Source organism: Castor canadensis, chromosome 2 (assembly GCF_047511655.1).
Source record: "Castor canadensis chromosome 2, mCasCan1.hap1v2, whole genome shotgun sequence".
Lineage (NCBI taxonomy): Eukaryota > Metazoa > Chordata > Mammalia > Rodentia > Castoridae > Castor > Castor canadensis.
In genome coordinates, this window is record NC_133387.1 from 88,784,867 (window position 1) to 88,856,955 (window position 72,089).

At 43.1% G+C, this 72,089-nt stretch overlaps 1 protein-coding gene across 1 annotated transcript; it reads left to right on the plus strand.

Annotated features, from left to right (window-relative positions):
* The first annotated feature begins 2,368 nt into the window (after positions 1-2,368).
* On the plus strand, positions 2,369-25,472 carry Mturn (maturin, neural progenitor differentiation regulator homolog). The gene is made up of 3 exons (XM_020157042.2): positions 2,369-2,589; positions 9,501-9,623; positions 20,509-25,472. The coding sequence occupies exons 1-3, from the start codon at positions 2,428-2,430 to the stop codon at positions 20,617-20,619; spliced, it is 396 nt and encodes a 131-aa protein (XP_020012631.1). The 5' UTR covers positions 2,369-2,427; the 3' UTR covers positions 20,620-25,472.
* The last annotated feature ends 46,617 nt before the right edge of the window (positions 25,473-72,089 follow it).

Consider the following 72,089-nt stretch of genomic DNA (forward strand, 5'->3'; position numbering starts at 1 on the left):
CTAGAGGGAACTCACATAGTATGGTCGTAATAAGCTTCAGCAGACATATATAAAACACAGGCAGAACTATGATTACAGTTGGAAGATAGAGAAGAATGTTTAAAGCACAGTTTTGCCACCTTCAAGTGTGTTAGTCTCTTAGTGCTGAAAAGGAAGTTGCTGTGTTATACTTCAATGAAGGAAGATAATCAAAGGTGTAAAATGGAGGAATGATAAACTATTGTAATTGAAAATAAGGTCAAGGGAAGGAATGATGGAACAATATAGAATATTGTAGTGTGTGAGTGAATTTTGAAGAAATAAGCCATAAATGAGTATTTCTGTTTCTTTGACGTATATAAAAGGAAAGTCTTTACCAGGTGGATTTGATTGGTCAAATTGGTCTCTTTTAAGGGCTTACCTCATTAGGCCAGGTCCACCAAGGGTAATCTTCCTATTTTAAGGTTAATTGATTTGGGACCTTAATTACATCTGCAAAATCACTCAAGCAGCTTGATTGAATGATTGGGTGGACATGTGTGTATACCAGAGGGAAAAAGGATCCTGCCTGATTTAGTCCATAAGCTCCTTGATGACAAAACTGGACCTTGTGTATCTTTGGTGCCCAACAGAGGTTCCATACATGTTCAGTGAACTAAATTGTTTTAAACAAAGACAGGTGAGGTCAGGAAATTGTTCCACAGGTGTGAATTTCTATGTAAGGACAGCTCCCAAAGGAAAAATTTCAGAAAAGATGGAGCTGGAGGTGTGGCTCAAGTGGTAGAACACCTGTCTAGCAAGTATGAAGCCCTGAATTCAAACCCCAGTAACCACCAAAAAGGAAAAACAAACAAGATCAGAAAAGGTGCATTGTGGTGGTGGCCTTTGGGCTGATCACTGTTCTTCTGTCTTAATCTAAAGAAAAGTGGAGTCTCCACTTTCAGCTGGGAATACAATTACTAAGAAGGAGCCTTAAGGGAAAGAGAATTCTTACCCCAGGGATGTGCAAAGCAGACAACTATCCAGAATTACATTTATTTCTCTGTTCATGGTGCTCATGAGCATCCCTGTGCCAATTTCTCAGCTCATCCAGGGTGGAGGCCCATACTACTGATATTTATAGCTCCAGACCATGGTCCCTGGTCCAGAAGACACGCTTTAAAGATAAACGCTGATTGCATGTTTATAGAATGATTGTTATTTAATGTGTCTCTGCTTGTAGTCATTCAAGTCTTGGGGACAAAGTCTCTGTTTAATGCATTGTCTGCAATGCAATATTGCCTGTCCAGGACCGGCAGCCAGCGAGCCTTCATCAGGTGTAATCGTTGGTCCGTGTACACTTGTTTTAAAATGTACTTTCTCAGGGGCCTGGGGTTATGGCTAAGTGGTAGAGCGCCTGCAAGGCCCTGAGTTCAGTCTCCCACCACCGCAAAAAAAAAAAAAAGTACTTTCTTTCATACCAGCTGTTGGACATTTTAGGTCATACAATTCGAATTCAAGCTGAATAATATTAAAGCTAGTCTTATCAGGCTTATTTCTAAGACACACTCAGCTTTACCTAATCCTTTTTAATAGCACATTCATACATATCAGTGTCTGGTAAACCCACTAACGGGAGACATTTCTTCACATTAATCCGAAGGCATTATTTTGGTTTCTGCCACTAAAAACCAAAAGCTCCGTTTCCCTTAGATTTTCTCAGCTGCTCCTCTACTAGCCTCACACACGGTCCAAGTTCTCTGCAGATCTTGGGGATAAGGCTTCCCAGGTTCTTGAACTCCGCACAAATGCTACTGGGTGCTAGTGCAGACCCGGCTTTCCCTTAACCTGCCCAGCCGCGAATGCCGGGCCCGCGCTGTGACGTCACCGGACTCGCGGGCCGCCGCGCGGTCCCAGGCGCACGGGATTGGCTGGGAGCCATGACGTCACGGGCCGGGGCGGCCCTGGGCTGGCGGGGGCCCTGGGATGCTCCCGGTGCGTTTCAAAATAAAGGGGTGGGGTTGGAGGGGAGGGGGAGACGAAGGAGAAGATCCAGAGCCTGCGGAGCCGCTGCCGGGGGCTCCCGCGCACCACCCCGCGACCCGGCCGGCCGCGCCGTCCTTGCGGGCGGCCCCAGAGGGGCGGGGGGAGGCGGGGCAGAGGAGGAGCCGCGGGCGCGGCGCCGCGCCGTCCCCGGCCGCCGCCCGCCCCCGTTAGACCCCGCATGTAAACAGTCCCCGCCGGCGCGAGCCAGGGACCCGGAGGGTGCCCGACTGTCCGGCCCGCCGCCACCGCCACCGCCGCCGCCGCCGCCCGGGAGCCGCGCCGCGCTGCGCCGCCCGCCTAGCCCGGGAGGAGGCTGCGGAGGAGCGAGGAGGGCGCGGCGGCGGGAGGCGGGGGAGCGGCGCGGGCGGCGCGCGGCGAGCGCCGAGGCGGAGGGAGCGGCGACGGCGGGCGCGGTGCGCCACGATGGATTTCCAGCAGCTGGCCGACGTTGCGGAGAAATGGTGCTCCAACACGCCTTTCGAGCTCATCGCCACCGAGGAGACCGAGCGCAGGATGGATTTCTACGCCGACCCCGGCGTCTCCTTCTACGTGCTGTGTCCGGACAACGGCTGCGGGGACAATTTTGTGAGTGCATCGGGGAAGGACTGTCGGAGCGGGCGGGAGTGTGGCACAGCGGCCGCGATCCAGCGCCCCAGCTCCCGCGCGGTGGGGAGGCGGTGGGCGCCAGGTGGAGGGGCGTAACCCGCAGCCGTCGCGCACCCCGCTGCTCTCGCTCCGTCTGCCAGGCCCCCGGCCGGGCTCCGCGGTGCCAGCACCCGTGGTAGGGCTGGGTGGGCAGCGGGCAGGGCGCCCTTAGATCCAGGGAGCAGGGCTGGGGCGGGAGGTGTGGCGTCCTTCGGAGTCCACCCTTTTCCCCACCGCCGCCGCAGTTTTAAGGACGCTAACCGGCCAGCCAAGTCCGGAGCTTCCCACACCCGGGCGTCCCGTCTGGGGAGGAATCCCGTTCCCCTGCTGTGCGCAGACACAACTCCTCGAATTGCCCCGCCCGGGAGAGCTCCCACTCCTCTCGATGTTGTTCCCTGCGCTGCCTGTTTGGACACAAAGCCTCTGTCCACACTAGCGATGCCCGATCTCCTGGACCTTCCTTGCGGAATTACACCCTTGATCTTAAAAACGCACGCGCGCGTGCGCACACATCCCAGCACACACACACACACACACACACACACACACACACACAGAGAGAGAGAGAGAGAGAGAGAGAGAGAGAGAGAGAGAGAGAGAGAGAGAGAGGAGAGGGGCACGCCTATCCTCCTTTTCCCCGTGCTTCCATTGCCCCTCTTTGAGCTTCCAGCGAGCTGCGTGTGGCCCAGAAGGGTTCGGTCGGTCCGGCCAGGAGGCGGCTGTGCCTCTGCTGAAGCCCTTTGGCTCTTACAGAATAGGGGGAACCCCCCCCCCAGCCCTGGCTCAAAGGGACCGAGACCCGGAGCTGCGGTGTCCAAACCTTCCGCTTTGCATCCCGCGCCCGCTTGGGATCTCGGCGCGCACAATTTAGGAAGGGGATGCAGAGGGCAGGGGAGTTACGGTGGAAGGTGCGGAGAGCGCTCCATGAAGTGTTCGTAATCACAGGGAATAAATAAATAATGGTCCCCAAATGTAAGATGGAGGCGGCTGTGGACGTGGGTTACCGTGTGATCGCTGGCCAGAGTGGAGCTGGCGCTGCTGTGGCCCCTGCGGATGGAGGTGGCGGGGCGCGGCCTGGCGCAGGCTCCTCAGGTGGAAATGAGGCAAAGCTGGGCCTCACGCCCCAGCCACCCCTGGGAAGTTCGCGGAGGAGTTAGAGGTACAACCAGGAGAGGTGAAGGTTTTTAATGACCGATAAAGCATACCCCTTCCACTCCTCCATCCCCTCTTCCCACCCCGCTGAGGGGAAACCACCTTGGCCTGACCATGCCACACTCCAGAAGAGGGATGGCTTTGGGTGACAGCCAGATTTGAGTTCTGGCCGTTTGTGGTCAAATGCCTTCCCCTGAGTAGCCACAAAATGAGTTGAATGCAAGCGTCCTGGTCATCCTGTAGATACAACACTGTCTCTGATGATAGCAAGGGACCAACAGATTTGGGATTCAGAGACCTGGTGTGTTCCCCAGACTTTAGAGCCTCCGTTTTCTCACCTGTAAAATGGGGTTTTCATGGGGTACTTGTGACTAGCAGCTAAGCTATTAATACATGTAAGTAAAGGTTAACTGTAATTAAAATCAGTAAAGTAGTGTTATTGGGAGGAGCAGGGGCCTGGGAGAGGTCTTCCTGGCCTCAGCTTTTCTCATCCTTTCATTATAGCACTTGTTAGGATATTCTCTTTAATTTCCTGCCTTGTCCACTAAACTATAAGCTCCATGGGAGCAGACATCATGTCTGTCTTCTTCATCACTGTGTCCCAGTACCTCAGAACAGTGTCAGATAAGTGATAGGTTGCTCAATGCCTGTTTGTAAGAATGAATGAATGATAGTCTAGTGTGGAAGACAGGTGCTAAATTTCAAAGCAGCTTTGAGGAACTACCACTTATGCCCAGTTCACTATGTAGCAGACAAGGCACCTCGCATTCATGAACTCACTGAGGCTTAGTAATTGCACGAGGTATTCTCTGTAATGATTCCTACTTTACAGATGAGGAGACTGAGGTGCAGCAAGATATACTGTTTTTCCCACAGTTAATAAGTAAAGCAACTTGAACCTAGCCCCATATTGAGCACAAAGCATCGTATGAATGACAACAGGGCACCCAATCCAGACAAGGTTTAAGGGTGACTTCTTGTTGGGCCTCAAGAAAATTCTGAGTAGGCATTATTATCTCTATCTTTCTATCAATGTGTGTGTGTTGAAGCAAGGTCTCACTGTGTAGCCCAGGCTGTCATCAAACTCCCCATCCTCCTGAGTGCTGGGATTACAAGTATTACAATGCCCAGATTGTCCCATTCTGTAGGTGACGAAACTGAGGTTTATGAGCGTAAGGGACTCATCCAGGACTCAGTCCCAAGCCCAGAGGCCTGTGCCCTCACCATGCATTGTGGACCACAAGTAGAATCGGGCCAGTAGCTCGACAGGCCCAGGAAAAGGACTTCTTTTGATTGTCTTCTTTACTTGGCAGCTCCTGGATCTCTTGCACACCCTCCTCTTCTCACTTCTCAGGCCATCTCTTCTATACCATCCCTTGTATAGTTTAATTCTTTCTTAAAACAAAGATAAAATTGTCATTTTTTACGAAAAAGACTATGGAGAGACTATATGATTTGATTTTATACGTGTGGGTTTGTATGTGTATATACGTATATTTTCCTCATTTGTGGCCTAATCATTGTTTTTATTCATAACTAGCTCATCAAATAACCTTTTCATTTTGGAGAAAGAAAATACAACTTATGTAAGTGAGAAATCACTTTCATTTAAAGTCTGCCCCCTCAGTTTCCTTATTTTTCAAATGGGGCTAATCATACCCCTGTTACATTTTTATCATGAGGATGTGTGAGGAGTGGTGTATGTGAATGTGCTTGGTAGACTGAGGCACTCCACAGTGACTGGGCAGCATCTATGTAGAGAGGTTATTTCAGGGAAGAAGAAATGCCCTTAAGGATGTTCAAGTCCCTTACAGAAAATGGCATATTTGCATATAACCTGTGCATGCCCTCCTAGATACTTTAAATGTTATGTAGGTAGGTGTTATGCTACATTGTTTAAGGAATAATGATAAAAAGAAAGTTTGTATATGTTCAGTACAGATGCATTTTCCCCCAAAATCTCAGGGAGATTGAATCCATAGATTTCAGGGAGGTTGAATCCAGAGATGAAGAGCCTGTGAATACAGAATGCTGAGTTTACCTCAGTGACAGAGAGGTCTGTAGCAAGGGCTCTGAGTCAGATAAGTGTGTCCAGAGAGAAGAGACAAGGCTGTGTTCTTAATACCCACCAGTTCCACCAGCATAACACAGGAAGTCCAGAGGGATGCCCACAGGGACTTGAACAGTAGGAACATACAGCTTGTGCCCCAAAAGATTTTTGTGGGATTGGCTTACCATAATGATCTAGTACTGTGCCTTGATGAACGAGATGCTCTCGTCCACACTAAGAAAGCAGAAAGATACTCACTTCCTCTTATAGGTGGCATGGTTATGTTGGTGAGCAGGTTGAGCTTTTATAATAAACTCTAGCCCAACTGAACAGAGAGACGGGCCACAGATTGCCTGCACTCAGATAATAGGCATTTCCTGTAGGAAAGAGCAGGCCACTTCACTGCACTCCCCACCCATGAGAGAATTGGAGTTCGTCGTAGTTAGTAATGGTGTTGCTTGAGTTCTTCCAGAAAGGTTTTTTAATGCAATGCCATCCCCTAATATGGAGTTAGCCAAAGTGCTGTTCAACTTGTGGTTCTCAAAGTGTGTCCCCATCACTCACAGGGTGAGCACCACTTAAGAATCTGTTGGAAATCAAATTCTCAACACACACACACCCCAAATCAGAAGGCCTGGGGATTGGCCTGGTAATCTGTGTTGTAATAAGCCTCTGGTGATTCCTGCACAGCTAAAACTGGAGAACTGGGCTCTCCTCCACTTCCCAAATCCTCTCCTGCGTCTCCTGCCATCACCACCCTATCAGAAGGTCAATACATGCTGTACCTAGAGTCACGTTGGTCATGACATGGCATTGTACGAGGCCACATGTTCTCTGATTCCTGCTGCAGTTTTTTCCTTGCCAAAGTGGGTGTATGGTTATACATGCTTGGAATATTTTCCCAGTTGAAGTTACTGTGAGCCACTCCTTGAGGCCCAGAACTCTGGAGTTTCAATCACTCATTTGTCTTTGTAGGGGATTAGACCCTAAATCTCGTTTTCAAGAGCATTAACCGTACCCCAGACATTCTCTCTGCTGCCCTTGGCTTTAGAAAGGGCCCCTCTATTTCCTAGCCATTCTGCCCTCAGCCCCTTGCCTGTTGGTGTTCCCCAAGAGCCAGTGTGTTTTACAGAGACACGGCCACAATGCAGTGCTTCTTTGTTTGCATGGGCTGCTGAGAAGACTTTTGCTCCAATCAGTGTCCCATCTGTAGCAAGTGGCCAGGCTTTTATACCTTGTTCTGTTTATGTTCTTCTCACTCTTGCTTTTATCTCTTTTCCTTCCATTATTTTCTCTTTGTCCTCCTCTCCCCATCCCCAGATACAGACTTATTTTTCAGGTTCTCTTGTTTTATATTCTGACTCTGTCAGCTGTCTTGATTAATTTTGGAAAGGAGCAGTTTAAATGAAATGAAATACTTTTTGTTTTGATATACAATGAATATAAAAGAGTAGTAGCCATGTCCACCTGGGTCTGTCTGACCCCAGGCCCCAGGTCTCTCACTTTATCTTGTGGATAGACAGTCAGCTAAAATGTTTTTTTTTAAACTAAAAACCCAATAAAATTGGGAACCCAGGTGGAGGTAGACAGACAAATGAAGGGAGTTTAGGCCGCAGGCTCTTTTGTGGGGTTGAAGTCTTCTCCAATACACATTTATAAATGAACAGCTCTGAAAGTGGAGTCATGGAAATTGAGGCCTGAACAATCTCTTCATTAGGTCAGAGAGGCCTAGAAACATCTAACTAATGACCCATCTAACCACCAGGAGGTGGTGGATACGCTGTGATTCTGTTATGGTTTAAATGATACACTTCTGTTTACTTTGTAATTTAAAGCCCAAATGCACTTAAAAAAAAAAGGAAGCATACAAGTTTTTCATAGATCCACCTGCTTCTGAATTAACTTCCGCCCAGGTTGTCTCGGAGAGCATTCTCAATGAAGTCACCATAGCCCGTGGCAGGTAGAAAGCCCAATTTGCTACCCCCCACCCATCCTGCAGACAAAAAAGGGGTAAGAAGGGGCCTGTGTCCACCACTTACTGGATATAGTGCCACCCTGTCACACTGCCAAGCAGTTAGTAAGCCTTAAAATCCCACTGCCTCTCATCTTCACGCTAGGTCTAGGACTGCAGGCTTCAAATTGTGTGGTGCTAGATGTTAATCCACCTTTAACTTAGATAACCATTTGAAATAAGCCACAGCTTTACAAATGTGTGTGTGGAAATAAACCCTGAGCAGAATTTATCGAAGTAGGACTTTGTTGTTCTTGCCGAATCTCCTTTGATTAGAATCAAAAGAAAGAGTAGTGCACTATTCTTTGCACTATTAGACTTTTGTACGATGTAAGAGACTATTACACAAATGACATTTCAATGGCTCCACAGTTTTAAGAGTCTCTAATTAAGAGCGAACAGTGTTCGAGCTGTTCTCTAAAGCTGGAGAACCGAGCCGTCGGGTTTATGAGGTCAAGGAGGAAGCTCTGGACAAGTCTGCTGGACTTAGAGAAGCGGGGTTGGAAATGGACTTTCCAACTATGAAGCACAGATAATTGCAGTGTGAAGATGGCACATTAGCACCTAGTTACCCTCATTTGGATGCGTGCCATATTTTGAGTCTGTAGACCTAGTTCTTGGACATCCTGCATTGAGAAGGAAGGTGAAGAAATGTGTTCATTGAGTGGCAGGCATAGAACTTCCTAGGGTGATGCCTTAATGGTATATGGCTAGAAGAGGGCAAGTGTGCACTTGACATGGACTAATTCTCCAAATAGATCTTGTCTTTCATTGCCTAGTCCCTGCCCAACACCTTCCCCTTTCCCAGGCCCCAACACCATGATTGCACTGTCTTCAGAGACTTTTTGAGTTGCGGTGCTCTCAAAAAAGATCCTTGGGACTTGATATATATCCTGCTACCCTGGGAGCCCATGTCCCTGCCTGGTCAGATATACAGAGCTGAGTTTTCTCCATCCAGACTTCTCAAAGCCTGTTTCTTGGGCTTGTTTTAGAACCTTGAACATTATGGAATGGCTCACCCAGCCTAAAAAATGTGCTAAAACATATATCCTCACATAGAGAAAACCTTACCCAGCCTTAGGAACAAAATAAAACCTAAAGTTAATCTCCACATTTTCACATTGCTTAGAAATCTTGGGTGGGATGCCCTTTAAAGCAAGGTACAGGAAAGCTTTTAGCAAGCCCTGTTCGACTTTGTATGTTCTCCTCAGTTCACTTCATTTCTAAGTAAGTTCACAGCCACCCCCACGTCACAGGCTGGTCCACATCAAGAACATTTTGTTCCAAATTCATGGTTATAAACTCTGTTTAATTAATCCTTCAGCCATTGCTGAAGGCAAAATTAAGGAGGTTGAAGGCAAAGGCTCTGATTTCTCCTCCCTCTTATTTTAAAACCACTGTTAGCCAGCTCACCCCACTGCCCTCACAGGTAGTGAACCTAGGAGCAGATGGTGAATAAACAGAACAGGTGAGACCAGGAACTAAAAGCTAGGGGGTTTGGTGGATTTGACATTTTCTGATCCCCCTCTCTTGTCTTCAAATTAACTTTTTTTAAAAGTCTGCATGGTTTCTTTGTCCACACCAAGGGTAATGACTTGTGTGTCTTTGTTTTCTCCTTGCCCTGGTATGGGCACACAGCACGTGTGGAGCGAGAGTGAGGACTGCCTGCCTTTCTTGCAGCTAGCACAGGATTACATCTCTTCCTGCGGCAAGAAGACGCTCCATGAGGTCTTGGAAAAAGTCTTCAAGTCCTTCAGACCTGTAGGTGCCCGCTTATCTTCTGCCATGTTTGGCTTTTGAATAGCATGACTGGTGGGGAAAGTGGTCAAACCCTGGGATGACTAATTGTTTTTCTCTTGTGTGCTCTGTGGTGTAAAGATAGCAGCCAGAGCTGGGAGGCTGAAGGCGGGGAGAAGGGGAGGGGATGGGATGTGACACAGCTGTTTGGTGCAGGGATGATGGTTATTTCTAGCATCACTTGAGTTGAAAATCCTTGATAGGATAGGAAGCAAACAGAACCTTTAAGAGATAATGGAGTTTTCCTGTTCTCACCAATAGATTTAAAACCCAGACTCCTGGAAGCAGTGTGGTGGTTCTTTTATCAGAGTTGGGCCTGAATTGGGGGCTTTGTCAGAAACCTATATAAAGATTATATCTCCATGTTTGTGCGTATGGAGAGGATGAAACTGGATGTTGGTTCTATTCTTTTCTCATTTTACAAAGTCTCTTATACAGACTTGCTTTTTACCCTGCTTCTCTTGGGACTTAGGAATCTATATTTCTGTGGCAAGCTGCTTTCATGCTAGTTAATAAACATGTAAAGTAAATAGTCAAACCATTTTGAAGGTTTCCTAGTTCCCTATATCTTCATTGGAAGATGAAAGAGTCACAGTGTTCCCCCAAGTTCAATTCCCTGCCCACCATAAATATTCCACATGTTCAATAGCATTTGATTTACAATTTGTTTATTTCTTCTTCTTCTTTTTCTTTTTTTTTTTTTTTTTGGAGATACTGGGGTTTGAACTTAGGGCCTCACACTTGCTAGGCAGATACTCTACCACCCGAGCCGTTCCACCAGCCCTTTATAATTTGTCTATCTATGAAATCATTCTGAATGCTATCTGCTTCTCCACTGAAAGGTTCAAGCTTGTCTTTTAGTTCTTTGAGTGCAGTAAGCTTGGTTGCATAATAGTCTGTGCCTGACATTCCAGTGTCTCAAGGTTTGGAAGTCTGTTTGGTATCTTTTGTTTCTGCTGGTTCTCACCCCTCACATCTTGTTTCCCTGTGTGTTGCATTATCTCTGTGTGGGTCAGTGCCTTTGAGTCAGTTGCAGTCCAGGATGACAGTATCTTTCTCCAGAGAGGACTGTTAGATCCTGTCAGGACTTGGGGGCCCTATTAGCCTGAGAACACTTTTAACAGTTGGAGACTTGTGGCTCTCCAAAATCCCCAGGAGATGAGAAGCCAGGTCTGGTCTCTTCTAGATCATCCTTATCCTCAGATGGTAGGCCTTTGGCAGGGTGGGGGGTCGGGGAGGTGGTCCCAGCTTAAAGTGGATATAGTGCATCATAGTCTGCTTCTTTGGAAGACCCTTGGCTTTGATTTTGGTCCCCCAAGCTCTTAGAGTAGCCTGAAAATGCAATAAAGTTTCTAGCTATTTCTTTAGGTCAGCGAATGCCCTCAGGACAAAAGCAGCTTTTTGTGTTGAGCTTACCTCATATTGAAGTTCTAATTCTTCAATATGCTTAATAATGTATTTCTCATATTTAACGTAACATGAATTTTTTTTCATATTTTAGTTCTCAATGGAAGATTTGGCCATTATAAAAAATGGAATTTCAGTGGCTTTTGTCATAGTCTCTGATTTGTATCAGTCATCCATCCAAATCATTTTTTGTTTGTTAATTTTTCTGTGCTAGTTGGATTCATCCAAAATAGATGTGTGACTTAAAAGCACTAATCTGCCCCACTTTCATTATTCAGTACTGAGCTCCCACTGTGTCCTTGGCACCATTTCCTGCCTTGGCCCTAGCATCAAACAGGTGAACCTCTGAGGCTCCAGAGAGCTTATGTTCTCGTCAGGGGAGACAAGATAAACAAGTACAACATAAAATGTGTTAGTGATGAGTACCAAGAAGGAAAGAAAGAAATCACAGACATGGTGTAGTATTGGAGGTCCAAGAAGTCTTTTCGATTAAGGGACCAGGAAAGGTGTCATTGAGAAGGTAGCATTTGAGTAAAAACTGGAAGTCAGAAGTGAGCCATGAGAAAATCTAGGGGGAGAGCCATGTAGGTAGAACAGCAGGCCTGAAGGCCTTGGGGTAGGAGAATGCCTGCGTTCCTGGGACAGAGGCAGGTGTTGCTGAAAGGGAGGGAACAGGGGTTCCTGAGAAAGGAATCCAGGGAATATAGGGCTTTGCAGTTTTGGGAGGACTTGACTTTGACTGGGGAGCCACAGGAGTCACTGAAGAGATTAGAGTAGGAGGGGGTGTGTGATCTGACTTCGCATTTTGAAAGGCTCCCTCTGTGGATTTTGTTGAGATGAGAGTGGCAGCAGGGAAGAGTGTGGCCCTCACAGAGGCCAGCACTGTCTTCCAGGTGGTTGTGAAGAGGCTAGGATGCAGCAGAGGTACAGTAGAGGTCTCAGATTCTGGAGATGCTCTGAGAGTAGACCCATCTAGACTATGGTAGATTGAAAGTGGGATGTGAGAAGACAAGGATGATGCTTGACTTTGTTGCCTAAACAATGAGGGAATTTCACAATCACTGATAGACAGGGAAGACTGCAAGAGGAAGAGCTTGGGTACGATATTGTCAAAGCCCAGATGTGGACATGTCAGTATTTGAAATGCCAATTAGACATGCAAGGAGAGATAGCAGAAGAAGCAAAAGTTTTAAAATCTGCTTCCTCCAAATCTTAACTGATAAAAAACACCTGTCAGCAAACAGCATTCCCTTGCAGCTAGTTTATTCCCAGGCATGCGTTCCTTAGCTTGCACCCAGTTGTCTGTATGTCTTTATGCTGGCAAACAAACCATGTGTAGAATTGGCTTACTTGGAGAAGGTAAGCTCCAGCCAGAACCCTCTTTGCTGTTTTTCTTTATCAAATCTGGTTATATTTTAGCAATCAGGCAGCCATATATAAATGGAGACCAAAAAATGCAGTTCAGAAAAATCCATATGCATAACTCAAAGCAATTGGATTGGTTGAATATTTTCTTTTCCTTTTTTGGTGGTACTGGGAATTTACTCAGGGCCTCATACTTGCTAGGCAGGCCCTCTACTGCTTGAGCAATGCCTCCAGCCCTTTTTGCTCTGGTTATTTTGGAGATAGGGTCACTTTTTGCCCAGGTCAGCCTGGACTGTGATCTTCGTACTTTATACTTCCATTGTAGCTGGGGTGACAGGTGTATATTATACCATGCCCGGCTATTGGTTGAGATGGGTGGGGGGGGGGGTCTCATGAACTATTTGCCCAGCCTGGCCTCTAAACCATAATCCTCACAATCTCAGTTTCCCAAATAGCTAGGATTACAGATAGCTGAATACTTTCTTTTTTAGATCAAGCTGTTTGTGTCATGGAGACAGATTTAATACCATGGCACTTGCCTCATTAACAAAATGGAGCTGCCTTAAGTTGTGGGCAGGGCTACTGTTCCTGAGGTGCTGAGGCACAGTGCCCCCTCTGGTGAGAGGTGCTATGTGCTGGATGCCCTCTGCTGGGCCTCACCCCCTCCTGGAGAGGCAGGCAGGAGGCCTCTCCTCAGGATTAGCAAAGGGCAAGTGCATGGGAGCTGTGGCTTCTCCTGGCAGGATGTGCCAGATGGAGCGAGGAGACTTGTCCCCACTCCATCTCTGCTGCACAGTGCGCATCTTCTCAGTGGTGCTGTTTGTGTTTGTTTCACAGATGGGAGCTTTGGATGTAGAAATAAAACACAGGAAGGACTTGGCTGCTGTTTTGGCGGTTGAGCGTACTTGCCGGGGAGTCACTTACCCCAGTGCTGTAGGGTTATGGGGTGGGTAAGACCAGTGCCATGCTTCCTGGAACTTGGTAGTTATCACATCAGTGTATGCAGCCACTGGAATGTGTTTGCCTGTGACATAGGACAGCTGCATCCTGAACTTGGGATCCCTGTTTTCCAGGATCAGTCCATCACAGCCCCTGCCTTCAGCAGTCTCTCCAGAGAGATAAAGACCTTCTGCTGCCCACTGGGACCTCAGGTTGCACAGGCAGCAAGTGGCAGAACTGGGGTTTAAATGGGCTTCAGTCGGGCCCATTCGGTTGGCCTTCCTGATGCTGGACACCCCATGGCCACAGCCAGAAGAGTGGTCACTTTCTGACTTTCCTCAGTGATATATCCCCAAGACTAAGGCCACACCACCTACTGACATGCACAGCTCTTGGACTGTGCACTTGCACCCCTTCTCTGCCTTGTCCTTCCCCCAGAAAATCCATTGTTGGATTTTAAAAGAAAAAAAATACAACTTTTTAAATATTTTTTTCTTTTTTACCATCTTCTCTTATTTTTCTTCTACTTGACGTTTCCAATAAAACATGTCAATCCTGTATTGAGAGCTATGCTTTGGAGGTTGAAGGGCAGAACACAACATGCCCAGTTCTTGTCCTGGGGGAGGTGATTGGTAGAAGAGACAGCCATGTAACAAAGGGAAGCCCCAGGGTAGGAGACAGACAGGCATTTTGGCACTGGCATCCTGCTTCTCAGGAGAAACAAAGGCACCCCATTCCCTGCTCAACTTATTCCACTGTGCTGATTCCTTGGAGAGAGATTTCTGAGAGGGTGTTTGTGAGTATAAACTATATAAGGTGTTTCTAGTGGTCTCTTAAAGCAATGATGTGGAATCAGGATGCTACCACGATGAAGAAGCCAGGCTCTGTGGGCAGGCTGCTTGGGTTCACATCCCAGTTCTGCCATTTGCTGGCTGTATGTCCTTAGACAAGTTGCTTGTCTGTTTCTGACCTCTCTGTTTCTCAGCTTCTTCATTTGTAGACTTAGGAAACTAATGCTGATAGTTACACAAGGGTTGATGTGAAGATTAAACAGCCCAGTTTTGGTTGAGGACTCAGTATGGTAAGCACTAAATAAATGTTACTACTGATGGAGACAGGGTGAAGACACTAGGAAGAATACTTTTGAAAAGTGAGCAGAACTTAGTGAGACCTTTTGTGGAAACCTTAGATTTTTGGTGGAGAAAGAAAACAATTTGCTGAGTGATTTCAGCACATGCTTAAATAGAAACATCTAGCTAGGATAAGAGATTTTAAAAAGTCATTGGAAGGTAAAACAACACTGACTTTGGCAATATAATAAGCACTTACTGGGGATCTAATCCATACAGCTCACTGTGCTCGGTGTGAGGGTTGTGAAGATAAATGACGCCCGTGCTCCTCCAGAAGACTTGATGGAAGAGCTTTCGTTTTCTTCTCCACATTTTCTAAGTTTTCAATGATGGAATCATAATCAGAACATACTTTATGGCTTTAAGCTGTTTTGTTTACAATGTATCAGAAGTGCTAAGAGTATGAGAGCAAAGCAGTGTGCTCATTGTGAATCAAAATGCAAGGCAAGGGCATCCCAGTTTCCATGTAGACAGCTCTGAGCAGGAGGTGGGCTAGCAGGCCAGGAGGAAGGTCCTGGAAGGGCCTGTTTTGGCTGCCTCAGCTCAGAGTCCTTAGACATGACAACGGAGGGAAGGCAGAGATTGGCTGTCCTGTCTGCTCCTATGCTGTGTGGCATCTTGCATGTTGCTCAGCCTCAGTGTTCCCGACTTTAAAACAGGAGCAGTGCAAGTTTCACTGCCCTGTAGATTCGTGGGGAGCTTCTAAGTCAGACTGCCAACACAGAGGACTGTCTGCATCCAGCCACCCTTTTTGAGGGTGGTCTCAGTTTCTGGCTGGTGGCTGGTGTCAGGACACGGTCATTAGATGCAGCTGACCATCTTCCTCCCTAGCAGGGCCTCTGTCTCACCAATGAGGATAGCTCATGGAGGTCTTATTCTTATTTTCTCATACTTATTTTCTCTTGCCACTCCACATCATATCCCAGTGGGACCTGGATGCAAATGACAGTGCCACATAGGCTATTGTTGCCATCCACAAGCAGGCACTGCTCCCAGTAATGGCTTCAGAGATCCCATCAGTAACTCTGGTAAATGTGAATTGGATAATCACTGGAACCCTACATTTTCCTCACTTAAGTGGCCCTCAGTTGACAGTTGCTGGCTGTCACATGATTGAGCTAGATAATTAAACAGTGGTGAGGGTCACAATGGTGGTCATGTCATTTATTTTTTTTCTCATTGTTTTCATATTTTCTATTTAGTGATGACTGACAAACTGACTCCTGGTGAATCAACAGTTCACAAGAGAAGAGCTAGCCTACTATTTCTAACTTTGCTGTAACACTCAGCCTTATAGTTTGCCCTTTCGAATTCTCCTCACATTGTGTGAGCATGGTCAGAGACTCTGCTGTCCTGGAGTATTGTTACTCCGTCTCCCTTTCTGCACTGTGAGCATCAGGTTGCTGTTAGAATACTGCGTGCTGCTTCCGCTGATGTTGCTGTGAGGCCCAGCCTGGCAGTAGGTCTTGTGAGTCCCAGGGCTTCTCCCCATGAACAACCCAGGTCCTCTCAACCTGAGGTTGCTCTGTGACTATGCCTTGCTTTTATTGAGAAGCACAGATACTCCTGCCAGAAAAATCCCCCTGGTATTGGCTCACTGTGTTTATTGTTTGGGGATTACCACCAGTGGCTGGATAAATTCCCACAGGAAATCCTTTGTGACCCAGAATAGTACGATTCTTGCTTCTACTGTTGTTGTCTGGTCTTGAGCCTAGAAGAAGAGAAAGGATCCACCTGTGCAAAGCTGTCCCACTGGGTCAGAAAGTCTGAGAAAAAAATGACTCACTCATGTGAGTCTGACTCTTGGGCTCACAGTACCCCATCACTTCGGAGGTGGTTGGAAATGCAAAAGCAGGTCCCACCCGAGATGCACTCAGTTGGGATCTATATTCTGGGTGAATGACATACAGAGTAAAGAGTGAGAAATGCTCCTTCACAGAAGCCTCTCCAAGGAGCAGACAGGGATCTTTGAAGCCCCAGCATGCCTGCTGTATACACCAGCGCCCTGTCTGGTTAAAGATGCTCTCCAGGCCACACATAACCCCCTCTACTTGTACAGAGTTGCCAGTCCACTGTACTGAGTGCACGCCCCCTTCAGAGTGCCAGATGTGAGTAGCTAATGCCATTGCCCAAAGGACCTGGAGTTAGTTCCACGGCACCGTAACTGGTACTGTCTGGATCTGAAGAACTTTAATTCTCAAGCTTTTCCAGCTCTCCCTTCTAGTACAGTCCTGCATGGTGGGTGGACCCCACATTTCTTACTGTGATGTAGATTATTCTCAAGAAAGCTTTGTAGGCAACAAGGCCCTGGAAATGCCAAGACTTGTTCACAGTCAGCAGAAGCTTGTCTTCTTCCTAGTCAACTGAATAAAAAAAATCACTGAAATAGGAATAAATGACTGTCAAGAATCATTTAAATATACCAGGCACCTCATCTTTTTTTGGCCCATATATATCCTTTTCCTGATAAGAAAGTATGGGCACCATCAAAGCAAGGACTCCAGCATCCTTACCACTCTTTTTGTCCTCCTGTCTGATGTAGTTTCTTGACTGGAAGATTTGGATCCAGAAGTTAAATTTAGATTTCCCGCCATAGATGGTAGTGAGGTGTAGTGGGAATGCTAGATTATTATATATCTGTATGATACCCTTAGAATTCCAGGCAGTCTCATTGTGGTATTGTTCTATTCTGTATGTGATTCCAGATTATAATAGCTGCTCAGACATGTAGACATTAGCATTGCACATTTTAAAGGCAGGCATTCTGCAGTCAAAAGCCCTGGAACCTTCAGCAGATCAGCATAACACTGACAGGCAAGCAAGTCCAGGGTAGCCTGATAGTTAGGAATGGATGTCTGCAGTCAGATCACTGGGGTTTGGCTCTGCCACTTCCTGGGTGACTTTGGGCAAGTCATTACTTCTCAAGGTCTGCTCTGTAAAGGGACAGTAATAATAGCTCTGACTTCAAAGAGGTATTATGAGAATGAAAGGAATCAACATATGTAAAGTAGCTTAAGACAGTGCCTGACAGATAGTAAGTTGGTAATATTAACCACTGTTGTTAAATCTGAAGTATGATGAATTGTTTGGTTCAGTGAGATCCTGAACATAAGCTAGTGGCCAAATGAAGAGGCTGGCAGATGGAGGTTCACATCTTCCTGCTTCCTAGAGTGCTAACTCACAGTAAGGGAGCCCAGAAGCCATGCAGCAGAAGGGAGGCACAGGGGCAGCTGTAGGCAGGCTGAGGTGGCAGGACTTCCCAAATGATTGAACTGACTGTGCTTTCATTACAGGAAGCAAGATAGTCTAATGAGCTGCATTTCCTAAGGCTGGACATTTGGCCGGCCATGGCACCTTTGCTTTTTCCTCTGAGCTCCAGAGTCACCCTGAGAAGTAGAGCAGTGCTGTACTTCCTAGATTTACAGAGAAGGAGACAGAAGTTCAGCTAAGGTAGTAGCTTGGCAGAAGTAAGCCTCACTAACTAGAGCCTGGTACCCAGACTCCAGCTCCAGTGTCTTTTCTGTCCATCCTCTCAGTACATTAGCAGACCCTGCAATAAGGTGCCTGAGGAACCCAGAAAGCCATTGAGAAGATCCATTTCACTTTTCCCCTCATTGGAAGTGCAAAGGGCGAGCAGCTCTGGAAAGAGTAGTCAGAATACTTCCTGCCCAAGGGAAAGACCTGCCTTGTGGCTGGTGCACTCAGACCTACATCTGTGTGCTTTGAAGTCACCTGTAAGGTGAAGGGAGGGATCTAGAAAGAGGAGGTGGCAGTGGTTTTGTGCTTGGTGTGCTTGGCACCTTCTACAAGCCATGCTAAGCTAATGAGAAAGAGGGCGTGGAGTGCTCCCTGTGCCTTGGTCAGGGTGAATCACCTAAGCATACTGTGTGGAAGTGTCACTGATGGACTATCTGATCAGGACAAGGAAGACAACTGTAGATGGATGCCTCAGCTGTGCCTTCCTTATTCATAACAGTCCTTGCTAACTGACCTTGATGTTTCCCACTGAGGCTCGTCATCCTCCTGAACCCAGGACTCCAAGCAGCCACCACCCTTCAGGTCCATTAAGTTACAGGGAACCCATTGCCTATTTCTCATTTAATGGCATGTTTTTTTGTTATTTAGATGATTCTGGAGTTCCTGGTGGTGGCAGCTGTTTCTAATGTTACCACTTCTTTGACACTTCTACTTTTTGCTGTGTCATCAAGCAGCTCTTCAAATAAAAACTGACCACGGAAATCCTCATCGTCTGTGTTCATTGTGACTAGCCACCTCTTCTGTATTTAGGGGCAAACTTTGTCTTTTATTCCATCCACTAGAATCTGGAAGGGAGATAGTGATTTAAAAAAAGAAAAAGGGACTTCTCTTTCTTCCAAGTGCACACAAGATTGGTACTCCCTATCCACACAAGCCGAGATGTGCTCTCCCTGCCCTGCCCTTGGGAGCAGGTTCTCTGAGGCTGCAGTTGGCTATGTCTGCCTTGGCAGGCCACATAGATAATAAGCAATCATGTCTCACAGATGGTTTTGTTCTGAATGTTTGCAGGGCTCTATGAGACCTTGAGCACTGCACTTCTAAGAACTTAGAGGGCAGGCATTGTTCTGATTGGGTCACAGCTCATTTGTTCTTTGGTTTAGTTAACTAGAACCAGGGTCTTGCTATGTAGCCCAGGCTGGCCTCAAACTTGAGATCCTCTTGCCTCTCAGCCTCTGGAATTACAGGCCAGTATTTGAGCATTGGGAGATGGGAGTAGGAGAGGGGTGGCAGGACAGTGGAGGCAATGCAAAAGGAACAGAATCCCAGGCCTACTTTCATTATCTTAATGCAGTTGGTATCTGCATCATTAGAGTCATTCCATGAAGTGATCTGAAAGTGACCAATACTGGGCCCCTATGTAAAAAAGTCCTTTGGCCACTGGAGCTCTCTCAGGATTATCATGGAGCCCACAGACTGCAGCTTCCTATCAGCACAAGAGCTTTGGGTTCACATTGATCAGGCCTGGCCAGTGACACTCAGTTTCTACACAAAGACCACTCAGTGCCTTTAAAGATGTTTATTGTAAATTTACTGTGACTTTCCCTGGTCATAATTATACAGCATTTGGAAACTAGAAAAAGATAAAAGAAAAAAAATCCATTATTCTACAATCTTTAAAAACTCTTAACATTTAGAAATATTTCACTGAAGTTTCTTTGTTTCTGTTCATCTGTATAAGTTTTAAGAAAATCTGTATCATAATGAAAGTACAGTTTTACCACGCTCTTTTTACACTTATGTATTTATTTTTTATACTATTAAATAAACCTTTGTTCCTTCCTATTATTGCTTATACTCTCTCTACAACAAAATTAGAAATAAGGGCAAAATAGTTTCTGCTGAGTATTGAGGGGGGGGAGGGGGAGGGGGCAGTGGGGAGAAATGAACCAATCCTTGTATGCACATATGAATAATAAAAGAAAAATGAAAAAAAAAAGAAAATTGAAAAAAAAAAAACAAAATGTTATTTTATGTGGATATGTAAGATTCCATCTTACTGATGCACCATAATTAACCATTGTGCTATTGAACATTTTAGTTGTCACAACATTTTTTATCCATGATAGCATTTGTTTTTAGGGGAGAAAATAGAGTAGGGGGTTGATTTTTGACATCTCGATGGGATATCAGCACTCCTCATTGTACACTACCTCTGACATCCCAGATGTGCATATGTATGCATAGATCTTAAGCACTGAGCAGATGTGGTATTGGTGCTGTGCTTTAGTACTTACAAATAGAGATTCTCTGGGTTTAACAATAAAACTGGGCTCTTTGGGGTGCTCATCCATGAAAGATTGACTTTTTTTTCTATTAAGTTTATTAAAACAATGGTAGGAGTAATCGAGCCTCTTGGGAAATCAAAGCTGTGTGTTCTGTGCTATTGAGTCTGGATGTGATGCCTTTGATTGTCTCTTGCCTGTGGTCCAGCTGGTGCTCACAGCTGCCTCTCTCTCGATCTCTCCTTGCAGTTGCTGGGACTTCCGGATGCAGACGATGATGCATTTGAAGAGTACAGTGCAGATGTGGAGGAGGAGGAGCCAGAGGCAGACCACCCCCAAATGGGGGTCAGTCAGCAGTAAACCCCCAAGGGCACCTTCTGGAGAAGGAGAGTGAGCCCTGTGATACCCTGGGTGGGGTCGTGTGCTCCTGGGGTAGCACTTTGCATTAGTACTTTGAAACAGGACATTTGGCTCCCGGCATCCAAATTAAAATGAAATACCTTTTTAATGACCACACGATATCTGAATTTTGGTCCTGCTTTAGCGGGGTTGTCTTGGTAGCCTTTGCCACTTTGAATCTAGAGTCCATTTCGTGGCTGCCTGTTCTCTCTTGAGTTTATGTTGGAGAATTAGCATTTGCTGACTGGAATGCAGAGAACTCTGGATGTATTAAGAGTATGTTTTGAGTCCTCACAGGTGACCTCACTGAGGAAAAGCATGGCAGAGAAGATACATAGTCTGCACTTTTTATGTACCTTTTAAGTGTCCATAAGTGAAAGGTTTTTGCTTATAAAGCATGAGTTTTAATATCTAGTCATTAAGCAGCATAAGTGCAAATACAAGGGCAGAAGAGGATAATCACTTAGCTTTGGATAAGAGGGAAAGAGGCCGAGAAGCCTTAAGGAGATTGACCATTCCCGAGTTAGTTACCTGGGTATTCAGCAGCTGGTTCCTGGTTATATATAAATGTTACTTGAGTGCTCAGTTGTTTCAAAACAATGCTAATTCCAAAGCCACTTTTAAGGTCTAATAGTGGAAACTATAAATGGGATGGAAGATATAAATTATTGACTTCTTTAAGCTGTTTATAAAATTATCCCACATGTGAAATGAAACCTTTACCTTCTCTCTTTATAACGAGATGGCTACTTGTAAAATCATGAAAACACCCAGAATCCAAGTAAGTGCCACTTAAACTTTGAAGCCATAGATAAATTTAATAGGAAATAAACCAGGATAAGAAAAAACTTTAAAAATATAATGGAATAATTTACTTTCTTAATCATTTATTCTTTAAAAAAAATCAAAAAAAGGCTCCCTTGTGTAATTTATTTAAAATTGTAATCAAATACATTAAGGGACCTAATGACAGTGAGTGAAAGTAGGAATCTTAGTCATGGGTAGCTTGGTTAAAAGGGGGCATTTTAATGATCAAGATACTCGCACAACTTAATTGCTGTCATCACTCAGCCAAAAATGCTAACCGGGTGATTTGGAGCACTCGTTTTCTTGGACCCTTCTGCATCTCTGGTTCTAGTGACTGGGGTGGGGAACACCACCTTTGCAGCATTTGATTCCTCTGAGAATCTGGGTTAGGAAGGTTTAAAACATGCATACCCATGTTCAGTCATCAGAGTTTCCAATTAAAAACAAAATAAAAGTGAAACAACAGTAACAGAGGCCACATAACTCATGGGAGGCTTGTATATCTTCTAGGCATGTCAGGGAAATCTGATTGTCTTAGCAATTTCTTTTAAATCCAGCGGTGCTATGAAGAGTCCTGCTGCTTGTGGACAAATAGCGTACTGTAGTTTTAAATCACAGGGTAGAAGAACAGAGTGGTTTCTGTCTGTGCTTCAACTACCCATGGTTTTCCTTTCTTTTCTTGGGAAAACATATTAAACATCAGTTTCAAGTCAAATGAATTTCCTTCAATTAGCACATTAGCAAAACCGGACTTAGCGTTTCATCCACTGGCACGAGCAGGTTCAGGTCCCGCTCTTTGTGGCCCTGCCACTGTTCCCACTGGTTCAGCTCAGGAACAGAGGAGACTGAGCTCTGTGTTCTGTAGCCACCTACTGCCCAAACTTGGTGACCTCCATTTAACACAGTAGGCTACAGAACGACCTCTACAACCTTAATGAAGCCTGACGAGCTTCCTCTATTCTAAGGTAAACTGGAATTTTATACATAGAGGCTTCAGATCTAAATTTACATGTTTGGGAGTAGAATGGACATTAAAATGTATTTTATCAAAAAAGCATTTAGACTTTGACCAAGTACACATCAGTATTATCATGTTAATACTCTGTAAAAATTGAGCTGAAACAGACTCAGGCATTCAGTGGGCTGACAAGAAGTCTGGTCTTTGTGCTGCCCCAGCGGTAGGGGAGAGAAAACACAATTTTCTAGGTCAGTTCCCCAAAGGCATTAGCAAATCTGATTGCTTTCTCTCAAACTTTCTTTTCTCTGATGGTTGCACATCCCTCCCAGTGCTCTCACACATACATGCACACACTCCTACCCACACTGTGGACATTCTTCTGGGGCCGTGTGACCACACAGTTTTGACAGCCTGTGGTTTGTTATGGAAATGATTCCATAGTGAGACCAAATACGTGACTTTCCCTAGACCTTCATATGCCCTTGCCAGGAAGCAGCAATGGTGTGGGAGGAGCATCACCTGCAGTTTGGAGAGACACTGAGGTACTAGTCTTGACCCTGGCATTGAGTGCATGACTTTGGTGAATCCTTAGCTAGCCTCTGAAACAGGGACATTGCACTCTCAGCTTTAAACACCTGCCTCACAAAATATGTGGACATAGGAGCAACATCAAGGCTACTTAGAGACTCAAGAAGAAAATGCATTTGGAATCTTGCCAAAGATGCTGCCCTTAGGATGCCAGACATGGGGCTGCCTTAGAACATGTTGGCCAGGACGGGTTCCTGCAAGTCGAGGGTAAAGCGCAGACATGCTTGTCTCAGTTGTATGTGCTCTGCCTTGGAGCTAGAGCTTCTTTTTGTGCCCTGACATTGGAGGGTTGGCAGGTAGTATAGTGTTAACTGAGGGGAGTTTTGCATGAAGAGTAGCTGGAGGAGAGTGAAAGAATGAGTACTTTTGACTTTCTTGCTGTATCATTCAGGAGAGAGAAAGTGACAGTGAAAGTACTGTAAGCAAGTGAATGAGTGTGTGGGGAAAGAGAGAATGAGAAAATGAGAATGTGGGGGAATGATTGATGGCAAGCTGTGAAAGACAGAATCATGCCTGTGCTAACATTATAAAACCTTGATCCTTAGTTTGAGTGAATCATGGGGACGTTTTTCTCATGGCTGCCTGGTTATTTTCCCCTGCCTGATGATCACATCAAGCAGGCTTCATGAGTGAATCATGGAACCAGGGAGGGGAATGAAGCCCTACACAGTGCCTGGCACCACCAGGCATTCGGTTACACTGAGGTGCCTACTTGTGTCTCCCAGGCCTACAAGCAGCACGTGGTACATTTTGTTTTTCCACAACCAGAGCACAAAAAGTCTGCTATGTAGGAAGCTTCTCCTTGTGTCTTGGTGCCAGAATTGGGTTTCCAGTATATTGAAATGAGAACGTCTGTCCACTGGTAGTGAACGCCATTGTTCATGTACAGACAGAAACTGTTCTCTAGCACAATGCACATCCGTGAATATTGTTTCAGTGTCAGAAGAGCACAAAGTGTGGTCCAGGGAAGCAGAGATCCCAGAGCGTCATTGCAGCTTAGGTTTTAGGAGCCAGCTTTGCATATTAAATTCATGACTTGGGAAACTGGCATGAACAAACCTGGTTTCCCTCAGTGAGAAGCATGTAGGAACAGACAGGACTTAATGTGGGCTGGGAGGAGCTGAATAGAGACAGTGGTGGGAGAGTTAGGTCTTAAAGTCAGGTTTGAGTTGTTTAAAAAAAAAAAAATGAGATGGTCTGTGGAGACTGACAGTTAAGTATGGCACAGGAAGACGTACCCTGACTGTCTCCAGGTGTCTGCTTTCCAAGAGACTGTGTGTGAGAATCCTCTCTGGTGATGGCTTTGTGACTTTAAAAACGCCCCCAAGCCAAGGACACAACAGATGTCCTACATATTTGGTGGAATCCCTGGCTGCCAGCCACAGAAGCCTGTCTTTCAAGAATGCTGACAGACCCAAGAGGAGCTGCAATCACAGACAGGTAGAAAATGATCCAAACTTGGGTCTTGCCAAGGCTGCAAGAGGTCATAGTCAGGAGCAGGCCCACCTGTCCATGCACTCCACGGTGTTTCCAGCTTGCAGGAAGAGCACACTGCAAACTCAAGTGAAGGCAGATGTTTTCTTCCCTAGAGTAAGCGTTGACTCTAAAGAGATACCATTGCCAGAAAAACCTAAAATGCATTTGCATTAAAGAAAAGTTTTCTTTCATAAACGCCAGGTTATCTTGATTTAATGATATCAGGTATATCATGAGAAGCTGAGATCTTTTAGGTTTTATACAGAGTAATTCTGTGGACTCTTTGGCAATATGCTATGAGCATTTCAGATTAGAAACCCCATTTATAGCACCATACAGTTGAAAAATCGTCAGCAGTTAAACCTGTGTACCAGGTCACATAAAAATTAACATTCAATTTGCTTAGAGCTCTGTTCAGATTGTTCAGCACCAGAGAGAAAGCTGACAGTCTATTCTTCCTAAATTGCTATTCCCTGGTTTTTTTCTTTTGTTTTTCTTTCTCAGATTCACTTTTTACCACACTTTCTGGAATGGCATAAAAAGGTGGAACAGTGCTCGGTACAAATGTCACCTTCTTAGAGGAGGAAATAACTCTTCAGTGCTGGACAAGTTTGAAACACTCTGCAATCCAGTCCTAATTTGTGTATGAGAGCAAATTTAGCCACCTGCAGTGAGAAGCAAAGCAAGGAAAAATCAAAAGCAATGGGTTTTTTTGTTGTTGTTTTCGGGTTTTTTTTAGGCAAGAAGTGTTTTCCTGTAGGTACGCGTGTTTTCTTCGCCTCATACTTCCTTTCAAAGAAATCTTGTGTAAATTACAAAACTGTGAACTGGGTTGCCAAAAATTGTTGCCCTTTGTTAGATGCCTCGATGGTGTAAATTCTCTCTTGCACCCTGTCCCCATCTGTGCCCTCCTCCCCCCCAGCCAGGATCTCATCCAACGATGTAAATTACCATAAGCTTGCATTAAAGAGCCTTCTAAACCCTGGTGCTGACTGCCTCTTTTTTACTCTCTCCACAAATTATGTTACTATAGGACACCTCACGTGATAAATGAGAACTCAGGACCATCCATGGGCAGAGGTAGTGTGGGGAGGAAGCTGGGCAAAGTGGTGGGGGGAGACAGGAAGCAGTTACATCAAACACTGACATAGCCTCAAAGGTTAATCGTTTATGTGTTTGGGGACATACAGCTACTCTAATCCTATAGCCAGTGTTTAGCAGTTTTCCTTTGAACTGGTACTTTAGTTTTATATTGTTAGGACCCGGAATCCTATTCCCCCGAGAGACAGAGAGCCAGGCGTGAATGCAATCAACAAAGCAGAGTTTATTGGGCTGGCTAGCCAGGGTCGAGCTCCCACACGGACACGCAGGACCGGTTAGGAAAACACGACCCTGAGCCTCTTTAGGGGAAATCTTATATAGACCGCGGTGGCATGCATATTTTCGTTATCAACATTGGGCAAGCAGGCAGAGCACATCTTGCGCGTACCTCACATCTTGCACGTACTTCACATCTTGCATGTACCCCCCGCTCACATTCCCCACATTCTATATGCCCTAACTGAGCCCTGCCGCATTGCTTATCTTATCTACATGGGATGTTTGGTACTGGTTTCTCCAACAAGGGGGTTGGGGCCCGCTGAGACCTCCTATTCCTTTCATTCCCCCCTTTTCTTACGGCCTAAATTGAGGAATCATTCTCAAGGGGATGAAGAGCCTGATATTGTTGGCGGAGGACCAGAAGTTGGATAGTATTAATTCGACTTTTGACAAAAGTCATAAGTCGGTTTAGAATCCAGGGTCCTATGGTAACGAGTAATAGGATGATTATTATTGGCCCTGCCAATGCAGATAAAAGGGTAGCCAACCATGGGAACTGGTTAAACCAAGACTCGAACCAGCTTTCCCCGGCCTCTCTTTCTCGTTTTCTTTGTTCCAGGCTCTTTCGAAGTTTAGACATGGAGTCACGAACAACTCCGGTATGGTCAGCGTAAAAACAACATTCTTCCCCTAGAGCAACACATAGTCCCCCCTTTTGGAGGAACAACAAGTCCAGACCTCGTCGGTTTTGAAGTACTACCTCAGACAGGGAAGTGAGGGATTTTTCTAGGTGGCTAATGGAGGTTTCTATTCTCTCTATATCTTCGTCTATGGCTGCACGCAGCGAAGACATCCCTTTATGCTGGGTGGCCAAAGAAGCTATGCCGGTTCCTGCTCCCGCTAACCCTAGGCTGAGTAGGGTAGCAATAGTTACTGTGGAAATAGGTTCTCTCTTTTTCCTTTTTTTCAACCATTTTTGTATTCCAGTATGAATATAGACTCTCTTCCGAATGATAGAGGATGCGGGGCAGCACAGTCACTATAACACAGAATTCTTTAGAGCTGTTAAACACCTTAGTTGATAGGCACGGGGTGAGTCCAGACCGCGAGCATAGCCACCACCCATTGTCCTTTGGAATTACCCATTTAATAGCATTTTCCCAGGTAGAACTGGCGTTAATAACAGTACATAAGTCCCGTCTGTTCTTTGGCACTTTTCCTAAGCAGGTTCCTTGGCCGCTTACCTGCTGTATGGTCAGACCTCTCTTACGGTCTCCCCAGGAACATTGAGTAGGGTTTTCCTCAGATGAGGTATCGTGAGTGGTGTTTAGCCCTATTGCCTCATAGAATGGGGGCCTCACATCATAACATAACCAACAGGAGTTAGTCATGTTAGGGTTGGTGTGGTTTAACGTCAGGAAGGCAGCACCCACTAGCTCCCAGAGGGGGTCTTTAGATGCGGTCATGAGACTGGGCCTCACCAGGGGAGGGCTGGTTTCTGATGGTCTTGGAGTTGTAACATTAGCCCGGGCTATGGTTGAGGGAAGGTGATGAGCTGTGGGAGGTCGGGGAGGTGGCTTTACATAGGGTGGCCTAAGTACCTTATTAGGGCCTATTGTTAGAGTAGAGACTGGTTGTTGCACACGCCGCAAAGTAAAAAGGGCTCCTGGATGATTTGTTTTGTAGAGTCTGACTCCCCAGGATTTACCCAATTCCCAATTCGTTGCCTTTTTTCCTAAATCAGTGAAATTTATCATAATGGGATTACAATTGGGGGGAGTTGGGCATCCCTTATTTATAGGTCTAGGTTGGTGGTATGTAATGCCAGATTGAGAGACTCTACTTAATTGAATAAGGTCCCCCTGTTTGGGGGGTGGCCACCATATATCCCCTGAGCTCTCACAACCCCATGACTTACAATAATAGTCTGCGATTCCTCCACATTTTTTTCTGTGGTTGGGTTGGGGAGCGGGGCAGACATAGAAGTAACTTTGGCGCAAATCCCATTGTCCCCTGCCAGTGAATAAGGCCCTTAAGTCAAAGTATAATTCTGGGAACCAGGTGCTGGGAGGGGTCACCTTGGAGGTCTGGTTAAGAATGTCTCCTGTGGACACATCTACAATCATCCAGGTCAGGTTAAAAGGTTGATGTGGATTTGTATGCCCCCAGCAAGTGGTGGACAGGGTTAGAAAAAGGAATAAAGTTACCGAGGTCCAGTATGAAGTTTGAGTTTGAAAAAATTTTCCTTGTGGTGGGACACCCTTCTTGTTGGCAGGAAGCCTTTCTTCATAGCTACCGGATCTGCCGGTCTGATGTGGGTGTAGTGGACCCAGGTGATAATCCCATTCTAGGAGGGCTGCGGAGCATCTGGAGTGTTCTCGTTTTTCGGAGCATCCCGTATCAGCCGGAGCTTGAGTGGGTTTGTTGGATGCTTCCGTGCGGACCAATTTTCCTGTTTTTTCTCCGGAGGGTGAGCCCGTCTTACATGGGAATGGTGTACCCATGCTGCAATCCCGTCGACCTTGAGGGCGGTAGGGGTAGTAAACAGTACAACATAAGGTCCTTTCCATCTAGGCTCTAGGGTTTTGGACTGATGCCTTTTAACCCATACCATGTCACCCGGGACTATGCCATGTTCCGGAGCCGGGTCCCTCTTAACAGCGTGGTATGCTTGAATTAAGGGCCAAATCCGTTGTTGCACTTTAGCTAAAGCCTGCAACATGGTCAGGTAATTTGGGGCCAGATCACCTAGTTCTGGGCTTAAGGTCCTCTGAATGATGGGGGGTGGAGCCCCATACAGGATCTCAAAGGGAGTTAGCCCATGGACATAGGGGGAGTTCCGGACTCGGAAGATGGCCAAGGGAAGGAGCGTCACCCAATCACCGCCAGTCTCCAGGGCCAATTTGGCTAAAGTCTCCTTTAGTGTCCTATTCATCCTTTCTACTTGCCCTGAGCTCTGGGGGTTATATTCACAATGTAGCTTCCAATTGGCCCCCATAGTCTGGGCTAGTCCCTGCAGGACTTTACTAACAAAAGCCGGACCGTTATCTGACCCAATTGCCTCGGGCACCCCATATCTGGGTATGATTTCCTCTAGCAAAGCCTTTGCCACTACCTGACTCGTCTCCTTCTTTGTAGGAAAAGCCTCCACCCAGCCTGAAAAGGTATCTATGAATACCAGCAAATATTTGTACCCAAACTTTCCCGGTTTTACCTCAGTAAAATCCACTTCCCAACTTCTTCCCGGAGCCCTCCCCCGTTCCCGAGTACCTGTATGGTGCCCCTCCCTTCGTCCTGGTTTCATGATTGTGCAGCTGGCACAATCTTCCACAATTTGGCGGACTGCTATGGTCTGGTTCGGAAATCGGAGCTGCGCAGATGTCAACAAGTCTAGTAATTTTCTCCGCCCCAAATGGGTGGACTTATGTAAGTTAGCCAACAGGAATCGTCCGAGTTTTTCAGGCAGAATTAACTTGCCTTCCAAGTCGCTTTTCCATCCGTCTTCCCCTTCTCTAAAGGGGGAGTGGGCTCTCATCCAAGTGAAATCCTCTGTGGAGTATTCTGGTGGGGGGGGGTAGCGGAGGGAGCTTTGGGACCGGCACGTCTATCGCCGCAACCGTGGAAGGTTGCCCTGTCTCCATGGGAGGACTCACCATTGCTACTCTCTTTGCTTCTTGATCTGCTCTGTTGTTACCAACAGCTTCCGGCGTCTTGGCAGACTGGTGGCCTGGGACATACATCACTGCCACTGCCTTCGGTTTTTCCACTGCCATTAATAGACGCTGGACTTCGGCTAGGTTCTTTAGATGTTTTCCTTCTGCTGTGCGGAATCCTCTTTCGCGATAGATGGCCCCGTGGACATGGATGGTACCGAAAGCATAGCGGCTATCGGTGTAGATATTGACTCGCTTTCCTTTTGCCCTCTCCAGGGCCTCTGCCAAGGCAATTAATTCCGCTTTTTGGGCTGATGTTCCGGGTGGGAGGGCGCTGCTCCATACCGTATTTCCTTCTTGGTCGACTACAGCTGCCCCTGCCCTTCGGGCTCCATCTTGGAAAAAACTGCTTCCATCCGTGTACCAGTTTAATTTGCAGCCGGACAGGGGGGTATCCTTTAGGTCAGCCCGTACCTGTGTAACTTCGGAGAGGAATTCTTTGCAGTCATGGACAGGTGTCTGCAGTTCCGGGTTAGGCAACAAGGTGGCAGGGTTCAGGATTACGGGATCTGTGAATGTGATCCGAGGGGAATCCAACAAGAGCCCCTGGTAGTGGGTGAGCCTGGCATTCGTCATCCATTTCCCAGGGGGTTGTTTAAGGATTCCCTCCACCGGGTGAGGGGCCGTTACCCAGAGGGCCTGTCCAAAGGTTAGTTTATCGGCTTCTCTCACCAGCACGGCAATGGCCGCTATGATGCGGAGGCAGGGGGGCCATCCTGCCGCTACTGCGTCTAATTTCTTGGAAAAGTATGCCACTGGTCTCTTCCAGGGACCTAGCTGTTGGGTCAAGACTCCTTTGGCTACCCCCTTTTTCTCATCTACAAACAGAGTGAATGGTCTTGTAGGATCTGGCAAGGCTAAGGCAGGGGCCTGCAAAAGAGCGTCTTTTAGCTGATCAAAGGCCTGTTGTTCTCTCTCTCCCCAACTCCAATCTGGAGCTTCTTTGGTGGCCTCATATAGGGGTCTGGCTATTTCCGCAAATCCTGGAATCCAGAGTCTACAGAACCCCGCGGAGCCCAGGAATTCTCTCACCCCCCTAGTGGATGTCAGGGATGGGATAGCCAGAATAGTCTGTTTCATGGCATCAGTCAGCCATCTTGCCCCATCTGCAATCCGATAACCCAAATATGTCACTGACCTTTTACAGATGTGAGTTTTCTTGGCACTTGCCCGATACCCCAGCTCACCTAATTCCGTTAGCAGGTGTTCAGTAGCCTTGATGCACTCCTCTCGGGTTTCTGCCGCTAACAGTAAGTCATCAACATACTGTAATAGAGTGACTCGTGGGTGGCTCCGACGAAAAGGTTCCAGGTCCTGGCTCAGGGCCTCATTAAACAGGGTGGGAGAGTTTTTAAATCCTTGCGGCAGTCTGGTCCAAGTGAGCTGTCCGGATTGGCCCCCATCTTCTTGCCATTCGAAAGCAAATAGCGGCTGACTAATTTCTGACAATGGAATGCTGAAGAAAGCATCTTTCAAATCAAGGGTTGTATACCATACTTGCGAGGGGGGTAGGTGGCTGAGCAAGGTATAGGGATTCGGAACGGTGGGATGAATGTCCTCCGTCCGCTCGTTTACCTTTCGTAGGTCTTGCACAGGCCTATAGTCCCCGCTTCCCGGCTTTCGGACGGGGAGCAGAGGAGTATTCCAGGCAGACTGACAAGGTCGCAGTACTCCTTCCTTTATTAGCCTGTGGATATGAGGGGCTATGCCTCTTCGGGCCTCCTCAGGCATAGGATACTGTTTCACCCGAATGGGGAGAGCAGAAGCCTTCAATTGTATAACTACGGGCGGGAGGTGTTTGGCGAGGCCGGTTCCCGCAGTCTCCGCCCAGGCCGTGGGAAATCTTTTTACCCAATGAGTCATGTCCCCTCCTGGTTCCTGTTGACTCTCAAACAGACGATGCTCGTCAGCCAATGATAGGGACAAGACATGAATCGGGCTCCCTTCTCGATCAGTCACAATTATTCCATCTGGTTCAAAATGGATATGGGCCCCTATTTTGGTGAGTAGGTCCCGTCCGAGCAGGGGAGCGGGGCTCTCAGGGACGACCAAGAAGGAGTGTGTGACCTGGTGTTTTCCTAAGTTCACCTTTCTTTTGGTAGTCCATGTACATAACTGCGTACCGGTGGCCCCCTGAACAACACTTGTTCGTGCCTTGTTCAAAGGTCCATGTGCCTTGTTTAAAACCGAATATTGGGCGCCGGTATCCACCATGAACCCCATCGGCTTCCCCTCCACATGCATTGTTACCCAGGACTCGGGGAGGGGGTCTGAGCCCCGTCTCCTTCAGTCCTCTTCTCCGGCTAGGAGGACTCTGGCCTGCTCTACTGCTCGTTCCCTTTCCCTGTTTTCCCCCGGTCTCCTTCCAAACCCTCTTCTTCCCTTTAACTTAGGACATTCTCTCTTCCAATGCCCCGTTTCCTTACAGTAAAAACAGTGTTCCTTATCCGGGGTCCTGGCGTGGCCCCCTCCCCTGGGTTGGTCCCGGACACCCGCTAGGAAAATACGAGCCATTTCTCTCTGTTGCTTTCGGTTTTCCTTAGCCTGGAACTCCCGGTCCTCCTTTCTCAATTTCTCCTGGGCCTCCCTGTCTTCCTTTCTCTGTCTTTCCTCCCTTTCTTCTGGAGTTTCCCTAGCGGTAAAGACCTTTTCCGCTACCTGCAGCATTTCCCTTATAGTCATCTCCCCTAAGTTTTCCTGTTTACTGAGTTTTCTCCTAATGTCTGGAGCTGCCTGATTAATGAATGAGAGTACCACAGCAGACCGGTGGAGGTCCGCCTCAGGGTCAATAGGGGTGTACTGACGGTATGCCTCATAGAGGCGCTCTAAGAAACCGGCTGGGCTTTCGTTTTCCCTTTGAACGACTGCTTTCACTTTTGCAAAATTGGTGGGCCTTCTGGTGGCCGCTCGGAGACCGGCCATAAGAGTCTGGCGGTAGATCCGAAGACGCTCCCTACCTTCTGCGGTCCCGAAATCCCAATTAGGGCGGCGTAGGGGAAAAGCCTCGTCTATGGCCGGTTGGAGAGTTGTGGGTCTCCCATTATCCCCCAAGACGTTCTTCCTCGCTTCGTTGAGGATGCGCTCTCGTTCCTCCGTCGTAAAAAGAGTATTGAGCAGCTGATGACAGTCATCCCAAGTGGGACGGTGTGTATGCATGATGGACTCCAGGAGATCTATGAGACACTTGGGGTCTTCAGAAAAGGGCGGGTTCTGCGTCCTCCAGTTATATAGATCACTGGAGGAGAAGGGCCAGTACTGAAACTGTTGCCCTCCTCCCGGTCCCCCTTGGCCCACCATCCGGACTGGAAGTGTAGGGACAGTTTCCTCCCCCTGTGTTGATGAGGGGGGCCCGTCTTCCCCCTCCCTTTCCCGGATCCCTCGGGGGCGAAGTCTTCGACCCATTCCTCCTCCTGCTGCCAGTCCTGTTGAGGAGGATGAGGAAATTTCCTCCTCCGGGGCACTGGCTTGGCCAGGGGGAGTCACGTATGGAGGCGGCCGATCTTCCTCTGCCCCTGCGAGGGATGGGTAAAGGGGGGAACTCTCTGGTAAGACCGGAGATGGTGAAGGAGATGCCCTAATTTGAGGACCGGTCAAGGTGGGAAGAGGAAGTTTTTCCCCCTCCTTTATGACCAAGGCGGGCGTGACTGGGGTTTTAGCCCCGGGGGCCGAACTGGAGGGGTGGGTCAGAAAAACTGTTAACCAAGGGGGAGGGTTCCTCACCAGATCCTCCCAAACCAAAATGTAAGGAACTTGGTCTGGATGGCCTCGATTGTCTGGCTGAAAAATGACTGCTTTAACCTTAGTGATCAGGTCTAGGGAGAGGGAACCTTGAATGGGCCACCCGACTCCAAAGGTGGGCCACTCTGCAGAACAAAAGGTGTCGAACTTACCTTTCTTGATGACCAGACCTGCATTTAAGGCCCTTTCTTTAACTTCTGGAAAGTGAGAAAGGATCAGAGACTTTGGGGTTGTTTGTCCCTGTCCCATTGTGGAAGGAGACTCAAACACCAAGAGAGATAGAACAAAAAGGGTAAAGGCAACAATAATTCCACACACACACAACACTCTCCAGCACTCGCTCGGACCGGTCCTTCTCTCACACTGGTGTGCACCCCATTCAACCTCCTCACCGTCCAACTGGGATATCAGGCCGAAAGGCCTCCACTTGACGGGTGGTCGGTCGACTAGCTCAATTAGTTCTTCACCTGGCGCCAGGGTTCCTAAAATGCTCGAGCCCAAATGAGAGGAAAGCCTCTCCCAATAGGACCCTGTGGTCCTCCTTGCGAGATTCCCAGAATGAATCTCCCTGGGGATTGGCCGAATCCCCGCCGCGGCCCAAATGGAACACTCAAGTTCCTCCAAATGAGGGTCTGGGATCCCCTCCCAACGCCTAGGACTTGGGATCGCCCCTGCTTTCTCGCAGGCAGGTTCTGTCTCTCGAGAAAATGAAATCTCGCTGGGGCCTCCAAATGTTAGGACCCGGAATCCTATTCCCCCAAGAGACAGAGAGCCAGGCGTGAATGCAATCAACAAAGCAGAGTTTATTGGGCTGGCTAGCCAGGGTCGAGCTCCCACACGGACACGCAGGACCGGTTAGGAAAACACGACCCTGAGCCTCTTTAGGGGAAATCTTATATAGACCGCGGTGGCATGCATATTTTCGTTATCAACATTGGGCAAGCAGGCAGAGCACATCTTGCGCGTACCTCACATCTTGCACGTACTTCACATCTTGCATGTACCCCCCGCTCACATTCCCCACATTCTATATGCCCTAACTGAGCCCTGCCGCATTGCTTATCTTATCTACATGGGATGTTTGGTACTGGTTTCTCCAACAAGGGGGTTGGGGCCCGCTGAGACCTCCTATTCCTTTCATTATGTCAGGATTTGTTTTTCTGACCTGGTTAGGAATCCTTTGTGGCACAATTAGACATCTGTATCCTGTGGCTGTTCTGTGGTGACACAGCATCATTTCCCCACAGCTTCCCTCCCAGTTGTTACTCACTCAGCAGTGGCATTTAAATAATAAATTGAAGATGGTGGTAAGTTTCATTATTTGATTAGGGGCACGTTTCTTTCTCCAAATGAATGGAATAGTGAAAATAGATTTGAGAGTGGGTTCACAGGCCTAGTATAGAGACTTGTGGGAATCTTTTAAAGACTTCACTTGGGGTGGTTTTGTCACATTTTAACAAAAAATGGTTAAAATTGTAGCCAAAGTTGTGGGCTGAGAGTGAGCATTCCAACCTCACTGATTCTCCAGCAGGGTGATATAGAAAGAGCCTGTCTTGTGGGAGATTTGTCTGTTCCTGTAATTTGATCACTCTCCCACATGCATTTTATAAAATACAAGTCGACCTCTTTAAGTGCAGAGACTGGCATTAGAAATACATCTCTCCTTTGCAATTAAGTCTTCTGAAGTCAGCAGAGGAAAAGGTTCTGGCCCAGACTGGTCCCTGATGGACTGTTTGGCCCTGGGTATGTCCCCCTGCCCCCACCCCAACCTTTGTTTCCTCCTATGTAAACAAAAGCATGGGGCCTCCTTTGTGAGTTCCAGTCAGGTACAGGCACTGGTGGTGCACTTTGCCCTGCTGTAGAGCCAGTGGGGGTGGGGGTGAGCAGCAAAGTCACAAGAGGACACTGTCTCACAAAGCCATGATTGTTGACAAGCATTAAGGAGATGTCCTTCAATTTGAACCCAGTTTCTATAGGATCCCTTTTAGAAATGAGGACCTCAGCTGATAAGGAAAGTGTGTATTAGCCAGTGTCCTTGAATATCTCCTCTAGCTTCCTACATGTCCCTTTTTTTCATGATCATTAATAAGGAATCAGAAGCTACCACAAACCAGGAAGAATAAGGTGTCTTGCTTAAATGTGACAAACAGTCTCATTTCCATAGTAAAGTCGGTGGCAGGCAAGGGGAGGGGGCACACCACGTTGTCACTAGTGCAGCTGTAGGTGGAGGTACAACACAAGAAAAACCCAACTTCCAGCGCCTGGACCAGCCCCAGAGCTGGGCCTCACGGACTTGTTAGGGGTATGTGGCACATAGTCTTGCATGGTGCCCTCTGAATTGAGTGGTGAAATAGTCCTCACTCGGTTGGCAGGCTTGGCCATCTGGTAGTTTGGAAATTGGAGTAATGCATCCAAAATAGCTGCACTGCACTTTCCCTTTTAGTGCAGTAGTAGGCAAAAAAGCTGAGCCACTGTCCCTGTCTCCCACCCACCTTTTTCCCCTTTTTGCAGTAGAAAATGATGTTTATAAAACCCGGGAAAGCTACAACTAGGCAGCCAAAGAACGAAGTAGGTATTTCATTTTAGAGAGCACTGAAAGTAGCTAGGATATTTTCTCCTGCTTATTTTCTAAGGAAATGCTGCAGCAAACATGGGATATAAACACCACCAGTGAGTGACATGATGCTAGTCATTTGGGATGCTTGATAATTGGAGGCCTCTAGAGGTCAGCACCACATAAAGAATGGGCCTCCTCGTGCTGGAGCCTCACACACACTTCCCTTTGGAGCCTTTGGAGAAGAGGGCCAGCAGGTGTCCAGGGTGGAACAGAGAAGGAGCTAGCTGAGCTAGCACAGGAGAGGAAAATGTACTTTTCTTTACACATCAATCCCTGGCATTTTGACTTGTGTTGTTTTTTGCTTCTTCTTACCTATTTTTCTCTGCAGCTCCCACACTGTGTATCATGTCAGCTGATTGACCCATCAATGAAATGTAGTATTTAGCTGACTCTCAGAGGGGCTGGGGAACTGCCAAAGATAAGAGAGAGGTACACTGCCTTTGCATTGGGCAGGTGCATGTTAGCCCGCATGCTTTGCTAAACCCGACTTCCAAAGGGAGGGTGACCAAGGCAAAACCGGGACCATGGGTCTCTACTCAGAACCAAAATCTGGGTTGAGGGGGATGGGGAAGGATTTGAGCATCTTTAAGAGAACCTGGTTAGAATTGAGATAATGGGGAGTCCCTAAAAACTGACAGACTCTTATGGGGGCGGGCTCCCAAGCACCAGATGTAAGAGTACTATGCAGGGGTGGCCACAGGCTTCATGGGCCACCTGAGTCCAAATCCCAAATTAGAGGCGGCCATGGGCAACCCTAGAGGCTCCCAGAGTGGCTCAGGGTTTCCTTTCAACCCAACAAGGAACAGGGAGGGAAAAACAACAAAAAGACTTTTCCTCCCTCTTATCATTGCCCTTCTCTTAAGAGTTTTTATGTCTCCTGAGGAGGCTTAACCCACAAAACAGTAATGGCAATGAAGATCGCCCTTTGCTGGGGGACTGGATTGATTGAGCCTGGGATCCACACACTTAGAAGGGACATTGGTAGAAAGGACAGAAAATGTCACATGCACAAAGGAGGCCCAGGCTCCCTAGAAAAACATCTTAACACTTTGTGGCTTAAAAGCAGTTTCACTAATACCATTAAATTTCAGAATGATGTACTATGCACTATGTATTCTTTACAAGTATTGAACAGCCTGATGACGTCTCGATCACTGTCATAAAGCCAACAGTACTGAATGAACATACAAAACTTATTTTAAAAAACAATCATATAGCCCTTCTGAGTATAAGACACATACTAAGCTCCTTCAAACTCCTTTAATTCTCTCACTAGTCTTATAAGGTAAATATGATTAATATCTTCATTTTACAGATGAGTAAAATGAGGCACAGAGAAGCTGTGTAAGATCCCACAGCTAATAAGGTCAAGGAAACAACTCATTTGCCTTCCTTTCAAGCTCCTTCCTTCTAGGTCTTGTCCTCTGCACAACCCTTTACAAGGGCATCACAGGTGTGATGCCTCTGAGTGCCTGTCTTCTCATGATGAATGCCTTCTACCCAAACTTCCCTGAGACAACAAACAGGAGAAATTCACCCTCTCATCAAGACAAAGTCCAAGAGCAAAAAGAAAGCTCTCCTGGACCATTGCTCCATGGTCAAGTGCAACTGAGTTGCAACACACACTGAGGACTTCAGTCTCAATGCACCCTATCCCTTCCCCCATCCAAACATGGTTCTAGCGCTCCCAATGCACCCCGTCCCTTCCCTCATCCAAACATGATTCTAGCGCTCCTTCCAGCCTCCTGCTTCCCCCTCTCCGCAGTGCAGCAGGAGCAGACAGCCTGTCAGTCCCTGCCCCTGCTGTGGAGTTGCCATGCTGGCCTTTCCAGGCATTGTGCAGGGAAGTGCATGACAGTGACGGGTGGACATTCAATTCACTTTTGAGCTTGTCGGCTTGTGCGGCTCATCACCATTGTTACTTTCATTAACCCATATGGGGAAAGAAAAGCTGGCTGGATCACTATCCCATAAGAAATGCCCCTAACTAGATCTGCGATTCTTGTTGCTAGGATTCTGAGTGTCCTCACAAAGATCCCTAATGACCGGGACTCTCTGAGCCCTGCCATTCCAGCATGGGCTGTCTGGGGAGTGGTTGTGGATACATGGTGCTAAACCTATAAGCAGTGCTTTTTTGTTTTTCAAACAATGCAGGATGAAGGATGAGAGGAGGGAACACAGGAAAGGTGAGTCTATAACAAATCTGTGGAAATAGAAATACTCCAAGAAATGCCTGGGTTTGCAAAGAGGACAGAGCGAGTTCTACATGGTAAAAAAGAAAGGTTGGTTTTCTGAGTTTGATTCTTGCTTTCCACATGAGTTTGAGTTTTTAGATCTTTAGTTTCTTCTACTCAGAAATATTAAGGGACCCTTTGAGCCTGGGTCTATCAGGGGCCATAAAAATACAAACTTATGGAGGACCATCTTTAGAGGGGATAGGGGAAATCAGAATTTTAAAATGTCTGACTTTTAGCATTCTCTTTGTCAGCAGTGGAAGTTAGCTAGTGGAAAAGACATGAAATTTACAGTGCACTCTCAAGTCTTCATCTGCAGCAGGATTTCAGATTGGGTGCATCACTTCATCAGATGCATCCTTGGGGAGCTGTCCTTGGGTCTGCATTTCCCACCAGGCCCTCCATTTGCTCCTCACCCATGGTGCCTGTTATGGAGCACTTCAGACAGTGAGCCCCCATATCTGTGGGGTCTGCATCTGTGAATTCAACTAAATATTCAGGGGAAAAATGTTATCTCTCCTGAATATGTACAGATGTTTTCTTGTCATTATTCCCTAAAGGATGCAGTATATCAACTGTTTACAGGGCACTTACATGGGATGAGGTATTATTATAAGTGATTTAGAGATGATTTAAAATATCTGGGTGGATGTACATAGGTTGTATAGTATTTTATATAAGGGATCTGAGGACTTTGATATCTATCTGTGTTTGAGGGGGGAGCAGTGTCTTAGAACCAGCCCTCATGAATACCAAGGAATAACTGTAATTTAAAGTTCATCACCTGAATTTAGTGTGGGTATTACTGAACCCTTTTCTAGACAGTGCTACTACTCAAAAGCATATCTTTCCAGATGGCTTGAGTTTTCAAACTGTACTCAGACAAAATGGAAAATGACTCTTAACCCATGCCATTGGCTGACTGTCTTGTATAAGACAGCCCCGGGCAGTTGTTAGAGAGAACCATGGACACCCATGCTAGCCTTTCCTTTCCTCCCTGGTAAGAATGCAAGAGAAGAGAACGTTGGAAAGGTGAAGAAAGGGATGAATGAAGTCATCTATCAACTCACACTGGATTTTTTGTTGTTCTATGGTGATTTCATTGCTGGGGGCTTGGCCAGTCTAATTGGGCAGGAGCATACACTCACCTGGCTAAGTATTCTGGGTGGGAGCAGAAAAGGACTTTGGCTATTCTTTGGAGCTCTTACTTATGACCAAGTATAAGAAGAGTTTTCCAAAACCCACCTGAAGGCTGTCATCAGGTCTGTTTCCTTTCTCCCAAGCTGCATCTTCCCTCTGTCTTCTCCTGCCTTTCTGCCTGTTCCTCTTCCCCAGGTTAAAACTGGCACTTGGGATGAGAGTGGATTGTGTTTGGTAGCAGCACTAAACCATCCTTATTGCTTTAAATTTCCCCTTCCTTCAGAGACTCCATTGCTGACCTGATCAACTCCTCAGTAGCTCCTGTACTCGGTTACAAGAAAAGCTAAAAGAGATAATGAGTGATTTGATTGTGCAGACACAAACCAATGGCCTTCATATGGTGGGTGGGAAGCCTTTCTACACACATCTCCCTAGCTTTTGAAAACAATTTGTTATCCAGAAACAAGCCAGAACTACCACCCAACTCATTGCCAACAAACTTATCCAACCCAGCTCCAAAGTCAGTCCTCAAAACTCTGGCCAACTCTTTGCATGAAAGAATATTCCCTGGAGTACATTTCAAACCTTGCTCTAACACCATGCTCTTAAATTTCTGGAAGAGCAAAACAAAACTGTCCATATGCTCTTGAAAAAAATGCCATTTAGAAACTGGTGTTGGCAACTACAGATAGAATTTTGACAAAAGAAAACAGAAGCTCAGTTGGATATGCTGCTTGTTTCCCCAGAGGACAGTCCTGCTTCTGCAGAAGAGCCTGACCTATGAGTGGTTACTGGGAAATGATACCATGACCTTGGTTTGAGATTCCATGGTCAAAATGAAAGCACTCTGCGAATTCTCTAGAAATAGAACTTTTCATTTGGCACACGGTGGGGTTAGACTTTAGAGCAGTGATGTCACCAAGGAGGCAGAAACCAGGGAATTCATCCTCTGGACTAGACCAATGCCTTCTGTTTCCTGGACTCTGAACAGTGACTGACATCATCCATCTTCAACCCACACCAGCATGGGGAAGAAGACAGCAATATGTACCTTAACAAAATCACATTTTTCTGACACTATTGCTTATTTGGGGGACTTCTGGCTCTTGAATTCCTCCCTAAAACTCAGGTGCATGGTCCCAGAGGCGGATTCATATGCATTTTATAAGCTCACACTCTGGTGCAGCAGGTACTGCCTTCTTTTTATTTTCCTTGCAGTCCTGGGGATTAAACCCAGGACCATGCTAGGTGAACATGGTACCACTGAGCTACATCCCCAGCTCCTCTGGTATTTTCCTTTTTGAGCTTTAACACACAGTCATTTCTGCTGTGGTTCAGGATGCTCTTGCCAGTGGCAAACTAATAAAGGTGACACCATAGTGACAGTTCTTTTTATTTTTATTCATCTTTTATTCCACCCACTCATCAAAGGGGCAGGAGGGAAAGCAGAAGGACATTGTCCTGAGTGACAGATTCAAAATTACCCTTTCCTCTAGCCATGTCCTTCTGACCCTAACCACATGTTGGGAGCCTGACTTATTCCCCTCAGGATGACTTTTGCCCACAGAACCTATTAGCCCCTTCTGCAAACAGGCTCCTGGAAGGTCTACTTCTTGTTCTATCACCATGTCCAAAAATGGCATAAATAGGTCTTAACATTCTCTTGGAATAGGGTGGGTAATGACTTTGGGTGATACCAAGTTGATTAGTTTGGATGGTTTAGCTAGGGCAGGGAAGGCTAAGATCCCATATGTGCTTACAAAACAGAGTGTTCATGGTAGGTGAAAGAAGCATCAGTCACAGAGTGCTGCTGGAGGTTGGAATGTTGTGATGTATTCTCAGTCTTGTAACTAAGCTGCTCTTAGAGCTGCAGTTACGTAGCTCTTTGAATTATAGCATATACGCACATGAGAGATAAGGAATAGGTGCTTCTAAAACGTAGAGTCTATAGTAGGTCAAAAGTGAACCTGTCACAGAGTTCCTCCTTAGAATGGAACATTGTGCCACGTTCTCAGTCTTGTAACTAAGCTGCTTTTAGAACAGCCATTACATCCATTTTTAATTACACCGCAAAATTCCATAGTGAGAAACAAGGAACAAGAGCTATCTGAAAATGTTCATTGAACAGTGAAGATGCATCAGGCAGACTTATTTCTTACAATGAAACATTGGGCCACATTTTTAGTCTTGTTAGAAAGCTCCTTTAGAGCCACAGTTCATGCTGGTTTGAATTACAGGCCCACAATGAACAATTGGGAATAAGAGTTTGTAAAACTGAGTCTTCATATTAGAGTTAAGATGCATCAGTCACAGAGTTCTTCCTCAGAAAGTAGCATTGTGACACATTTGCATTCTTGTGACCATATTGCTTTAGGAAAAGCAGTGATATGTTTGTTTGAATTATACCCTATTGGCACAAAATGAGAAATATGGAATATGTGCTTATAAAACCTAAACTCTTCATAGCATGTTGAAAATGCATCAGTCACAGGGTTCTTTCTTACAGTAACATCGTTCCACATTCTCAGTCCTGTAATTAAGCTTCTCTCAGAATAGTATTTACATTCTTTTCTGGAAAACATTAGATGAGCACAGAATGAGCAACATGGAATCTGTGTTTATAAAACCTAAACCCTTCATAGCACGTTGAAGATGCGTCAGTCACAGAGTTCTTTCTTATAATAGAACATCATTCCACATTCTCAGCCTTGTAACCAAGCTGCTTTTAGAAAACTGGATATATACTTCTTTGAATTACAGCATATAGAAATCCAGAGATAACACAGAATAAGTGTTTCTAAAATGGAAACTCTTCATACTAGGTTGAATATTCATCAGTCACAGATTTCTTTCACAGTGGAACATTTTACCATATTCTCAGCCTTGTAACTATGTGGTTTTAGAACAGCAGTTACATACTTCTTTGAACTATACATGTAGGACCATAATGAGCAATAAGGAGTAAGTGCTTTTAAAATCAGAACTGTTTATGGTAGAGTAAATATGCATCGGTTAGGGATTTCTTTCTTAGAATGGAACATTTTGCCCCATTTCCAGCCAGGAACTGCATACTTCTTTGAATTACACCACGTAAGCCTATGAGGTGCCATAAGGAATTAAGTGCTTCTAATCAAAACCCTTCATAGTAGGTAGCTCCTAAAACTGAAAGTGCTCATAGCACTTGAAGATACATCAGTCAGAGAATTCCTTCTTAGAATGGAACATTGTGTCACATTCTCAGCCTGTGGTTAAGCTGTTTATAGAACACCAGTTACATAATCCTTGGAGTTACAGCACACAGTGCACAATGAACACAACCAGAACGTGGTACCATATTCCACTCTAAGAAAGTACACTATGACTGAAGCTTCTTTTACTCGAGTGTGAATAGTTTTGATTTTTAGAAGCGCTTATTCCCATACTGCTCATTTTGGACCTCTATGCTGTAACTCAGAGTATATAACTGTTGTTCTAAAAGCAGCTTAGTTGAAATGAAGAGTCCTGCAACATTGCTCCATTCTCAGAGAGCACTTTTACTCTTCTGTGAACAGTTTTAGAAGCATTTATTCTATATTGCTTATTATGTGCCTCCATGCGTTAAGTCAAAATTACGTGACTCCTGTTCTATAGGAAATTTGGTACCAGCTGTGTAATGTGCCACAACACTCCATTCTAGGAATGGCACTTGGTGACTGAGCTGCTTTACTATAATGTGAAAAGTTTGGATTAGAACTGTTTGGATTTGGATTTAGATTTGTTTGGATTTAGAAATACATATTCCATATTGCTTATTATGGGCCTATATGCTGTAATTCAAATATGTAACTGCTGCTCTAAAAGCAAGTTAGTTAAAAGGCTGAGAGGTGCATTCTAAGGAAGCCCTGTGTGACTGAAGCCTCTTTACTATATTGTAAAGCGTTTTGGGTTTAGAAGGAGTTTTTCCACATTGCTCATTAAGGGCTTATATGCTGTAATTAAAGAAATGTGAACCAGCTATTCTAAAAGGGTCTTAGTTATAAGACCATTAGTTATAAGCCTGATCATGTTATATGATATTCCATTCCAGAAGCACAGTTTGGACTAAGGCTTCTTTTAGTTCTAGAATCACTTCATGTTCATGAATTCATAAAATATGTAACTGCTATTCCAAAAGAAGCCTAGTTAGTTACAAAGCTGAGAACATGGCACAATGTTTCATTCAAAAAGAACTCTCTAACTTTTTCATCTTAACTCTATGGACACTTTCAATTTTAGAAGAACTTATTCTTTACTGCTAACTATTTGCAGTACTTTAAAGCTGTTCTGAATGCAGTTTAGTTAGAAGGCTGAGACTGTGGCAAAAAGTTTCATTATAAAAAACGAGATCTGTGACTGATGCATCTTCAACCAACTATGAAGAGTTTTGATGTTAGAGGACTTATTTCATGTGACTCTAAGGGATCCTATTTGCTATAATTCAAAGTGTGAACCTCTGTTCCAAAGGAGCTTAGTTGCAAGAGTGACAATTGGGTACAATGTTCCATTCTAAAACAGAACTCTGAGACAGATGCACCTTAACTCTAATATGAACACTTTGTTTTAGAAGCATTTATTTATTATTAATTAAGATAGGCTGATGTGCAGTTAATTCAAAGAAATATTTAATTGCTGTTCTAGCTGGCAGAGTGGCTCAAGTGGTAGAGCACCTGCCTAGCAAGTGAGGCCCTGTGTTCAAACCCAATACCACCTCCCCAAAAAAGAAAAAAGCAGCTCTAAAAGCAGTTTAGTTATAAGGCTGAGAATGTGGCACAACATCCACTTTTAATAATGTGCTCTGTGACTAGTGCATTTTAATCCCATGATGAATTCTTTTAGCTTCAGAAGCATGCATTTATTACTTCTCGTTCTGAACATTTATGTTGTAATTGAAAGAAGTAGGTAACTGCTATTCTAAAAGCAGCTTAATTACAAAGCCATTAATGTGGCAGAATGTTCCATTCTAAGAAGAACTCTGAAACTGATGCATCTTAACTCTAATATGAACACTTTTCAATTTTAGGAGCAGTTATTCCTTATTGCTCATTATTTACAAGCAGTTATTCCTCTGCTTGGTTACAAGGCTGAGAATGTGCCACAGTATTCCCTATAAGAACTAACTGCGACTGACACATTTTAAGTGAACTGTAAAGCATGTATGCCTACTGCTCATTGTGGGCCTATATTCTGTAATTCAAGAACTGTTCTATAAGGAGCTTAGTTACAAGGCTGAAAATGTGACACAATGCTCCACTCTAAGAAAGAACTATGTGACAGATGCATCATCAATCTACTATGAATTCTTTTGGTTCTAGAAATTCTTATTCATTATTTCTTATTTGGGCCTATGTAGTGTAAATCAAAGAAATATGTAACTTATTCCAAAAGCAACCTAATTACAAGGCTGAAAATGGGCACAATCTTCTGTTCTCAAAAGGGACTCTGACTGATTCTTCTTAACTCTTCTATGAAGACTTTCAGTTTTAGAACTGCTTATTCTTTATTGCTCATTATGGGCCTATAGACTGGAATTCAAAGAAATATGGAATGGCTGTTCTAGAAGCAGCTTTCTGATAAGGCTTAGAATGTGGCATGATGTTTCATTCTAAGAAAAAACTTTTCAACAACATATCAGAAAGATCATTCACCATGACCAAGTCGGCTTCATCCCAGAGGCAGGGATGGTTCAACATACACAAGTCAATAAATGTAATATAGTACATTAATAGAAGCAAAGACAAAAACCACTTGATCATCTCAATAGATGGAGAAAAAGCCTTTGATAAGATTCAACCCCACATCATGATAAAAGCTTTAAGAAAACTGGGAATAGAAGGAAAGTACCTCAACATTGTAAAGGCTATATATGACAAACCTACAGTCAACATCATACTTAACGGTGAAAAACTGAAACCATTTCCCCTAAAATCAGGAATGAGACAAGGGTGCCCACTCTCCCCACTCCTATTCAACACAGTCCTGGAATTCCTAGCTAGAGCAATAAGGCAAGACAAAGTAATAAAAGGAATACAAATAGGTAAAGAAACTGTCAAAATATCCCTATTTGCAGATGACATGATCCTATACCTTAAAGGCCCAAAAAACTCTACCCCAAAACTCCTAGGCACCATAAATGGCTTCAGCAATGTAGCAGGATACAAAATCAACTTAAAAATAAGCCGCCTTTCTATACACCAACAATGAACAAATTGAGAAAGAATATATGAAAACAATTCTATTTACAATAGCCTCAAAAAAATCAAATACCTAGGTGTAAACTTAAGAAAGGATGTGAGTGACCTCTACAAGGAGAACTCCAAACCTCTGAAGAAAGAGATTGAGGAAGACTACAGAAGATGGAAAGATCTCCCATGCTCATGGATTGGTAGAATCAACATACTAAAAATGGCTATACTACCAAAAGCAATCTACATGTTCGATGCAATTTCCATCAAAATCCCAATGACATTCACCACAGAGATTGAAAAATCTACCCTAAAGTTCATTTGGAAACACAAGAGACCACGAGTAGCCAAGGAAATACTCAGCAAAAAGAGCAATGCTGAAGGTATCACAATACCCGACTTCAAACTATACTACAGAACCATAGCAATAAAAACAGCATGGTACTGGCACAAAAACAGACATGGAGACCATGTCTCCATGGAACAGAACAGAAGACCCAAATATGAATCCACACAGCTATGCCCACCTTATTTTTGACAAAGGCACCAAAAATATATGATGGAGAAAAAACAGCCTCTTCAACAAATGTTGCTGGGAAAAGTGGTTATCTGCCTGCAGAAAACTGAAATTAAATTCATGTCTGTCACCCTGTACTAGTATCAACTCAAAGTGGATTAAGGACCTTAATAGCAGACCCCAAACTCTGAAGTTAGTACATGAAAGAGTAGGGAATACCCTGGAAACAATAGGAATAGGCAAGGACTTCCTCAGTAGAACTCCATCAGCCCAGCAACTAAGAGAAAGGATGAACAAATGGGATTACATGAAATTACAAAGCTTCTGCACAACAAAAGAAATGGTCTCTAAACTGAAGAGACCACCCACACAGTGGGAGAAAATATTTGCCAGCTACACATCAGAGAAAGGACTGATAACCAGAACACACAGAGAGCTCAAAAAAACTGAACTCCCCCAAAAATCAAAGAACCAATAAAGAAGTGGGCAACTGAACTAAACAGAACTTTTTCTAAGGAAGAAATCCAGATGGCCAAAAACACATGAAAAAATTCTCACCATCCCTGGCCATAAAGGAAATGCAAATCAAAACCACACTAAGATTCCACCTCACCCCTGTTAGAATAGCCATCATCAAAAACACCACCAACAACAAATGTTGGTGAGGATGTGGGGAAAAAGGAACCCTCATACACTGCTGGTGGGAATGCAAGCTGGTGCAACCACCTTGGAAAACAATATGGAGTCTTCTTAAAAAACTAAACATAGATCTGCCATGTGACCCAGCAATCCCACTCCTAGGGATATACCCGAAGGAATGTGACTCAAGTTATTACAAAGGCACCTGCACACCCATGTTTATTGCAGCACTATTCACAATAGCCAAGTTACGGAAACAGCCAGGATGCCCCACTACCGATGAATGGATCAAGAAAATGTATTTATACACAATGGAATTTTACTCAGCCACAGAGAAAAATGAAATTTTGTCATTCACAAGTAAATGGATGGAACTAGAGAACATCATCTTAAGCAAAGTTAGCCAGGCTCATAAGGCCAAAAATCATACGTTCTCTCTCACGCGGACTTTACATCTAAAACAAATGCAGTAATGTTGGACACAGGTCACACGCTAAAGGGAGGACACCTACAGGAGGAATAGGGAAAGACAGGAAACCCAAAACAAAAGTGTTTGATGTACCCACTGCAAAGAGCTAATATAGTAACCTTAAAACAGCAGAGGTCACTATGGGAAGGTGACCAAGAAATAGTGAAGAGGTCTGGTAGGATGAATCAGTTTGGGTTGTAATACACACGTGCATGGAAGCAATGTTAGGAATCTCTCTGTATAGCTGTCTTTATCTCAACTAGCAAAAACACTGTGTCTTTCTTATTATTGCTATGTCTTCAACAAAACTGGAGAAGAGGGCAGAACAGGTTCTGCCTGGAAGTGAGGAGGGTGGGGAGGAGAGGGCAGAGGTGGGGGCAGAGGGGAGAAATGACACGTATGAATAAATGAATAAACAATTAATAAAAGAAAAAATCTTTGATAGACCCATCTTCTTTCTACTATCAAGTGTTTTGGTTTTATAAACACATTCCTTATTGCCTGTTATGTGCCTATATACAGTCACCAAGGACTGATGTAAATGTTGTTCTAAAAGCAGCTTAGCTTTGAGGCTTGGGTTGGGGGACAAGATTCTGTTCTAAGAAAGACCTCTGTGACTTATGCACTTGACTTACTGTCAAGCGTTCAGTTTGATTCTCTTTTCTTTGTGGTACTGGAGCTTGAACTCAGGACCTCACACTTGCTAGGCAGGTGCTCTACCACTTGAGCTACTCTACCAGCAAGTGTTTCAGTTTTATAAGCACAAACTCCCATTGCTTCTCGGGCACAAATAGGCTATAATGAAAAATACGTAAATACTGTTCTAAAAGTAGTCTAGTTACAAGGCTGAGAATGTGTCTGATGCTCCATTCTAAAGAAGAATCTGTTACTTACGCATATGAACACTTGGTTTTAGAGTGCTTACTTATTCTTTATTCCTCACTAAGAGCATATTTGCTGCAATTCAAAGAAGGATGTAACTACTTTCTACAAGCAGCTTAGTTACAAGGCTGAGAATGGGGCACAATGTCCCATTGTGAGGACAAATTCTTCTACTGGTGCATATTACCACCACTATGAACACTTGGTTTTAGAAACACTTATTCATTTTTGCTCATTATGAGCTTTTATGTTATAATTCAAAGAAGTATGTAACTGGTATTCTAAAAGTATCTCAGTTATAAGGTTGAAAATGTGGCATGGTGTGCAAGCTAAGAAAAACTTTGTGACTGATGCATCATAACTCTATTACTAACACTGTCACTTTCAGAAGCACACATTCCTTGTCTTTTCTTATGGGCTATATTCTGTAATTCAAAGAAACAGGCAACTGCTCTTCTAAAAGCAGCTTAGACAAAGAGTGAGTTTGAGGCCACCTTAGGCAGAAGACCATATCTCAATCAATAAGCCAGGCATGGTGGTGTACGTCTGTAATCAGAACCAAAGGATGGGAAGTGGTTTTACCTAGTAAGGTGCTCTTGAAGCCAAGATGGTGATTTGAGTGGAGGCACATACATGAAGCTGCAACTATAATGAGATGTAGATGAGGTCTCTGGATAACATTTGGGGTTGAGAAAGTAGTCAAGCCTTACACCAGGACAACAGTGGAGCAGGACATTTAGCAAAATGTCCTGGATATGGCTCTGCTCCCTGGCTCTATGTTACCTTATCTTTCTGCCTACCTATCCTCATCTCCATGAGTATCTCATATAATAAGCAGTGAGTTGTCCTTATACAAATTACAGACCCTAAGGTAATTTTAAATTGATGAACTAATATGACCCTTAGTCATCTTAAAACATTACTGCCTAAAGCTTATTCTCTCCAAATTATTGGCTTATTTTAGATGGAACTGTACTTTAAGCAGAATCTTTATTTTTAGGTACTTATAATTCCTAAAAAAAAAAAATAGTGGTTCTCAGTTGGATGCCAGTGGCTCATTCCTGTAATCCTAGCTACTCAGGAGGCAGAGATCAGGAGGTTAGCTGCTCAAAGCCAACCCAGGCAAATACTTTGCAAGACTATCTCGAAAAACCCTTCATTAAAAAAGGACTGGTGGAGTGACTTAAGGTGTAGGCCCTGAGTTCAAGTCCCAGTACTACAAAAAATATATATAGTGGTTCTCAAACTTTAAAAGATCAGATGTCTCTTGATGGTGCAGTGTCTTTAAAAATCAACAGTTTATGACACAACACTCAATAAACTCAGATGTGTCATCTTTTTATAGATCTTTAAAATCTAAAAGAACTTGAACTCATACTTAGAAAAATATTTTAGTATTTTAACATATTTACAAATGATTCAGATATCTTATGTCTATCATATGCATTTATAAACACACAATACATTTTATATTTATTTCACCTTAACCTTAAGATACCAGACAAGTATAGACAATACCTCAAATCATTTCTTTGCAAAGAGAAAACCCTGAAAACTGCTATAATTGAGAGGTAGCATAAAGCAAAGCAACATGGAAATATAAATTTGCTAAGCCTATCTATGGACAGTTAAATCCAAATTATAATTATGACAAACTGAAGCAAGTTGAGGACTCTTGGGTATGTGGCTAAGCCTTAAATTTTGCAAGCCTTATAAGGGTCAAACCAAATTCCATGAAGTGGTAACTTTAAAAAAAAAATGTTTACCTTTGTTTTTCTTTTAGACCCAAATAGTCTAAACTAATTCTTTTGGTATCCAACCAAGACTTGCTGCTAGCAATCCTAATAACAGGCAATCTTAGCAGAGAAGAAAAATAAAATAGAGCCAGAACCAGTCCAAACCCTCTAATCAAACAACCAAAAAACAAGACACAAAAATAGATTCATTTAAAAATGCAAGCAGAACTAAAGTGCATCAGGCAGGAAAAAAAAAAAAAAAAAAAAAAGAGCCCCAAAAGACAAAATCCCCTTCACAGGCTAGTGCTTGTAATCCCAACTACTCAACAGGAGGCAGAGACCATGAAGACAAAGGTTTGAGCCCAGGAAGGGCAAAAGGTTAGCAAGACCCCAGATCAATAAGCAGGGCACAGTGTCATGTACCTGTGATGCCAGCTACACAGGAGGCCATAGGTAAGAGGATTGCAATCCAAGGCTGGCCTTAGGTAAAAAAAATTTTAAAAAGGGACCCTTCTTGAAAAATAACTTAAAAAGCAAACAAAGGCTGGGGGCATGGCTCAAGTGGTACAGCACCTACCTAGCAAGCACAAGTTCAAAGCTCACTACAGCAAGTACAAATATAATTAAATAAAGTGACCGTGAATATCCTAGCCACTTATTTCTTGGAATTTGGGAGCAGTTTTAACCAAACTCTGCCCAATGCTATTTTTTTTAGGACTCATTCATATTTAAGTCAATTAGGCACCTTAAAAACAATATGCAAACATAAGCATACATATAGACGCATCATACAATACCAGTGGAAAACAATGATTATATATGTCTTTTATTTACATTTATTCACTCATTTACAAAACCCAGAATAGCAAGCAAGTCTCCCTCCCATCACACTTTTTCTTTTCTTTCTTTCTTTCATCTTTCCTTCCTTCCTCCCTTTCTTCCTTTCTTTCTTTCATCCTTCCTTCCTTCCTCCCTTTCTTCCTTTCTTTCTTCTTTCCTTTCTTCCTCCCTTTCTTCCTTTCTTTCTTTCTTCTTTCCTTCCTTCCTCCCTTTCTTTCTTTCCTTCCTTCCTTCCTTCCTTCCTTTCTTTCTTTCTTTTTCTTTCTTTTTGTATTGTGTTTTAACTTGGGACCTTGCACTTACCAGACAGGTGCTCTACCACTTGAGCCATGCTCCTAGTCCCTTATTTGTACTTAGCATTTGAGAACACTTTAAAGGTTTTTTTTCTTTCTTTAGAACACTAATTGGATCATCTCTAAAATAGTCCTTAATCTTAAAACTGCATTTCCAATTCCACCTCACCCCTGTTAGAATAGCCATCATCAGCAACACCACCAACAACAGGTGTTGGTGAGGATGCGGGGTAAAAGGAACCCTCTTACACTGTTGGTGGGAATGTAGACTAGTACAACTACTCTGGAAAAAAATTTGGAGGCTACTTAAAAAGCTGGACATCGATCTACCATTTGATCCAGCAATACCACTCTTGGGGATATACCCAAAAGACTGTTACTCCAGAGGCACCTGCACATCCATGTTTATTGCGGCACTATTCACAATAGCCAAGTTATGGAAACAGCCAAGATGCCCCAGCACTGACGAATGGATTAAGAAAATGTGGTATCTATACACAATGGAATTTTATGCAGCCATGAAGAAGAACGAAATGTTATCATTCGCTGGTAAATGGATGGAATTGGAGAACATCATTCTGAGTGAGGTTAGCCTGGCTCAAAAAACCAAAAATCGTATGTTCTCCCTCATATGTGGACATTAGATCAAGGGCAAACACAACAAGGGGATTGGACTATGAGCACATGATAAAAGCAAGAGCACACAAGGGAGGGGTGAGGATAGGTAAGACACCTAAAAAACTAGCTAGCATTTGTTGCCCTTAACGCAGAGAAACTAAAGCAGATACCTTAAAGCAACTGAGGCCAATAGGAGAAGGGGAACAGGTACTAGAGAAAAGGTTAGATCAAAAAGAATTAACCTAGAAGGTAACACCCACGCACAGGAAATCAATGTGAGTTAATGCCCTGTATAGCTATCCTTATCTCAACCAGCAAAAACCCTTGTTCCTTCCTATTATTGCTTATACTCTCTCTACAACAAAATTAGAAATAAGGGCAAAATAGTTTCTGCTGGGTATTGAGGGGGGGAGAGGGAGGGGGCGGAGTGAGTGGTAAGGGAGGGGGTGGGGGCAGGGGGTAGAAATGAACCAAGCCTTGTATGCACATATGAATAATAAAAGAAAAATGAAAAAAAACTGCATTTCCAGAGGCAGGACTCTTGGCATAAGCTGGATAGAAGATTTATACCTGAAAGATACAGATTTCAACCTAAGTACTATTGAAAGAGGGTGTAAGTAAATTCCCAAGAAGGGAAAAGCCAAAAGGTGAGGCTAGTTAAGTAAATGCATTTCCCTATATTTGTCAGCAGAGGGAGATGTTCTTCCACAAAAAAATTACTTTTACAGCTTTATAGTGGTACATTGCAATGTCATAAAGCCATATTTTGGTCTTGCAAACTCATTTCCTACCCTCCTTTTTTTTTTCCTCCTAAGATTTACTATCATCTCAGAGGGAAATAATGTCTTTCCCTCCTAAATCACTGATCTAGTTTCCTTTGTTCTGGCATCATTTATTAAAATCTAACAGACACATGGGTTACACAGTGGCACAATACATTACCAAATTCCTTTCTAGTTATAAGACTATAGCTGACCATTGGCCATCAATTAGTATGTGGACAACAGTACTTAGATAGTGTTGCAACTGAGTCACCCATTCCAAAATAAATGTAATTAGAAGAGAAAGAGAAAGACAAACCAAATTAATACTCTCCAAACAAATATGTTTCCTGAGAATTTTAGTACTCTGAATCTTCCCTCCCACCACTGGTACCCCAGCTAAGCAAGGTTCAAATGCAGTAGACATAACTTACCTCACGCCAATTGGTACCCGAAAATAACCTAAGAGAGGCTCAAACAGTGGAGATGGAAAAATCAAACCAGTGTGATCCAGCAAGACTGGAGCCTGTTGCCCCCCTCAAACCAAACCAAACCAAACCAAACAAACAAACAATGGGTACCCTCAACACAAATGAGCAGCCTCCAAACAGCCTGGGCCCAGGGTGAAAATAAAAAATCTTTACTTTCCATCAAAAAAGTATTTTTTAGGCATGCAATGCCATGAGCAGGAAAGCAGGGGCAATCCCTGAGGCATAAAACATCTCCCACAGCTGATGCATGCCCCTGGAGCGTGGGCTTGGGACTTGATTAGACAGGAGCAGTGCAATCCCCATCCCCAGATCTACTGCTGTTTTCCCCAGTCCCCAGGACGACCCAGAGGGCCACCACACTCAGGGTCAGGGCCTTTTCTCCTGGCTGAATCTATCAAAATTCTGACTGGAATCTGAGGTTCTTACTGCTTGGCATTCAACCAAAAACCCCGGAAACAAAGTTGATGGAAGAAAACAGATTCATTCAAAGATGGCATGCCCACCTTATTTTTGACAAAGGCACCAAAAACATATGATGGATAAAAGATAGCCTCTTCAACAAATGTTGCTGGGAAAAGTGATTGTCTTCCTGCAGAAAACTGACACTAGATCTGTGCCTGTCACCCTGTACTAGTATCAACTCAAAGTGGATTAAGGACCTTAATAGCAGACCTAAAACCTTAAGTTAATACATGAAAGACTAGGAATAGGCAAGGACTTCCTCAGTAGAACTCCATCAGCCCAGCAACTAAGAGAAAGGATGGACAAATGGGATTACATGAAATTGCAAAGCTTCTGCACAACAAAAGAAGTGGTCTCTAAACTGAAGAGACCACCTACACAGTGGGAGAAAATATTTGCTAGCTATACATCAGAGAAAGGACTGATAACCAGAATACACAGAGCTCAAAAAACTAAACTCCCCCAAAAATCAATGAACCAATAAAGAAGTGGGAAACTGAACTAAACAGAACTTTTTCTTTTTTTTTTTATTGTTTTATTATTCATATGTGCATACAAGGCTTGGGTCATTTCTCCCCCCTGCCCCCACCCCCTCCCTTACCACCCACTCTGCCCCCTCAGAACTTTTTCTAAGGAAGAAATCCAGATGGCCAAAAACACATGAAAAAATTCTCACCATCTCTGGCCATAAAGGAAATGCAAATCAAAACCACACTAAGATTCCACCTCACCCCTGTTAGAATAGCCATCATTAGAAACACTACCAACAACAGGTGTTGGCAAGGATGTGGGGGAAAAGGAACCCTCTTACACTGCTGGTGGGAATGCAAGCTGGTACAACCACCTTGGAAAACATTATGGAGGCTTCTTAAAAATCTAAACATAGATCTGCCATGTGATCCAGCAATACCACTCCTAGGGATATACCCGAAGGAATGTTACTCAAGTTATTACAAAGGCACCTGCACACCCATGTTTATTGCGGCACTATTCACAATAGCCAAGCTATGGAAACAGCCAAGATCCCCACTACTGATGAATGGATTAGGAAAATGTGGTAGCTATACACAATGGAATTTTACTCAGCCACAAAGAAGAGTGAAATTTTGTCATTCACAAGTAAATGGATGGAACTGGAGAACATATGTTAAGTGAAGTTAGCCAGGCTCAGAAGGCCAAAAATCACATATTCTCCCTCATGTGCGGATTACAGACCCAAAACAAATGCAGTAATATTATTGGACATGGGTCACACACTAAGGGGAGAAAATGCATGGGAGAAATAGAGAAAGGAAAGAAAACCTAAAACTTGAATGTGGCTGATGTGCTCCCTGTTGAGGAGTGAATAAAGTAATCTTAAATTAGCAGAGGCCACTATAGGAAGGGGACCAGGAAGTAGTGAAGAGTTCTGGTAGAAATGAATCATTGTGGGTTGCAATACACAAGTGCATGGAAGCAACACTAGGAATCTCTCTGTATAGCTATCTTTATCCCAAACTAGCAAAAACTCTATGTCTTTCTTGTTATCAATTATGTTTTCTCTTCAACAAAATCAGAGAAAAAGAGGGCGGAACAGGTTCTGCCTGGAAGTGGGGGGTTGGGGGGGTGGCACAAAGAATGTATACACATGTCAGTAAATGTAAAAATGATAAAATAAAAGGAGAAAGAAAAAAACAAAGATGGCACTGAAGAGCACAGAGGAAACTCTACATCTTAAATCTCTACTCATAGTGCATTAGGGCACAAAAGAGCTTTTATGGGACAGAAAAGAGACAATGGGCAGCAAGTCCATGCATTTGGCCAGGTTTTCCTCATTCAGAGGTGAGTCACTTCCTCTTCTCTGGCATGATACTCAGTCTGTTCTGTTGCCCTACAGAACCCAAGGAGGGGCTTCTCTTTAGCAAAGAGGATTAGGGAGAGGTAGAAGCAAAAGGAAGGGAGGGTAAGAGGCAGTTCCAAATGGATCCCTATTACAAAACCATAGGAATCCATAGGATAATTAGGGGATGTTTTTGAAAACCTGAGTTCCAATAAGTTGGAAAATGTAAAAGAAAATGATAATTTTCTAGACACACAGAACACGTCGTAAGAGAACAGAAAAAAACCTAGATCAATAATGAGCAATGTGACAAAAGCAATAATCCAAAGTCCCCCAACAGCAAGGAAAGCACAGGACTGGACAAATCACTGCTGAATGTTACCAGCTCTTTAAAGAACTATAGTCAATGCTCCTTGAACTATTCCATAAAATAGAAACAGATAGAATGCTTCTAAGCCCATTCTCAGAAGCCAGTATTATGCTGAAACCAAAACAGAATAGGGACATGACAAAAAAGAGAAAACTCTAGACCAATTCTCTTGATGAACATAGATATAAAATTCCTCAACCAAATACCTGCACAACAAACTGAACACAGATGCTGGTTGGTTCAACATATGTACAAACTAGATGTAGAATGGCACATATATAGAAACAAGGGAAAAAATAGCGTGGTCATCTTGATAAATGAAGAAAAATCCTTTTGACAAAAACTACCATCATCTCATGATAAAAACTAAATAGAAGGACTATGCCTCAATATAACAAGACCATATATGGCAAACCTATAGCCAACATTTTATTGAATAGAGAAAAAACTAAAAGCATTTCCTCTGAAATCAGGAAGGAGACAAGCTTGTCCACTCTCACTATTCCTATTCACTATACCACTTGAAATCTTAGCCAGAGCAAGGAAAAAGAATGAGACAACCCAGATATAAAGCCAAACAGCAACAGCTATCTGGTTCTTGACAAAAGTGCCAAAAAACACATTGTAGAAAAGAAAACTCCTGGGCTGGAGGAGTGACTCAAGTGGTAGAGCACTTGCCTAGCAAGTACAAAGCCATAAGTTCAAATCTCAGTATCACTGAAAAAAAGTGAAAAATTTAAAATATGGTACATGCATGCAAGGGGACATTAATCATTGCCCTGAAAAAGGAACCCTCCCCCCATACTGGTGCTTGAACCTAGGGCCTACACCTTGAGCCACTCCACCAGCCCTTATTTTTGTTGGGTCTTTTTGAGATAGGGTCTCTCGAACTATTTGCTTGGGCTGTCTTTGAACCACAATCCTCCTGATCTCTGCCTCCTGAGTAGCTAGAATTACAGGTGTGAGCCACCTGTGTCTGGCAAAAACCTGTTGTTGATAACATGGATGTGCCTAGGTCTTATGCTAAGGGAAATACATTATTCATGGAAGGAAACTTGTCCCAGGGTGCCACTTCCATGGAGAATCTAAAACAATCAAACTCATAGAAGCAGAGCATTTGGCTCTTTCAGAATAGTTAAAGAATGGTAGCTGCCTTTAGTTTGGGAAGGAAGATTGGGTAGGTATTTCCAGTATGTATAAATCTTAGTAATATAATATGAATATGTCCTAGAAATCTACCATACAGTATGCAACCTATAATCAATCATTAACATATAATATATACAATATTGTATAATAAAAAATTTGCTAAGATAGCTTTTGTATTAAGGGTTCTTATAAAAAATACAGTGATGATGATAATAATGATGTTTAGTAAAAATAGTAATGCAGATAGTAGGAAGAAAAGATGGTAGATAGTTTAAGGACCGTGGGAACTTGACCTGCACAATTTCAAACAAATACTCCAGATTTTTGTGGCAGCAAGGATTGGGTTTTTCTGACAACCAAGATACTGCCAATACATGGAGGGCACATAATATTCATTGACTGACCCTTTAACTTTCTAATGTGCGTAACAGCCCCGTGCAGGGTCAGGCAGCTGCTGCTCACCTGCCTGTCTGTTTGCTGGCTGAGAACAGCTGGGAGAGGGTCAAATTGCCCCAGCTGATCTGCTGCTTCTCTCCCCCCCTCCCTTCTCTTAATTCCCTCCTGCCTGGGTCAGTAAAGCTGAAACACAACGCAGAGAACTGCAGAGACCAGCAAGCATCTGGGAATACCTAGAGCATCCATAATACAGGCAGACACAGAACCTCCAAGTGCCGCCCACTGCACAGATCTATCTCTGCCTTAGTGTGTCTGCAACCTCCTCAACAATAACGCAATGTAGAGAACTGCAGAAAAAAAGAGCTGTGAGCACAAGCAGACATAAAACCTCTGTCTGCTGCCTGCCTGCGCTGCTCTGTAGCTGATCCATTTTCAACCAAGCAAATCTGCTAACCTGCCAGGTGAGCACAACACACTGGGAGGGAACCTCATGTTCTAGCACAGCTGGGGAGCTGATTGCACCCCCTCTGGACAAAACTGGTGATGAAATACATGGAGGGAATATATCCCCTCTGCCTGGGGGAGAGGGGCACAACGCGGAGCTGAAATAGCAGGTAGGGGGATGGAGCGACATAGCAACCACCATGGGGAAAGCCATGGGGCAGTGCAGTGTCTTGGAGAAACCAGGAGCAAGCTGAAACTGAGAGTCTCACCAAGAGAACAGCTCATCTCTAACTCACAGGCTTGCCCTGTGAGTGGAAGGGGCTGGTGACTGCTCATTTACCAACCCCTCACAGGACCACTTCTGAGAACCCACCTGCTCCAGAGGTCTCACTCCACAAAAGAAGCCTGGGCTCAAACACCCAGAGCTCAGCACCCCCAAAGCTGTCTGATAGGGAAGAGCAACACTCATTGCCACGCAACTCAACATACCAGCCTTAAGAAGGGACTGCCTTGGCCAAAGCCCCTATAAAAAATAAAAGCATCACCACCTCAACCTGAAATCAGAGGAAAGAGTCCAGAACATTCATTGAACTGAATGTATATATATATATATTTGTATATATATAATTTATATATAATTATATATATTATAATATTATATAATATATAATTATATATAATTTAAACTTACTATGATTCTGTTTTATTATTTATATATATATTAATTTTAATTTTTATTTTCTTTATTTTCTCTTCCATTTTACCATTACCTACATCCTTCCCCATTCTGTCCTAACACTAACTTGCTCAGCCCTCTATTGCCCCATTTTCCTTTCTCTACCCCAGTTTTTTCTTTCTCATCTCCTTCCATCTTCTCTCCCTTCCTTTCCCCCTCCTCACCTTGTTCTCTTCCTCTCCCTCTCTGGAGCCCCACTACCTCAACCTCCTCAAAATGCACCACGCACTGAATAGTCTATTATACCAACTTTACACATTACCCCATCCTTCCTAACCCTCAGCAATCCCTGACAATAGCACCCTCTTCCACAACAACTAAACTACATCTCAATACACATTAGGGACTTAGTACCCTAGAACCCCCACACTTCACACCCTTTCCCCTTGCCCCATCCCCCCTTTCTGCCCCTTCCTCCAGTGCCAGCTCTTTCGATACCTAAGTATCCACCTCTATCCAAACAACTGTTACCCCCCGCAGTCTCCATGGCTTATAGATGCTATCACCAAGGGGCTCCCTACGAATTTTTTTTTCTTTTTTTCATTTTTCTTTTATTATTCATATGTGCATACAAAGCTTGGTTCATTTCTCCCCCCTGCCCCCACCCCCTCCCTTACCACCCACTCCGTCCCCTCCCGCTCCCCCCCCAATACCCCGCAGAAACTATTTTGCCCTTATCTCTAATTTTGTTGTAGAGAGAGTATAAGCAATAATAGGAAGGAACAAGGGGTTTTGCTGGTTGAGATAAGGATAGCTATACAGGGCATTGACACATTGATTTCCTGTGCGTGTGTGTTACCTTCTAGGTTAATTCTTTTTGATCTAACCTTTTCTCTAGTTCCTGGTCCCCTTTTCCTATTGGCCTCAGTTGCTTTAAGGTATCTGCTTTAGTTTCTCTGCATTAAGGGCAACAAATGCTAGCTAGTTTTTTAGGTGTCTTACCTATCCTCACCCCTCCCTTGTGTGCTCTCACTTTTATCATGTGCTCATAGTCCAATCCCCTTGTTGTGTTTGCCCTTGATCTAATGTCCACATATGAGGGAGAACATACGATTTTTGGTCTTTTGAGCCAGGCTAACCTCACTCAGAATGATGTTCTCCAATTCCATCCATTTACCAGCGAATGATAACATTTCGTTCTTCTTCATGGCTGCATAAAATTCCATTGTGTATAGATACCACATTTTCTTAATCCATTCGTCAGTGCTGGGGCATCTTGGCTGTTTCCATAACTTGGCTATTGTGAATAGTGCCGCAATAAACATGGATGTGCAGGTGCCTCTGGAGTAACAGTCTTTTGGGTATATCCCCAAGAGTGGTATTGCTGGATCAAATGGTAGATCGATGTCCAGCTTTTTAAGTAGCCTCCAAATTTTTTTCCAGAGTGGTTGTACTAGTCTACATTCCCACCAACAGTGTAAGAGGGTTCCTTTTTCCCGCATCCTCACCAACACCTGTTGTTGGTGGTGTTGCTGATGATGGCTATTCTAACAGGGGTGAGGTGGAATCTTAGTGTGGTTTTAATTTGCATTTCCTTTATTGCTAGAGATGGTGAGCATTTTTTCATGTGTTTTCTGGCCATTTGAATTTCTTCTTTTGAGAAAGTTCTGTTTAGTTCACATGCCCATTTCTTTATTGGTTCATTAGTTTTGGGAGAATTTAGTTTTTTAAGTTCCCTGTATATTCTGGTTATCAGTCCTTTGTCTGATGTATAGTTGGCAAATATTTTCTCCCACTCTGTGGGTGTTCTCTTCAGTTTAGAGACCATTTCTTTTGATGAACAGAAGCTTTTTAGTTTTATGAGGTCCCATTTATCTATGCTATCTCTTAGTTGCTGTGCTGCTGGGGTTTCATTGAGAAAGTTCTTACCTATACCTACTAACTCCAGAGTATTTCCTACTCTTTCTTGTATCAACTTAAGAGTTTGGGGTCTGATATTAAGATCCTTGATCCATTTTGAGTTAATCTTGGTATAGGGTGATATACATGGATCTAGTTTCAGTTTTTTGCAGACTGCTAACCAGTTTTCCCAGCAGTTTTTGTTGAAGAGGCTGCTATTTCTCCATCGTATATTTTTAGCTCCTTTGTCAAAGATAAGTTGCTCATAGTTGTGTGGCTTCATATCTGGATCCTCTATTCTGTTCCACTGGTCTTCACGTCTGTTTTTGTGCCAGTACCATGCTGTTTTTATTGTTATTGCTTTGTAATATAGTTTGAAGTCAGGTATCGTGATACCTCCTGCATTGTTCTTTTGACTGAGTATTGCCTTGGCTATTCGTGGCCTCTTGTGTTTCCATATAAATTTCACAGTAGATTTTTCAATCTCTTTAATGAATGTCATTGGAATTTTGATGGGAATTGCATTAAACATGTAGATTACTTTGGGGAGTATCGACATTTTTACTATGTTGATTCTACCAATCCATGAGCATGGGAGATCTCTCCACCTTCTATAGTCTTCCTCAATCTCTTTCTTCAGAAGTGTATAGTTTTCCTTGTAGAGGTCTTTCACATCTTTTGTTAGGTTTACACCTAGGTATTTGATTTTTTTTGAGGCTATTGTAAAGGGAATTGTTTTCATACATTCTTTTTCCGTTTGCTCATTGTTAGTGTATAGAAATGCTAATGATTTTTCTATGTTGATTTTATATCCTGCTACCTTGCTATAGCTATTGATGATGTCTAGAAGCTTCTGAGTAGAGTTTTTTGGGTCTTTAAGGTATAGGATCATGTCGTCTGCAAATAGGGATATTTTGACAGTTTCTTTACCTATTTGTATTCCTTTTATTCCTTCTTCTTGCCTAATTGCTCTGGCTAGGAATTCCAGTACTATGTTGAATAGGAGTGCAGATAGTGGGCATCCTTCTCTGGCTCCTGATTTTAGAGGGAATGGTTTTAATTTTTCTCCGTTAAGTATAATGCTGGCTGTAGGTTTGTCATATATAGCTTTTATAATGTTGAGGAACTTTCCTTCTATTCCTAGTTTTCTTAGAGCTTTTATCATGAAATGATGTTGGATCTTATCAAAGGCTTTTTCTGCATCTATTGAGATGATCAAGTGGTTTTTGTCTTTGCTTCTGTTAATGTGGTTTATTACGTTTATTGATTTTCGTATGTTGAACCACCCCTGCATCCCTGGGATGAAGCCTACCTGGTTGTGGTGACTAATCTTTTTGATGTGTTGCTGAATTTGATTTGCCATTATTTTGTTGAGGATTTTTGCATCAATGTTCATTAAGGAGATTGGCCTATAGTTCTCCTTTTTGGAGGTGTCTTTGCCTGGTTTAGGGATAAGTGTAATACTGGCTTCATAAAATGTGTTTGGCAGTTTTCCTTCCCTTTCTATTTCATGGAACAGTTTAAGGAGGGTTGGTATCAGTTCTTCTTTAAAGGTCTGATAGAATTCAGCAGAGAATCCATCAGGTCCTGGACTTTTCTTTTTGGGGAGACTCTTGATTGCTGCTTCAATTTCATTTTGTGTTATAGGTCTATTCAGGTGATTAATTTCCTCTTGGTTCAGTTTTGGATGATCATATGTATCTAGAAATCTGTCCATTTCTTTTAGATTTTCAAATTTATTTGAATATAGGTTCTCAAAGTAGTCTCTGATGATTTCCTGGACTTCCATGGTGTTTGTTGTTATCTCCCCTTTTGCATTCCTGATTCTACTAATTTGGGTTTTTTCTCTCCTCATTTTAGTCAGGTTTGCCAGGGGTCTATCGATCTTGTTTATTTTTTCAAAGAACCAACTTTTTGTTTCATTAATTCTTTGTATGGTTTTTTTGGTTTCTATTTCGTTGATTTCAGCTCTTATTTTTATTATTTCTCTCCTTCTATTTGTTTTGGGATTTGCTTGTTCTTGTTTTTCTAGGAGTTTGAGATGTATCATTAGGTCATTGATTTGGGATCTTTCAATCTTTTTAATATATGCACTCATGGCTATAAACTTTCCTCTCAAGACTGCCTTAGCTGTGTCCCATAGGTTCTGGTAGGTTGTGTTTTCATTTTCATTGACTTCTAGGAACTTTTTAATTTCCTCTTTTATTGCATCGAGGATCCATTCTTCATTAAGTAATGAGTTATTTAGTTTCCAGCTGTTTGCATGTTTTTTGTCTTTACTTTTGTTGTTGAGTTCTACTTTTACTGCATTGTGGTCAGATAGTATGCATGGTATTATTTCTATTTTCTTATATTTGCTGAGGCTTGCTTTGTGCCCTAGGATATGATCTATTTTGGAGAAGGTTCCATGGGCTGCTGAGAAGAATGTATATTGTGTAGAGGTTGGATGAAATGTTCTGTAGACATCTACTAGGTCCACTTGATCTATTGCATATTTTAGATCTTGGATTTCTTTATTGAGTTTTTGTTTGGATGACCTATCTATTGATGATAATGGAGTGTTAAAGTCTCCCACAACCACTGTGTTGGCGTTTATATATGCTTTTAGGTCTTTCAGGGTATGTTTGATGAAATTGGGTGCGTTGACATTGGGTGCGTACAGATTGATGATTATTATTTCCTTTTGGTCTATTTCCCCTTTTATTAGTATGGAATGTCCTTCTTTATCTCATTTGATCAATGTAGGCTTGAAGTCTACTTTGTCAGAGATAAGTATTGCTACTCCTGCTTGTTTTCGGGGGCCATTGGCTTGGTAAATCTTCTTCCAGCCTTTCATCCTAAGTATATGCTTATTTCTGTCGGTGAGATGAGTCTCCTGTAAGCAACAAATTGTTGGATCTTCTTTTTTAATCCATTTTGTCAAACGGTGTCTTTTGATGGGTGAATTGAGTCCATTAACATTAAGTGTTAGTACTGATAGGTATGTGGTGATTCCTGCCATTTAGTTATCTTAGTTGTTTGAAGGTTTGATTGTGTGTACCTAACTTGATGTTACTCTCTACTGTCTTGCTTTTTCTTATCCTGTGGTTTGGTGCTGCCTGCCTTTTCATGGTTAAGTTGGGTGTCACTTTCTGTGTGCAGGATCCCTTGCAGAATCTTTTGTAATGGTGGCTTTGTGGTCACATATTGTTTTAGTTTCTGCTTATCATGGAAGACTTTTATTGCTCCATCTATTTTGAATGATAGCTTTGCTGGGTAGAGTATCCTGGGGTTGAAGTTATTTTCATTCAGTGCCCGGAAGATCTCACCCCACGCTCTTCTTGCTTTTAATGTTTCTGTTGAGAAGTCTGCTGTGATTTTGATGGGTTTACCTTTGTATGTTACTTGTTTTTTCTCTCTTGCAGCCTTCAATATTCTTTCCTTAGTTTCTGAACTTGTTGTTTTAATGATGATATGTCATGGAGTAGTTCTATTTTGATCTGGTCTGTTTGGTGTCCTGGAGGCCTCTTGCATTTGTATGGGAATATCTTTCTCTAGATTGGGGAAATTTTCCATTATTATTTTGTTGAATATATTACGCATTCCCTTCGCTTGCACCTCTTCTCCTTCTTCGATGCCCATGATTCTCAAGTTTGGTCTTTTGATGGAGTCAGTGAGTTCTTGCATTTTCTTTTCACAGGTCTTGAGTTGTTTAATTAATAGTTCTTCAGTTTTTCCTTTAATTACCATTTCATCTTCAAGTTCTGAGATTCTGTCTTCTGTTTGTTCTATTCTGCTGGATTGGCCTTCCGTTTTGTTTTGCAGTTCTGTTTCATTCTTTTTTCTGAGGTTTTCCATATCCTGGCTGTTTTCTTCTTTATTGTTGTCTATTTTTGTCCTGAGTTCATTTATCCATTTATTCATTGTGTTCTCTCTTTCACTTTGGTGTTTATACAGTGCTTCTATGGTTTCCTTTATTTCTTCTTTTGCTTTTTCAAATTCTCTATTTTTATTGTCTTGGAATTTCTTGAGTGTCTCCTGTACATTTTGGTTGACCCTATCCAGTATCATCTCTATAAAATTCTCATTGAGTACTTGTAGTATGTCTTCTTTTAAATTATTCTTGTAGGCTTCATTGGGTCCTTTGGCATAGTTTATCTTCATTTTGTTGGAGTCTGGCTCTGAGTTTCTGTTCTCTTCATTCCCCTCTGGTTCCTGTACTAATTTTTTGCTGTGGGGAAACTGGTTTCCTTGTTTTTTCTGTCTTCCTGTCATTGTCCTTGGTGTTGTTACTGTCCCTGTACTGTGTGTAATTAAGTATTTTCTAGCTTGTAATAATAACAATGGTAATATTGAGAATGGAAGAGTGAGCTGAGATGGAAAGCAAGAAGTTAAAGAAAAGGGGAAAACAAATATACAGACTAGAGGGAGAAAGCAGAACAAGGTATCAGACAAGAGAGTTTCAAAGGTATAAACAGGGAGTGTTAGTGTACTAATCGACAGTAAGCTGAACAGACAATAGAGAGACAGAGAGAGGATTGAAAATCTGGTCCGCGTCTTCCCAAGCCGTATGGGCGCCGGCCACTGGCGGCCCCGGGGGCCTCCTCGGTTCTCCGTTTAACGTGAAGTGGAGATTCTCTGCGCCGGCTGGAGTTGTGGAGGGGTCAAAGTTATGCCTTTTCTCGGTGATTATGCCTGCAAAGTGTGTCTCCAGCGTCTCTCCAAGATTTCACTATAGGAGGATCACTTTCTGCTTCCTACCTCTAGCCGCCATCTTGGAATTCTCTACATATTTTGTAAATAACTGGTCTAACATTGAATCAGTGAAATTGTTATTGCTAATTTATACTGCCTAGTCAGGAAACAGAAATACCACATCAACTTAGCTAACGACTAAGCCAGTTATAGCACAGTAATTAAGTCAATGGGAAGATAACAGGTGATTAAAATCCCCAATTAGCCACTCAACAACACATCACCAAAGCATGGGGAGAAGAAGAATGCCAGGAAATTTTACCACCCAAAAGGCCAATAATTCAATAGAGGATTTAGTGGGAAATGAAGAAAATGAATACCCACATTCTGACCCAACACAGAATGATGCTAATTATGACCAGTGAGTCAAAGACGTCCATAAAAAAATCTCTCAAGGAGGAAATTATGAATGAGATCATTGAGATAGTAATGGAGAAGCTACAAGACACAGTTAAACAGAAAGTACCAGATGAACTTAAATAATATCAAGACATCACAAATAAAAAACTTGACAAGATACAGAAACAACTAAATGAACTCAGAGACAACTTCAACAAACTCCAAAGTGAAACAAAGGAGACTATAAAAAAAGATATATGTGAAATAAAGAAGACAACACAAGATATGAAAGAGGAATTCAACAAAGATATGGAAAACCTCAGAAAAAAGAGTCAGCCAGAAACCCTGGGAATAAAAATTTCCTTAAATCAAATAAAAAATACAGGGGAAAGCCACTCCAGCAGACTAGGATAAGTGAAAGACAAAATCTCAGGAGTTGAAAATAAAATAGATATTAAAGAAAAAACAGAAGAGCTCTTAGACAAAAGACTCAAAAGCTGAGAAAGGAATATGCAAGAACTCAGCAACTGCATCAAAAGACCAAACCTTCAAATCATGACCATTGAAGGAGAAGAGGTGCAAGCCAAAGAGATACATAATATATTCAACAAAATAATAGCAGAAAATTTCCCAAATCTCAAGAAAGAGTTATCCATTCAGGTACAGGAAGCCTCCAGGTCACCAAACAGGCTTGAGCAAAATAGACTTCTCCACAGCATATTATCATTAAAATAACAAGCACAGAGAACACAGAAAGAATATCGAAGGCTGTAAGAGAGAAAAAACAGATAACATATAAAGGTAAACCCATCAAAATCACAGCAGACTTCTCAACTGAAACCTTAAGAGCAAGAAGTACATGGAGTGAGGTATTTTGAGCACTGAAAGAAAACAATTTCAGTCCTAGGGTACTCTACCCAACAAAGCTATCATTCAAAATTGATGGGGGAATAAAAGTCTTCCATCATAAACAGAGACTAAAACAATATATGACTGCCAAACCACCACTACAGAAGATTCTGAAAGGAATCATACACACAGAAGACAAAAACAAGCATAACCACAGGAAGTATTAACCTCATGAGAAGAACAAACAAGCACTCAGAGAGTAGCATTGAATCGGCCACACACACTCAAATCCTTAAAAAAACAAAAACACCTAATGGCAGGAATCACCACCTACTAACACTGAATGTTAATGGACTCAATTCACCTATCAAAAGACACCATTTGGCAAACTGGATTAAAAAGGATGACCCAACAATCTGTTGTTTACAAGAGACCCAACTTATTGACAGAAACAAATCCAGGCTTAGGGCTGGAAGATGATTTACCAAGCTAATAACACCCTAAAACAGGAAGGAGTAGCAATATTTATATCAGATAAAGTGGACTTCAAACTTAAATTACTCAAAAGAGGTAAAGAAGATCACTTCATACTAATTAAAGGAACAATACTTCAAGAGGAAATAACGATTCTCAACTTATCTGTACCCAATATCAGTGTACCCAACTTCATTAAACATATACTAAAGGACTTAAAAGCAACACAGTGGTAGTTGGAGACTTTAATACCCCTCTGTCAACAATAGATAGGTCATCCATACAAGAAATCATAGAACTAAATGACACCATAGATCTAATGGAACTGACTGATGTATAGAGAGTATTCCACCCAGCAACAGCACAATATACATTCTTCTCAGCAGCCCAAGGACCTTTCTCCAAAATAGAGAAAAGGCACAAAGCAAGTATCAACAAATATAAGAAAATTAAAACAACTCCCTGCCTACTATCTGATCATGATGCAATAAAACTAGAACTCAACAACAAAGGCAGCAACACATTGCTGAGGCTGAACAACATATTGCTTAATGATCAGTGGGTCATAGAAGAAATAAGGGAGGAAATCAAAAAGGTCCTGGAATTTAATGAAAATGAAAACACAACCTATCAGAATCTATGGGATATAGCAAAGGCAGTCCTAAGAGGAAAGTTTACAGCCATGATTACATACATTAAAAACACAGAAAGATCTCAAATAAAGAGCATAATGCTACATCTCATACTCCTAGAAAAACAAGAACAAGCTAAACCTAAAACTAGCAAAAAGAGAGAAATAATAAAAATAAGGGCCAAAATCAACAACATAGAGACCAAAAATACCATACAAAGAATCAATGAAAAAAAAAGCTGGTTCTTTGAAAAACAAAATAAATAAGATTGGCAAACCCCTGGCAAATCTGGCTAAAAGGAGGAGGGAAAAGACCCAAATTAATAAAATTAGAAATGAAAAAGGGAAGATAACAACAAAAACCAAGGAAATCCAGGGAATGTCAGGGACTACTTTGAGAACCCATATTCAAATAAATTTGAGAATCTAGAAGAAATGAACAAATTTCTAGATACATATGACCATCCAAAACTGAATCAAGAGAATATTAACCACCTAAACAGATATATGGCACACAGTGAAATTGAAGCAGCAATAGAGTCTCTCCAAAAAGAAAAGTCCAGGACCTGATGGATTCTTTCCTGAATTCTATCAGATTTTTGAAGAAGAACTAATACCAATACTCCTTAAAGTTTTCCATGAAATAGAAAGGGAAGAAAAACTGCCCAACTTATTCTATGAAGCCAGTATTGCACTCATCCCAAAACCTGACAAGGACACATCTAAAAAAGAGAACTACAGGCCAATCTCCTTTATGAATATTGATGAAAAAATCCTCAATAAAATAACAGCAAACTGAATTCAACAACAATAATCAAAAAGATTATTCACCATGACCAAGGTGACTTCATCCCAGGAATGCAGGGATGGTTCAACATATGCAGATCATTAAATGTAATGCAGCACATTAACAGAAGCAAAGACAAAAACCACCTGATCATCTGAACAGATGCAGAAAAAGCCTTTGATAAAATTCAACACCATTTCATGATAAAAGCTCTGATGAAACTAGGAACAGAAGGAATGTATCTCAACATAATAAAGGCTATATATGACAAACCATACTATAGCCAACATTATACTTATTGGGAAAAACTGAAATCATTTCTCCTAAAGTCAGGAAACAGACAAGGTTGCCCACTCCACTCCTATTCAGCATAGTCTTGGAATTCCTAACCAGAACAATAAGGCAGAAAGAAGAAATAAAAGGAATACAAATAGGTAGAGAAGTCACACTATCCCTATTCACAGATGACATGATCTTATACCTAAAAGATCCAAAAAGCTCCACCAAGACACCATAAACAGCTTCAGCTAAGTAGGAGGATACAAAAATCAGTAGCCTTTCTGTACGCCAAAAATGAACAGATTAAGAAAGAATATAGGAAAACAATTCCATTTACGATAGCCTCAAAAAAAAAAAATCAGATACCTGGGAATAACCTTAACAAAGGATGTAAATGACCTCTACAAGGAAAATTACAAACCATTGAAGAAAGAAATCAAAGAAGAATATAGAAGATGGAAATATCTACCATGCTCATGAATTGGTAGACTCAACATAGTAAAAGTGGCTATTTTACCAAAAGCAATCTACATATTCAATGCAATTCCCATCAAAATCCCAATGACATTAATCACAGAGATTGAAAAATCTACCCTAAAGTTCATTTGGAAACACAAATGACCACAAATAGCCAAGGCAATACTCAGCAAAAAGAGCAATGCTTGAGGTATCACAATTCCTCACTTTAAATTATACTACAGAGCCATAGCAATAAAAACACCATGGTATTGGCACAAAAACAGACATGAAGACCAGTGGAACAGAGTAGAGGACCTGGATATGAATCCATACAGCTATGCCCACCTAATTTTTGACAAAGTTGCCAAAAACAAATGATGGAGAAAAAAGTCTCTTCAACAAATGTTGCTGAGAAAATTGGATATCCATTTGCAGAAAACTGAAACTAGATCCATGTTTGGATCTAGTTTCAACTCAAAAGTGAAACTCAAAGTGGATTAAGGACCTTAATATCAGATCTGAAACTTTGAAGCTAGTATAGGAAAGAGCAGGAAATAATACTGGAAGCAACAGGCATAGGCAAGGACTTCCTCAGTAGAACTCCAGCAGCCCAGCAACTAAGAGAAAGGATGGACAGATGGAACTACATGAAATTAAAAAGCTTCTGCACAACAAAAGAAATGGTCTCTAAACTGAAGAGACCACCCACAGAGTGGGAGAAAATATTTGCTAGCTATACATCAGACAAAGGACTGATTACCACAATATACAGGGAGCTCAAAAAACTAAACTCCCCCAAAAATCAATGAACCAATAAAGAAATGGACAACTTAACTAACTAAACAGAACTTTTCCAAAGAAAGAAGTCCAAATGGCTTAAAAAAAACACATGAAAAAAATGCTTACCATCTCTGGCTATAAAGGAAATGCAAAACAAAACCTCATTAAGATTCCATCTCACTCCTATTAGAATAGCTACCATGAAGAAAGCCACCAACAACAAATGTTGGTGGGAATGAGGTGTGTGGGGTGGGAGGAAGAAACCTTTATACACTGCTGGTGGGAATGCAAGCTAGTGCAACCACTATGGAAAACAGTATGGAGGCTCCTTTAAAAAGTAAAGATAGATCTGCCATATGATCCAGCAATCCCACTGCTAGGGATATACCTGGAGGAATGTGACTCAGGTTATTCCAGAGGCACCTGCACACCCACTTTACTGCAGCATTAGTCCCTATAGCCAAGTTATGGAAACAGCCAAGATGCCACACTTCTGATGAGTGGATTAAGACAATGTGGTATTTACAGACAATGGAATTTTACTCAGCCATAACGAAGAATGAAATTTTGTGATTCACAGGTAAATGGATGGAACTGGAGAGCATCATCTTAAGTGCTTTGGCTTGGTTCAGAAGGCCAAAAACCACATGCTGTCCCTCACATGTGGATTATAGACCTAAAACAAATGCATCAATATTATGGGACACAGGTCACACTAAGGGGAGGCTGTGCACGGGAGGGATAGGGCAAGGGAAGGAAACCAAACACTTGAACGAGGTTAATGTGCTCATTGTACAGGAATGAATATAGAAATTTTAAACTGGCCAGGGCCATCATGGGATATAGACTAGGGAGTAGTAAAGAGGACTGGAAGAGGTGAATCAACTGGAGCTATATTACACATATACATGGGGACAACACAAGGAAACTCCCTGTATAGCTACCTTTATCTCAAACTAGCAAAACATCATGTTTCTTGTTTTATCTTTTATGTTTTTTTCTACTACAAAATCGAAGAACAGGAGGCTGGAACATGTTCTGCGGGAGGATGTGGGGAAAAGGGTGGGAGGATGAATATGGTGCAAACAATGTATACACATGTGTGTAAATGCAAAAATGATACCTGTTGAAACTGTTTCAGGAATCAGAGGAGGAGGCATGGGGGAGAGAGTTTGGGGAGGGGGACCTGGGAGGGGTTCAAGTATGATATGTTTGATACAATGTAAGACCTTTGCAAATGCCACAATGTACCCACACCCAGCTCAACAATAAAAAAAAGATCATAGGAAGAAACTTTAGATATATTTATTGCAAGATTGTAGAGATAGTTTTCAGGTGTTTATACTTAACTTCAAAATCATCAGTTGCATAAATTAAATGTTTACAGTGTGGTGTGTGTGTGTGTGTGTGTGTGTGTGTGTATGTTAGTGACCTCTCATTAAAGTAGTTTGAGAAAAGATCTAGTAATACAAGGAAAGAATTCTGGAATACAAAAAGCATTTAGCCAAATGAATATCAGATGACTTACTTTTAAAAAGACATAGGATTTCCATATAAAAAATGGAGGAACAATAATCAAAAGTTTACTAATTTGTTTAATTATTGAATGACTGAAATAAACATTTTTTAAAAATTTAAAAACCAGAAACAGTGTCTTAGCATATATAATTTTTAAATCCACATGAACATCTATGACTTCTTAATTTACATTTTCATTATGAGTATAAATTTTTCTGATGATTTATTAAAAATTCCAAAGATAATAAAATGTTGTTTTGTCTATATTAAAAGGTAGTAGGAATTATTGGTGATTATCATAAAATTTAGTGAAATAAATAAAGATGTGATTCCAAATAAGATTCATGAGAGTAAACATGCTTGGTAGTCTGTATCAGTCCCTAGATTCAGTCCCAGCATTTCCCCAAAGGAAAAATAAAACAAACACAAAAGACAATAAAGAGGATAAACATGTGTGCCTTATGAATCTTGTCATCAAAAAACATTCAAATATGAGGACAAACCCAATTCATCAATTGGTCTACCCATGACTTCAAAGCATCCTGTTTTAACCCCTGGCCTCTGGCTACAGACAGGTCATCTGTGGAGCTGGGAAGTTTGATTACAATGGTTTTTGTTTCTTTTTTACCCTTGCAGCCACCACTTTTGTCTAACTGCTGCTTATCATCAGCAGATAAATGTTTTCTCTACTATAGCAGAGGCACACAAAACACAGTTCTACTTTAGTACCCTGCTTACTAGCTATGTCCCCAGTCAAGCTCCAATGATATCACACAGCCAAAGGTGAATGGCAAAATAGTTCCAGGATTTCATGCCACTGGTCATGCTAGTATCTGCTATATGGTGATCTGTTAATTCGGTAAGAAGATTATTTTTAAATTTCACTCTTTCATACTTCACTGAGAAAAGCATAATTAGTCATCACAGATAGTATGCAAGCCAGAGTGACACAACAGCTTTCAGAAGGAGGCATCCATGTTAGAGTGAGTAGGATCATAGGTTCGGAAATTTACCTTCACAGTGAGCACCTCTGCAAGTAAAGACTAGGTTGTACATGCATTAAAAACTTCCTAGGGTGTTGCAACACTTTGCATGATGAGGACAGTTTCTCATGCCCTGACACATCCTGTCTGGGAGAAAGGAAAAAATCACAAGCAGCTCTGAGACTCTTGGTGACAACCAAATACAAGGTACCTCCAAAGACATCTTGTATGAGTTTCCTATGGCTGCTGTCAAAACTAACATATTGTCTTGTAGTTTTAAGATCAGAAATCAGGAAAATAATCCAACTCACAATAGTCTCATAAAAAATATCGAGGTATAAACTTA

Excerpts from the sequence above, each read along its gene's own strand:
- Mturn (XM_020157042.2), top strand. The coding sequence starts at position 2,428 with ATGGATTTCCAGCAGCTGGCCGACGTTGCGGAGAAATGGTGCTCCAAC. Across the intron at positions 2,590-9,500 it reads ACGGCTGCGGGGACAATTTT|CACGTGTGGAGCGAGAGTGA; the intron begins GTGAGTGCATCG and ends ATGGGCACACAG. Across the intron at positions 9,624-20,508 it reads TCTTCAAGTCCTTCAGACCT|TTGCTGGGACTTCCGGATGC; the intron begins GTAGGTGCCCGC and ends CTCTCCTTGCAG.